Raw genomic sequence first — 71768 nt, 5'->3', positions numbered from 1 at the left:
GGACTGAAGGGAGTGGGGAAGATGGCTGCAGGGAGCAGTGAGGGGCCATAAAGATGTTGGGCCGTAAACAGTATCTTCTTGTTTTATGTGTCTCCGTGGTGGAGGTTGTTTTCTCTGCTCGAACGTCTGTGTCAAGAGCCTAACCTTGGAAAGAAATCCACAACACCGCTCCATGAAGGTCTCTCCCTTCTTTATCCCCTCCTGGCTCTTATGTTCTGAAGATCCCAGTTTAAAAAATTCACGGTGCCGAGCCTTCGCACGGAATAGATCTTGCTTAATTTCCTGACAACCCTTGGTGGAAAATCCAATTATCATCCTTACAGCTGAAAAATCCAAGAAAGGCCAAGTTGTTGGAAGTCACACTGCTAAAAGGTGATGAGGCCGGGGCTCCCACCTGGGCTTTCTACCTCGCTCCTGCTCTGGGCTGCTCTTCTTGGGGCTGGCCCTGTTGCGGGGTCCCGCCACGCGATCCCGATCAGGGTGCAAGGAGTGGTGGGGAGTCGAGGCTCACCAGGCAGGTGTGTGCGCTGGGAAGCTGGTGGCAATTAGCTCTTCTCTCCAACCTAAAAACATGAAAAGGCTTGCAAGTCCCATGCTTGTAAGTCCAATGACAGCTTCTAACACTACCACAAAAGGCAAACCTCTGTTTATTTAAGCATTGGGATTTTTTTTTTTTTTTAAAGAAAAATACATCTGGGAGTAGAAGTCACTGGGTTATAAATGAGCTCTCACCCCACCAAAGGGGAAAAAAATAATAATTATAATAAAAATAATGGCACCATATTCTCTGATAAACCAGTGCCAGAAAAGCTCTTGGGGATAAGTTTTGTCAGTCCCCAGCTTTTACCAATTTAAATTCTTGGCAGAGTATTAAAAAAAAAAGTATAAGGTATTTGAAACTCCAGTCCCTCAGGTACTAAATCTAGTGTTTCCTGGCAATAGATGAATGTTGCTGGAGTGAAAACCTAGCACCACAGGACCATATCTCCATGGCTGTTCGTATTTATACTTAACAGACAAATATGTCATTCTTTCGGGATCCCTTTACAGGGCCAACTTTTTTTTTTTTTCCCTCACATGTTACCCACCCTTTTCTGATAAAAGTGAAGGCAGACCCAGGCCAGGACACAGACTTTTGAGTATCCAGAGCCATATTTCCCCAGTGGTGCCTCATTTCCTCAGTCACAGTATAATGAAGAAGCTGAGACAAGACTCTTGACCCACGGCTCCCGGTGCCAGTGGTGAGTGGAAACAGGACAGACGTGGCCCGGGGACTTCACGCTGCCTTTTTCTTTCTAGTGGGACCGTAATCCACTGGGGGTGTTAGGGCTCCCTCAGATGTTTTTGCCAGAACTTTGGCTTGACCAAGGGTGTTTAACTCTTTCTGCATAGGGTCCCCTTGTAACATCAACGTCTATACTCCACTGGTGAACTATGGGTCATCTTTTCAATCCTGGGCTCCTGCAATTTTATCCTATCACAGAATCCTCTAGTTATCTTCCAGAATATTTTTCTGTCCCACTGCTTCTGATCAAGTTTGTTTTCTCTCCTCTCCTCTATCTTCTGCAAATGGAAGTTTAATCTAGAAATATCTCAAACAACTTACCTTCCCCGAGCCTGCAGACCATATTTCAACCTTCATCCTGTAAGAAGGGAAGAGAGCACGCATTTATTGAACACCTACTACATTTGGGGAACTATGCTTAATCCTTGTCTAATTTTAAAGTTGGATGAGATGTCTTCTGAACCTCGTGAAGGAAGGAATCGTATTAATATTTTAAGTACTTTGAAACCCTGAGAAGCACGGCATAAAATATTGCCACTTCCATTTCTTGGTCCAATCTAGACCTTCATATTTTTGTGAGTGGAAAATATATCCTTTAACTTTCAGAAAAATGAGTTTTCAGTCAAAGTGTTAAGGTAGCCGAACCCTCTGTACTTTGTAAAATATTTATATCATAACCTGAGGGACACGGGGCTGTCTCGGCAGAAATGGAAAATAACTGGGGTGAAAATTTTCAACAAGAAGTTGCTGCGGGAACTTCCCACATCTCCTGTGAGTATCGCTTAAGCTTCAGCCCACACGGCAGCCTTTCTTTGGCCCAGGCTGGGGAGATGCTCCTCAACCCAGAAAAGCAACTGAGAACCACAGCACCAAGTCGTAATGGCAACGAGGTCACCACGTTTTGTTCTCTTGCTGCCAGAGTAAGGCAACAGCTGGAGGCAGCCTCAGCTCTGTACCCTCCCTTTCTGTTTTCCTTCTAAGAATTGTTCATCTATTCTCTCCCTTTCGGTCATGATGTCCATACTAATCTCTACACCTCATGCTGACCTTTTCTCAGGGCTTCAGTACTGTGTGGCCAGCTACCCGTGGGACACCTGAAAACAGTGGCCTCATCGCAAACTCACTATAATACCCTTTCTCTCCCAGAATTCCCTATTTTAGGTAGTAACATCCTCACTTGGCCAATTACCCACATCAAGATACGGGCGCCCTTCTGATTCTCACAACTTTGTCTTAAAAATAGTTGTCATTAATTAATGATAAGAGCTCATTTTAATTGGAGTCTTCCTGTGTACCCTGTGCTTTGCCTCATTTGCCTTCTAGTCTCCTTGAGCCTTCATGAAACCAATATTATTATTATTGTCATTTTGTAGTTGAGAAACAAACTCAGAGATGGGAAGTGGTTGGCCCAAGGTCACACCACTGAATGTGGAAAGCCAAGGTATGGGTTCAATTCAGATCTTAGTCTGTCCTTCTCCAGAGCCCACACTTCACTTCTCTACACTCTATGGCAATCAGATAGCATCTGCCCAATTTTTTCTAAGAAATGTCTCTTGACGTCATTAGTTCTGGTCTATTCCCAGGCCACCTTGCCCCTCACCATCTTTCTCCTAAAGCTGATTTCGCTAGCACTGTGATTTCCCTGGATTCAGACTTTTCCCATCAGAAACATTACCAAGAGCTCATCTTTTAAGATACAATATTTACAAAATTGAGCCAGAAACAACCTCCAGTGGTTCTCCATGAGAGCAACCTTACACAAATTTGTCTTGGAATATTCCCCATATAGCCCCCTCATTGGAGGGGCAAGAGTTTCCTCTGTGTCAGGAATGGGACAAGCCAGACGATGGAGCCTTCAGTCTAATGAAAAAGTAAGGACTGAGGTGATGAATGGTTTGAGAAAAAGTACAGAATGATTATGGGGGGCCCTGGTCTAATCTCATCCAGCCAGCTGGTCTGGGAACTTTCTTTTAGGGAGATCCATAGGGTGTTTAGAGGTGTACATTGGGTTGAAGGAAACCAACTGTATTTCTTTATTCCAGGTCTTTGCAAAGTTTGACAATATGCTAAAATGTAGCATGACCTTCCAAGGGGGCGACTTGGGAGAATATAGCATCTTCCAGATTCTCTTGGTCATGATGCCCTCTCTTTTATGAAGCACCTTACAGGGAGAGAGTTCCATAGCATGCTAAGTAGAAAAGTCTGCCCTAGAGAATCAAGCTCAAATTCCTCATCCTGGCTTTGGAGTTACAAAGGCAATTATTCACTCACCTCAGAAAACGTTGCCCCATCCTACCTTCCTCCATGTCACCCACCATTAATGCAGCCACTTGCTCTCAATGTGTTTCCACTCAGTCTATTACATCCGCTGGTCCACCTCCCTCCCAGAAGGCTGCCTTCTTCACCCCATACTCGTACCCTACTATCCAGGTCCAAATTGAAATTCCTTTTGCAACCAAGAAAAATATATATACATATAATATTATATAGAATATATAATATAATATTATGACATATAATATATATATATATATATATATATTTTTTTTTTTTTTTTACTTTTTCAGTTTAGGTGGCTCTCTCATTCTGCAGTCCTCCAGCCCTTAGTTACACAACTCCATTACGTGGAGCTGAACTTGGAATCAAAAGACCTTGATTCAAGTCCCAGCTTTGAGTCCACTATCTGTGCGACCCTGGGAACCTGGCTCTTCTAATCTCAGGTTTCTTGTCTGTGAAAAAGGAATATTTTCCCCTCAAAAGCTGAATCTATTTTTCCATTAGAAAGTGGTGAAGGACATGAATGTGGGGAGAAGCCTTCTTAGCAGAAACACTCTGTCTTGGTCTTAAAGCGAGTCCGCTCAAGCTCTTTCCCATGCTCTCCAGGGCACCAGTCTGAAGCTGCTGCTCCTTGACCCTATACTAAGAATGTATCTGGGGCTTCTGCTTACCACCCAGTCCTCCTCTCCCTACCCGCCGGCCATCACACTCAGCCTGACTACAGCCCTCACAGCCCCCAGTTTTGACTGGATCCCTTGATCGCCTTCTCACCTCAGCCGGCTCTCAGGGAAGATGGAAGAGTTCATTTACCTCCTTGTATGGTGGTGAACACTGCCGAAGCCAGCGATGAAGCCTCGAAGTACAACTGAGATGTCCTCATTGCCTTTGATCTATTCCATCCTATGTCCCTGGTTCTCTTAGATGGGAATGGAATCTCTTTCTCTCTGTCTGTGGTTGGTACAGAGAGGGAACTCCATAAACACTGTGGACCAGAGCGGCCGTGCAGATGGACTGTGGGCACAGAGAATGGCCTTCCTATATACCTTCTCAGAAAGCCTTCTCTGATTCCACCCCAAACTTGACTAGGTGCCCCAGTCTTGATCTTTCCTTTGGGGTGTCCCTGACTACTTACGTCAAGGTTCGGGCACATAGTGTCTGCACATAGGGTGGGTCAGCTTCAAGAGAGCCAAGCTTGTCTTGTCCACCCGTGTCCTGGTGCCTGGCATGATACCTGGCCCAGAGTAGACCCTCAGTAAGTGTTTGTTCATCAAGCAGATGGATAAACAACACAATGACCTTGGATGAAATGAATGCAGGGGTTATTCCATCTATAATATTACTTAAATGTCACTGTGCCTACACTTCTGCCTCTCCAGAAAGGTAAACTCCACTAAGACCTTATTTCCCATTAGTCCTTCTCCCCCCAGCACCTAGACTTTTACTCTTGCTTTTTCCATTAGTCCTCAGACTTTTACTCTAGGCAAGAGTTTAAAGGGATCAAGGACAAAAGTCAGTTGGACTTGGATTTGAATCTCCTCCTCCACTTATCAGCTGTGTGAACTTGGGAAAGGTACGTAATCTTTCTGTACCAGTTTCTCCATCTATAAAATGGGAATTAGAATCCTAAGTTTTCAGGGTGACAGGGCAGAGGAAAGAAGAATGCATGTAAAATCTTTGGCACAGAGTTTGGTATATAGTCATTCACCAAAGGCTGGTATGTCAGTATGGCTACAGTTGTTGACTGATCTGTCTCTGGCCTTGACAAATTTGTGGTATAGTCTAGGAGACACAGAGTGCCTTAGCATGCTGGTCATCAGATAGGCCCACCTCCACCTCATGGTCCAGCAGAACTAACCTAGAAACTTGAACTTTGGACCCTTCTAGGGTCATGTTCAATGGACACCACAGAAAAGGAGCTGACCTTACTCCCTTTGGCATGCACTTTTTAGACTCCAGTTGGAATTCTAACTCTCTAGCTGGTGAACTGTGTGATCCTAGTCAAGCTACGTCACTTGTTCTCCTTTCTGGTTTCTGTTTTCATGCTTATGAAATGGTGTTAATGATGCATATCTCAATGGGCCACAGTGAAGATTAAATTAAATAAGATAGCATTTGTGAAAAGGCCTTTTGTTGATTAGGTGTGTAATAATGTTGGTCACTTCCAATTCATTTTTTTTTTAATATTTTATTTATTTATTTGACAGAGAGAGAGTCACAAGTAGGCAGAGAGGCAGGCAGAGAGAAAAAGGAGAAAACAGACTCCCGGCTGAGCAGAGAGCCCGATGCAGGACTCGATCCCAGGACCCTGGGATCATGACCTGAGCTGAAGGCAGAGGCTTTAACCCACTGGGCCACCCAGGCACCCTGGTCACTTCCAATTCTTAATCCACTTTCCCCTCCCCCACACCCTGCCCACATGCCTCCCCATGCCCCTGCTTTCCTGATGTACAGGAAGCAGCCCTCAAGAAGAGAGGCCCTACCCTCCTGGGACTGGTATTTCGCTCTTGACCCCATACAAGAAGGACCCACAGGGGTGCCTCGCTGGCTTAGTTGCAGAGCATGTGACTCTTGATCTTGGGGTCCTGAGTTCAAGCCTCATCTTGGGCATAGAGCTTACTTAGTTGAAGGAGAAAAAAAAAAAAAAAGCTGGATGGGCAGTGTCTGAATGTCCTTATGAGTTTCTGGATTCTAAAAGAAATAAAAGGATTCTTCTTAGGTGAACTCTCTCAGCTTTCTGGAGAGTTCAGCATAGAGTGTTTCCAACCTAGAGGCATAGGGCTCAAATGCAGACCTCCTTCTCCCCCTTGTCCTTCCTTCCTTCCCCTCTTAAGCCTGCACAGAGGACCTTGCTCCCTAGGCCCATAGTCAGAAGGAAACCGCATTGTCTGTTCTCTCCGCACCCCACTAGACTTCTTTCTGGCTCTCAGAGTCAACAGTGCCCCTCTCCAAAGATCCAGAAAGCCCACACCCAAATGGAAACATCCCCTCTGGGGCCACTTTTGCAAGCCTTCTGAACCCAGAATCTCATCTCTCTGTTCCCCAGTGAGCCCACTGGCAATTCTCACCTGCCGAGGAAGGAGAGGAGAGAAGTGTTGTCTTCCTTCTCCCAGCCTTTTTACTTCTGGTTTCCATAGTGGCTCTGCAGCATTTTGAACTGTATTTCCTTGAGACTCTCAAGGTCCTGAAAAAAACAGTTGGGAAGAGATGAAAGAAGGTACAGATAACTAATTTCCATGTAACAACAATTTGATTCTCTTAGAAATTTGTAAGAGGGAACCATGTTATGGAATAAGTATGGTGATAACTCAAGAACAGGAACTAGAAGCCAAAGAGCCTGCTTCCACTGGGGGTGGGGAGAGGGGGTGTGATGTGCAGCTGCTGCCTGGGAGAGGGATGACAGGGAAACCAGGCGCCACTGAGGAGGGATGACAGAGACCAGAAATGTCAATGGGGATTTAAGTTGTCTGCCGTAGAGTCCATGTAGACTCCTACCAGATTTTCAGTAAAATCTGTGCTGCTCTCCAAAGTACTTAGGCAAATGGATTCTTTTTGGGGAACTTCCATAGGGGCTGAATTCAGAAGCTGGTTTGGTGTGGGACAACAGTAAGAAGTGCTTGAGAAGAGGCAGAAGCTGGAAGACAAAGGGACCACCGATGCCTGGCTTTCATGAGAAACTTTGCAGTGCCTGTTCTCATGAAGTAGATGATCTAATGGAAAAAACAAATATGCAAACACTCAACTTGAATCTAAGCAAAATGACCTCAAACCAACCATGGTGGGGTCATTAACTTCTGACTGGGGAAATCAGAGAAGGTATCAAAAGTTTTAAGAGATGACATAGATGGAAAAGGGTAAGGCCATGCATGAAAGTATAAAAGAGCGTGTTAGTGTTTAAGGAAACAAGGTTGAGTAAGATCACGTGACTCAAGAGTCGGGGGCTCATGCCTGGGGCGAGGGTCTTGGAAACACTTGTTGGAGGTGGAGTTTTATTACCCAGATACTGAAGGTTTTTGAGGACCCGTGTGACTCTCACAACCAGTGAAGGGTTGAGTGGAGGTGTATACATGAGGATCTCAGGGACAGGCTAGGAATTGACCGCAGTTGTCCAGGTGAGAGAGGATTAAGGCCTGAATGAGGGGTCCTGCTGCTAGCCTGGCTGGGTTCAATCATCCCTTTGAATGTGTCTCTAGAAGACCTCGAAACTCTTCAAGTCGTCCATCACTGCAGCTCGGCTCGTGGCTTGTGTACGTACCCATTGGCTTTGATGGCTCTCCTCAACCCTGCCGGCTTCTTCCTTTCCCCACATAGCCATCAAGGAAAGGAACCCAGGACCGTCCAGCAAAGCCGGTGACTGGTGGGCTGGGAACAAGGCAGGGAGAGGGACTGGTTGGCCCGCCAGCATGGGGAGCCGGGTGCTAGGGGAGAAGGACTGACGTGAATCCACGTGTGAGATTCAGCTGCGTATTGATCCAGCCCATTTGCACGTGAACCTCATCATCAGCTCCTGCTTAAGCCCTCGCTTCCCCGGTAATTGACTCTCGCATATTGATTAAGATGTTGATGTGTCCCAGGATTTCTCGGCGGTGATGCAGGCTCGCCTCCCGGCAGGCAGGGCTGGCAAAGCTCTCACGGTACGGCTGTCACCGCGCGCTCCTTAATGGATAAAGCTGTCATCTGAGAGCTGGAATGTCTTGCAGGCACAAAGACGAAATTAACTGTTCAATAATGTATGGGACACGGAAAAAACTTTACCCAACAACTCGAATTGATTGCTGTAAGTGTTTTGACTGCACTTGCCTGCTTTGCATAAAGTCAGCGACTTTGGCTAGCCTGATTTTCACACACAGCCATTTCTCGGCCTCTTTCCGAACAAGAGTGGAGAGATGTCGGTGGCTGCCGGGAATGGGCCACTGTGGGGTGGGGGGAAGAGGTAGTTGGGGTGCGGAGCCGGTGGGCACGGCTGACACCTTTCCTCGGCATCTTTGAGTGATCTCCAGTCTTGAAAGCAATGCATTCCAGCCAGTTCTGTGGAATCTTGCTGGAATTGATCACCCTGGGCGAATGGGCTGAATCACTGGGCGTGGGGTGCGGGACTCTGTGACCTCACTTTGCCCGTGGCTTTCCTTTTCTCCCGCTGCGTTAGGCTGTGGCCCCTGGAGGAAAGAGGCTGTCAGTCAGACCTATGAGGGGAGAGGGCAATTGGGTCACACGTTTAGCACCAGTTTGATCAACAATTTCCCTGTCATTTAAAGCAGGCCTTGCTTATTATTCGGGATGTAGTTAAACACCATGCTCACTCTGCCACAGATACCAGAAACTACTGTGCATTTCTCCCCCAGTCTGCTCCCCCTCTAACCTGGGAAAGGGGGGGAATATCCAGGTAGCAAACTTTATCCTCTACGTCCTTTCTGCCAAGCCCAGCCTTTTAAAAACAGAACAAGACCCTTTGAACACAGCTCTGTTTTATCACAGGATCTTTATTGAAGTTTTAATCAACACAAGCAGCTGACAAAATAAGAGCTCGGAGATTCGGCTGGAAGTGATGTAGCCTTGTGAGTCTGGAAAAAAAAAAAAAAAAGCCTCGCATTAAAAAGAAGAGAAAATAAACAGCCTCGTTTAAAAAACAAATGAAGCCCACCATACCAAGGAAATCCTCTCGCACCCAGAGGAAGGCCTGCCGTGTGGCGTGCCTGCTGCAGCCCTACGGTTTGGAGCCTCGTGGAGATCATTACCATAAAACAAATAACCATCTCGTTTTCGTCGCCCACTATGAGCGAACTCAAAACCTCAGGCCCACATCCAAGGACTCCTTCCCCGCAGGCCCTGCCAACTCGGGATCAGGCTGTCACCTCTACAGAAGGGAAGGAGGCACGGCCCCTGTGTCCAAACGCAGACCCTTCCCCTCGGTCCAGCAACCGGGCCTTGGCCCGCGGCCTCCTCCCGTCACCACACCCTCCCCCTTCCCTTTCTTCCCTTTCTCCCCTCACCCAACAATGGAGAAATGCACCTTAGTTTGAGTTTCTCTGCTTCAGAGTGTGAGACAGCGCTGGAGGAGGAAGGAGGAACATTATCCGTTTTCTAGCCCCATCCGGGTTCTTTTTGAAGCCAGGCACCACCTTGTATTCCAAGAGGGGCGCCCCCTGGGTCTGCATAGCTATTTCATTTAAAAACTGGGGCATGGAAACTCTTGAAGAGAGGGACCTGGTGGTCGCAGCCAAGTGGCAAGACTCCAGGGGCCCTGACAGCCAATGCCACATCTCTCTCCTCTGAGATAAGGGGTGAGCGCGAGAGCGAGGGGAGTGTGGCCCTCAGTCTCGGGAGGGGTGGTATTATGATGGAGAACTGTCCTCTCTGGTGGTTGAGACCTCGATTTGAGGTTGCTCTGTGTGAGCCTGGCACCCAGGAGGTTTCACTAAATCCCTACTGGCAGGAGGGATGAGTGAGGAAGAGGAGGAGGATGAAGACAAGGCGTTCAAGCAAGGAAGGTGTGCAAAGTGCTGGAAAGATCAGCTGAGCTGTTCTCCCTAAGGAAGTTTTCCTGAAACAACATTTTAACTGGGTTAGGAAATAACAGCTGAATTCTGCTTGGTAGGGAAGCATCGGAAGATTCAGGGTATGATGAACAGAAATGTGACGTTAGCTTGAGGAGCCTCGGGAAGTCTGGAGATCTAGCTGGGGCTTTGAATGCCAGAGGGGCCTGGAAGTGAGCATCGGCGTCTGGAATAGGAGAATGGCAGGCTCTCCCTTTGGGAAGGATTGTGTGGCCATAAAGGAGTGATCATGAAGGGGCCACTGGGAGTCAGGACACACGATCAGTCCAGCGAGGCCACTTCAGCATGGAATAATGAGGGCCAGGGCTAAGGGTCTGGATATCAAGATAAGGAAAAGACATAATATTGGCAGGTCTTGGGAGGCTTCCCAGCCATGCAATCCTCCAAAGCTGTGGTGGCATTTATACCGGATTCTCCATCTTGGGATAAAGCCTCTCCAGGAAACTTCCTTAGAAGTTCTGTTTCTGCATGTTTTACTGGTTTGCAATCAGATCCAGAGAACTGGACCCCTAAGCCAAGACATCGTCCCATAGTCCATGAAAATTCCTCAGATATCCATCCCATGAGGGTAGTGGGGATACAGAGACGCCATGTAGCCTGTCCGTCTTCCCTGGTGTTCTCAGCCCACAGCAGAAGGACAAACTGATGCACACAGGACCATGTGACTAACCTGTGATATAGGTACCTCTCAGATCAGAGGGCAAACAGGAACTTGGCCTCTCCAAAAAAGTAAAAGGTAGGTTCCAAACTTTGTTCATTGCAATAGGGTAACAGAAAGATTGGGAGAAAGTGGGGCAAATGGCCGGGCTCTCAGTTTGATAGAAAAATTATGCTGGCCTAGCCACAGCTCCCCAGTTGAGCCCCTCTACCCGCAACCCCCCCCCCCCGGGCTTTGAGGAGCCAATGCTGCTGAATGGGGGAAGGGGGTTCCTGGAAAGACCTCCTAATTATCCAGGTCACCTGTAGCTTCTAGACTTCCCAAAGTACAGAGCGCACTTGCCCCTTGGCCATAGGGAAGAGCAGTAAATTAAGTCAGAACTGCAACTTATCCTCACAGGTAACTAGGGGGAATTGTCCCAAAGCCTGGGTGACCAATAGCCAGCTCCCCAAATCTGTCTCAAGGCAATCACAGTAAGTGATTTGCAGTGGTGGGAATGGAAATGATTTATTCTAAGAACCCTGTCAGCATTGCTGTTAAATCATGTGTATTTTGTTATGGGACACGAGTGAGCTAGCTGTTCCCCAAACTACATTCCTTTGCTTCGGGCCCCCACCCCATTTCCACAACTGGTTATTTCAGGTGACAATTAGCAGGAAATGATGCTAAGAGCCCCAGGGTGGTCACTTTTCCAAGGGACTCTGGGTATTAAGTTTCAATTACTTAGAGTCTCTGATCTAGGTCTCCAAAAGGAAATGAGCTTCTTTCTTGGTTGTCAGAGAATATCACGGTTTTGTATTTTTTTTTTCCCTTCTTCCCGTCTTCTGTTTTGTCAATTTTCAGAAAGTTAAACTAAGAGTTAAAGCAAAGGTTCTCTGGAGTCTAATCTGTAAGAAACACATCCATTTCCCCCACCATCCACACTCTAAAAGACAAACTGAAAGACTAAGAAGGAAAGAATAAAGGCAAATTTAATAACACTTATTTGCCTGTTTCCATTCAAGATGTAATGCCTGCGTTATTGAGAATGCCCTAGGCAGGGTCCCCGGGTGGAGGCACGAATGTTCCAGCATTTCCTGCGCGGACAGATGACCCGCTCACTCGTTCTCCTTGGAGGAACTTTGCTTCAGGTCCAGAGAATAGGATGCGTGGGTTTCCGGGACCAGGTAGCAAACAGGGGTCCAGCCCAAACTGGCTGGATGTCTGGGGTTTCTGTCAACTGGGGCCCCGGCTGGTTTGGGGCTTTTCTGCCCCCTCTGCGAAGACGGCGAGCCGTGTGTGTTTGAAGTCTGGTCTTTGGGAAGGAGACCCAAGAGAGCATGAGCGGGGCTTGTCTGGATATCAAAGTCCAAATTAAAAATTTATTCCAGTGTTTGAAAAATTCCTGGCCACAACCTTCATCTGGATTTAAAAAAAAAATAATACAAACCCCCTTGTTTCTTCAGTGGCTCCAGTGTAGGACGAGAGGATTTATTCTGAAAAAGAAAAAAAAAAAAAAAAAAAAGTAAAAACAAGGCCAATGGTTCCACAAGTGGACCCAGGTCAGATGGCTTCTTAGCTTAATCTGTGAGGAAAGTTATCTGTTAAACTGCTTCGGGCACCTGGGGGTGCTGGTTTTAGTTATCATGTTTGAATCTTCTTTTCTCCCCTCTCCTATTGCATGTCAGATCACCTGGCTCTTTGCTGTCAAAGCTGGAAGGGACAGAATGAGAAGGAGCATCTCCCCCTACTCCCTCTGCCCCCATTCCACTGGGCAGAAAAGTAGAGATAAGGCTTTTTGTAAAGTTGTGGGTTTGATGGGAAATTGGAGACCAAGCAAATGACCTCATAGAAATTTTGAAATTATGGATCAGTAGGAGCACAAGAATTATCAAGAAAACCTGGAAAAAATTAAATAAGGAAGAAATGAAAATTTCAACACAAAATTTATATCAAGGCCAGTAATGAAATTTATAGAAGAAAATAGAACTAAGTCGATATGGGGTATTATGCATGAAATACGGACAGAAGTCGAGGATGAGAAATCAGCTCAGGGTCGGGTGGGGGGATGCGCAAACCACCTACATGAAGATCAATGTATCAAACTGAGATTGAAAGCAAAGTGCAGATGTAGAGGAAAGGAATAGAACCATGTCGACCGGCAGGAGCAATGGAAACTAGGAACGGAGACAGTATTGGAAATACGAAGACAAAAAAAAAGAAAAGAAAAGAAAAGAAAAGAAAAGAAAAGAAAAGAAAAGAAAAGAAAAATACGAAGACATAAAGCAACCTGCAAAAGGTCAATGCTAAGAATCAAGTGAATGTACACAGGACTTGGAGTCTAGGGCTTTTGCTATTGCTGTTTTGGTCAGCTTTGTAACTTGCAATAGAACTTATATACCCATCATAACTGTGCAGTTTGATGAATTCTTCAGAGTGAACGCACCCACGTGACCACCATTCAGATCTGGCCGTGGAATGTTGCTGTAACCCCCAAAGCGACCACCTTCCCTCTCACTCCCTTCTGCGCCAATACCCAGCATTGCTGATTACCTTAAATTCTACACATTCAGTGGATAAGCACTTAAAATTGAATTGTAATTATGGGGCGCCTGGGTGGCTCAGTGGGTTAAAGCCTCTGCCTTTGGCTTGCGTCATGATCCCAGTCGCATCCCAGTTGCGTCATGCTCAAGTCCCGTGACTCCATGGGATCGAGCCCCATGTTGGGCTCTCTACTCTGCAGAGAGCCTGCTTCCCCCTCTCTCTCTCTGCCTGCCTCTCTGACTACTTGTGATCTCTGTCTGTCAAATAAATAAATAAAATATTTTTTAAAAAATTGAATTGTGATTTTAATGTAGCGTGTCTAATTTTGCCTCTTTACATAAATCTGTTATCAATTTAGATATCTTTTTGTGAAGTGGCTTTTGAATGATTTCTTCCATCTTTAATGAACGTAGGTCTTGTTTTTGTTGTTTTAGTAGAAGAAATCTTTACATATTCTGGATACAAGTCCTTCGATATATTTTTGGAAATATCTTCTTCTATTCTATTCTATTTTTTCAGTTCTCTTCATGGCACAAGTCTACTTGCTTTTCTTTTCTTTTTCCATGGAAAAAGTTCTTAATTTTAGAAAGACCAATTTATCAATCTTTTGTCTTATGGCTAATGAATTTTAGGTTATTTAAATGGACCTACCCACAGTGATGAAGATATTCTCACATGTTCTATTCCAGAAACTTTATTGTTTAAGCTCCACACTTAAGTCTATGGAGTGATTGACTTTCGTATATGGTGTGAGACATGGATATAAGTAATTTTCTTCTCCTGGAAATCCAGTTAACCCAACCACTTAATTAAGACACAATTCTTCACACCCTGCATTACACTGAAGCGTTCGTTATAAACCATGTGACTTATATTCAGCTCTGTTTTCAGATTCTCAGCTCTGTTCCATGGGTGTATTTATCTCTCTTTACACCAATTTCACATGGTCTTAATTACTGTTGCTTTATAATAAGGTGTGTTATCTAGGAGTGTGAGTGTTTCCAACTTTTTCTTTAATTTTGTCTTGATTATTTTAATTTACTTATTTTGGAGAGAAAGAGAATGAGTGGCAGGAAGGGGCAGAGGGAGAGATAGAGAATCCTAAGCAGGCCCCGTGCCCAGCGTGGAGCCCGAAGCTGGGCTCAATCCCATGGCCCTGAGGTCATGACCTGTGCCAAAATCAAGAGGGGGACACTTAACTGACTGGACCATACAGGTGTCACTTTCTTAAGTATTTTTTAACCTTTGCATTTCCATGTAAGTTTTAGAATTAGCTTATTAATTTTTACAAGAAAAAAAGGGGGAGGAAGGAAGTAAGAGAAGACGAAAGGAAAGAAAGAAGAAGAGAAGAAGGAAGGGAGGAAGACAGAAAACCTGCTGGGACTTTGACCGATTTTGCACTAAGGCGACAGGCCAATTTAGAGAGCATTAATGGTTTTACAAGACTAAGTCTTCAAATCCAATTTACATGATATAGCCTTTCATTTATTTAAATCTTCCAAAATTAATCTCTGTAGTGCATTTTTTACCCCTAATCAGGTGCATATTTTGCTAAATTTATTCCCATAAGTACTTGATTTTTAAAATGCTATTATAAATGGCATCAACTTTATTCTTTTGTAACATTTATTGTAAATATACAAAAATGTAATTGATCTGTTTCTATGTCAACTTTATATTCATTAGTCTAGCTAAATATAATTATTTATTTATTTGTTTACCCATAGATTCTATCTATGCAATCATGTCCACAAACAACATCAGCTTTATGTATTTTCTAATCCTTAAGTTTCTTTTTCTTATCTAATCACTCTAGGTAGAACCTTCAGTACAATGGTGGATAGAAATGGTAAGAGTGAATATCCTTGTCTTATTCCTGATCTCAGGGAGAAGTTGATTATAAGTTTATCAGACATATCCTTTATACATGAAGAAGTTCCCTTCTAGTTCTAATTTGATGAGAGTTATCTTTTTAATCATGAAAAAGTACTAAGTTTTATCAATTTCTTTTTATTCACTTACTGAGATGGTCATTGTGTTTTTCTTCTTTATCCTATAACTGTGATGAGTTATATTGATTAATTTTTAAGTGTCAAACCAACCTTGAATTTCTGGAATAAACTTTGTTTTGTCATATTTGATTGTTTTAATATATCTTTTTGCTAATATTTTCCTTAGGAATTTTATATCTATGTTCTTCTTCCATAATGTCCTTGATAAATTTCCCCATCATCGTTATGCTGGCCTCATAAAATGAGTAGAAAAGTGTATCTTGTTTTTTCTATTCCCTGGAAGGGTTTGTGTAACACTCATATTTTCCTCAGATGTTTGAAAGAATTTTCCACTCAAACCATCTGGGTTTTAAGATTTCCTTGTGGGGAAATTTAAATTATGGATTTAATTTCTTTAATAAATATATGAATATTAAAATCATCTGTTTCTTCTCACATCAGTCTTTTTGCATTTTTGTAAGAATTTGTTCACCTACATTTTCAAATTAATTAATATAAAATTATTCATAAGATCCTCTTAATATTTTTTAATGTCCGTATGGTGTGTATGGGTAATCTATGCAAGCTCTCTTTATCTATTTTATCAGTTCAGTCATTCCAGGGATTTATTTAGTCTTTCTCTAAAGGATATGGACAAATACACAGAAAACCATTATACAATAAAGCATTAGGAAAATGTCTCCTGAAATGTATATAGTGAGTGATGGTTAAAAGGAGGAGAAATTATGATTAAAAAGCCCCAGAGAAACTTACAAAGGGAGAATTGGGGCAGTATACAGAGAAGAAAAGGCACTGTTGGCAAAGGGGAATGTTGGAAATAGTCATTTGGATGAAGTAGAGCAGAGCATCAGGGCGAGGGAGACGCCCGAGAGATGAGACGGTTGAGACGGACAAGAAACTTGAGTCATAGACCATGAGAAGACAGTGGAAATTTGCCATCTTTTGTTTTCTTGAGTATCTGGTAAACACGAGGAACAATGCTGAGGAAAGACTCCCCAAGTTTTCCAGCAGGGTGACAGGGAGGATAGTGATGTTTCCAGAAAAATAAAAGAAAATACAAACACAAAAGGCCGGAGAAAGAGCATTTCAGCATTTAAGAATTAGACTTCGTAGGTACCCGCATAAAGCTGAAGGCTGACGGCAAGACTGAATGAGTCGTCAAGGAAGGGAGCAGAAGGAGAAGACCAGGCTGAGTCCAGGGCCACTGACTAGCTGCTCCCCTTAGGAAGTGAGAGAGAGGGGCCAATGGCACAGGACAGAGTGCAGCATGGAGCCATGGAAGCTGAGAAGCGGGGTTTTCAATCAAGGTGAGCTCTTGTGACGAGATTCCACAGAGCAGGTGAGTGGCGAGGACCGAGGAAGCTCCTGGATGCGGCATGCGGGATATCACTGGGAGCATGAATGTTTAGTGTCAATGGAAAGAGAGGGGAGAGCTTCGTTCTAATGGGTATGTTTTTCCAAGCTGTGAAACTTACATGCTCTCTCATTCAACAGTTACTTACTGGCTACATTTACCAAGGAACCTCTTATGGCTGTGAACAAAAAAGGCATGATCCCTCCTTCAGGGGTCCTGTAGACTCCGAAGTTCTGGAACTTGCAAGAGCATCACAGCTCCCCATCTTCATACAATGCCCAAACCTCACTCCCATCACCTGACTATCTTCCAGAGATAGAGGTCAAAGGGGGAAATTTGTAGGTTGATGCAAGTTTGTCTTTAAAAGCACATGGGGAAGATGAATCTACCAGTGTTTAGTTACAAGGTTGAGACTATGACGGGCGGTCTGATTAACTGCAATGATCGTTTTAACATCTATAATGGGTACTCATAATCATACGGCTTCTAGAACGTCATCATTATCTTTCACTTCTGAAATGCCCAGGTTTCCCTGCAGACATGGGAAGGGGATTTTATGAGGCCCAGATCATCAATTCAAACCTTTTAAGGTAAGGGTGTTGCTACCCCAGCAGTCAAAGAGATGTTTGCTAGCCTGGAAAGAAAACACTAGACAGTCATTAGCTCCTTCAATCTGTTTACCAGCCTGCCTGTCACTGAGGTTAGATTGGCCTCAACATTAACACTCTGCTCTATTTGTCCATCAGCATTGTTGTCTCACAGAACATGTTCTCAAGTGACCATGGGCAAACCTTGTTTCATGCCAGAGCTATGTTCCTGGGGGGAAAAATGTCTAAATTAAATTTAGTTTATTCAGTTCTGTTTGAAATGAAGAGTGTCTTTAAAAGAGAGTCCCACTCAATACTTTTTAAAGCAAGTATCCCTCAGTGACTCTAACGAGTCTCAGAAGTCCTGGCATAGGGAGCGGCGGCTCCCTTCTTTTATCACAGGGCACCTTCATATCCGGTTGGTTTCTTCTCACGTCCAGTGACCCCTCCATGGGAGCGAGGATTCTCCACATGGCTCTGCTCTCCCCCACCCTCTATGACCCATCTCTGACCATCCCCTTTCTGTCCCAGCTTTCTCGCACTCCCCAGGAGTGCTCCCCAGGGCTCCTGGGTCTTCTTTCACTCGGGCACCCTCTCCATGGGAGCCCTCATCACCAAGCATTTCGGTTGGCAGCTGCACCTTGCCCTGTCTGTGTTAAGACCTCTTGGAACCCACAGGGACAACTCACCAGTGACCAGGGGCAGAGCAGCTGTGTCAACTCAGTTTAGGGAAGCTCAAGTATCCAGTGATCTTGGCCGTGTGGAGTCTGAAATGAAGCCCAACATATTACTCACGGCAAAACCAGGGGCCAGCCAAGTCAAATAGAATGCTCCCCGAAACGTTCACGGGCTGATTGGAGAAGGAAGCTCCGATCTGAAGAGCAGCTATTTTGTGCCTGCTTGTATTTTTTTAAACAACACTCACTCTGCAAGTGAGATGGGAAAAGCAGAAACCTCAAAGAACGGTATTTGTTCATTTAAAAAGCTTAGATCTATGATCATATGCCGTGTCCCTTTAACTTCCTAAGAAAGACCAGCATTTTAGGGAGAAGTTCTATTTTTCCAGAAACTGTGCTGAGGCATCCAGGAAGCATGCTCCCACCTCATCTCCATGCCAACTCTGTGACATGGGCACCCTCACTGTCCCCCTTTGCTGATGGCAGGCTGAGGCCCAGACTGTGCTTGTAAGTGACATGTTACTTACAAGTAACTTACTTACAGGGTCCTTCGAACCCCGGCAGACCTGCCCTTAAACAAATGCAAGTACCTGAGAGCTTTCCCGGAGAGGACACCTCGACGGAAAGCCGTGATGTTACCCCACCAGGTTGTGAGTGGAAGCCAGTTTGTGCTCAAAAGAAATCTAAAAGATAGGAGTTCAATAAAGCTGCACATGCCCCGTGGAACCAGGCCGGGCTGGAGTTTGCAGATTATTTTCCAATCAGAGGGAGCTCATTGACCTGAAGGAAGAAGGAGGATCGTTTCATGAACTTATAAAAAATATTTTTATATTCAGCTTTTTTTTGGGGGGGGGGGGGGCGGTGGGCAAATCTGAGGCTTTGGGTCCTTTCCTCTGTTGGTTTTTCTTACCTGAGATTGTTTCAAGGACCCTGAAGCTGAGTCCTGCGTCCCCCACCAGCCAGGCTGGCCACTTTATGTGACCGGGTACCTGTACCACTCTTTGCAGCTGCCTGTCCACACAGACATGTTTCTTCGAGCACTGAGCATCGCTCTTGTTGAAAAGCCCCAGGAATTAGCTTGTTTTCCACACCGAAAGTTTTCATTTGAAAAATAACCCTCTTTGTTTAACTAATGAAAAGGAGGGGCTGCCCTCCCTTCTCGGGCTGGGTAAGAATTCCACGGGCAGTAATTCTGTTTCTCAGTGGAAAATGTTTCGGTCTCTTAATGTTGTTTTGCAGATGGGCCCCTGCCCGGCCCTCGCTCCAAGGACCACACATACACACCCGTGCACAATGCAGCACTTTCCACCCTTCCCTGTTGGGGGCTGGGGACGGCGGCAGCCCCCTTCCAGCACCTGCAGACCGGCGATGAGGTGGGTCAGCATCAGACACCAGCCTGCCCCACAACAGAATGCCTTCCCGGGGCCGGGCTCCGAATCCCAGAGGCTGGGTGGGCCGCGGAGGAAGGAAATGAGACTCCTAAGTTCTCTTGTTTCTGTGCACCCCCATGTCGAGCCATTCTCTCCCACCATGGAGGGGGTGGTCCAACATTCCCTGCTCGTTAGCTTCATAGGAAACAGTGGTAAACGCTGCAGGGTCATGGCTGGACTCACTGCACAGCCGGCATGGTGCCGAGCACTCAGGACCTGACCAGAGCAAATCAGAACATGGCCCCAGAGGTCACTTAATGGAAGGAAGGAAAACACGGATCAGACAGACTCAGCCTGTGTCTGTGGCTGTGGGCGAGGAAGTTATTTGTTCCACAGGGATGGGCAGTGCCGTGGACGATTTTTGGCTGTGGAGTAGATAACGATGGACCATCTTTCTTCCCTTCTTGGTTCTCTGAAAATCGCCCACCTCCAGTCTAGTTCAGGAGACAGATTCCTGGGAGACAAGGTACAAACACTTGAGTGTTGTCCCAGCAGAGCTGGGTGCGAGTTCCACTGTGGAGTGAGGGTAAGCCATCATGTGTGTTCTAGGGACCCAGGGACCTGTCACCAGGGAGAACTGTGAAGTCCAGGGGATTCGAAGAATTCCCTCCATCTGGAGTATTCCTACGGGAAAGATACCCTGAGTGCATGGTTTAAACACAGTTCTGCCTAAAGCGAGCAAAAGCGATGAACAAGAGGAGGACCACTATGTGAAAACGGACATTTTGAAGATCCACGTGCGTAAAATGTAAAGAGTCAGCTGTTAGTACGGAGTCAATGAAGAGCTTTGAAAGGAGACAGAGATGGTATGAACAAGTGCATCAGACCGTTTTCAGTTTTAGGTGCCAGAAACCCTCTTCTAATATTACCTGAAGGCAATAAATAAATAAGGAGGAATTCACTGGTTCGTATAACCAAGACATTCTGGGTTAGGTCCTCAGCAGGACTGAGAGCTAACTTGTTCTCGCGCGCACTCTCTCTCCCTCTCTCATTTTGTCAGATAGTCGAATTCTCTCCTTTTCATGACTAACTTGCTGCTTCTGGTTTAGCAACCCCAGCAGAAAGAGAAACTCTCTCAGTGCCTGTAAGTCAATGCCAGGGAAGGCTCAACTCCGAACCTGTCCCTGGCTAGAGGATAAGGCGCCATATGTGCCTCGTGGTAGTTGGCCAAAATGTTCGTGGACCACCTACTCTGCGCGTGGTCGGCACTCTTCTAGCCACTGGGGGACACAGCAGGGAGTGAGATAGATAATGCCCCGTCTCGGAGACCTGACAGGCTTGTGAGAAGCCAGCATTTTAGCGCAATCCCGTTGCCTCTTGCTGTTCCCCATCAAGAACCAAACAAAGAGTCCTGGCAAATCCTTGGCAAAATTAACAGAAAATCACCAAATACAATGATATGTGCTGAATGTTCCTACATGTGAGACAAGCATATGGGTCCCCACGTTCCAAATAGTGATGTGGCCTTAGCGTGAAGGGTGCCTCCTGAAGGTCCTGGTAACTCGGATGACTGATACCGTAGGAGGGAAGTCTCACCCGGTGAAACTTCTTCAATGTTTACCGAGTACTTCCTATGTCCTATCCCCAGATAGACAATAACAAGAAAGCACAGTGTCTCTGCTTCACGGAAAAACTAGGACCAAGACCTACACGCAGACGAACCTCACTATGGTGGGGAAGCGTTCTATGGGAGATGTCCAAGGGCATTATGCGGCACTGCATCCAAGAGGCATGGCCAGCTGTTTGTGCTGATGGTGGGGAGAAACGGTTTCATCTCAGAATGGCTGCCTAGAACCCCCAGCGGGAGCCCTGGCTGGAAGCTGGGAGACTGGGGAGAAAGGTGAGGACAGGCTTTTCTAGCAGGCCTTTCAGCCACGGGAGGCCACAACTTGCTAAGCACGTTTAACCTCAGCAGGCCCAAGGTGGTGTGCGACAAGCATCTCCAGGGCCCGCCGGACCATCATTACTTTTATTATCCTTCTTACTGTCAGGTGCTCTGAAATCCACGTGGACTGCTCTTATGATTTCAGGTTGTCCCAAAAGAGAAACTCAAGAATCAGTGATGAGCACAGCAGGAGAGGGGGCCGGCTGCCTATCTCAAAAGGGCACATCACCATAATCACGGAGAGACCGCCAGCTTATGCAGAAAGAGTGTAACCTGGGGCGTGTATGTCAGGAACAGCCCAGAGGATACACATACCGTGTGCCCCCTTCCTGCATTCCCCCCCCACCCACCCAAAAGGCCGCTTTAAAATACGTGAAGGTGCCCACATCTTCCCCCGGACCCTGTACGCCGCCCCCTCCCCCACCAGCCACCTTTGCTGCTATTTCACTGACTTCACCCCGGGTCTCCCCAGGGCTGGCTGCTGCCTTCATATTTCATGCGGAATGTGCAGCTTCCCAGGAGCCCGAGGCATGCCCTGCATTCTGATGCATCGGCCAGCTCTGACACCAGACAGCCCCAGAGCATGCCTAATGAGGAGGCTGACACCGAGGCACGAAAGTCAGCCAGGCTGCGGGGGCCGCCACAAACGTGGTGGGGGACAGGGAGGCAGCCGGGGCGGGCCACAGAGACAGAGAGTGGACGCTTTCTTAAGGCTGTCCTATCACCGGATACTACACACCTCAGCCGATTTGAACCCCAGCAATGAATGGATCAAGCCTCAGTGAAGGAGCAATTCAGATCAAAGAACGTCCTTGGGAAAAGGCTGAAGTTAAAGGAGGAAGGAGAAGCGGTGAAGACCAGGAAGGAACCAAGCGCGGACTCCCTCCGGTTTGCGCAGGCGGGGTTGGTTCAGTGTCAGTTCCCGGGTGGGGGCGGGGAAGGGGGTGCTGTATCTCCCAGTGTCCTTAATGACCGCTTCATTATTTAAAAGATCCCGCAGAACAGAACTTTTTCCTTTCCTTAAAGCCTCATCTAGCTTAATTTCATGTATTACTCCTCATTTTGACTGGCCCTATCAGGACCAATAGACCCTCACTTCCCTGGCCTCAAGGTGCATGCTGGAGGCGGGGGGGGGGGGGGGGGGGGGGGTGGTGGTGTTGGGGGGGGGCGAGGGTGGTGCAGAGTAAGCCGCGCCCATCCGCATTTCCCAGTCACCATCCCAAAGCCCTGAGCATGAGCGATGCTGACCTGCTTTCTGCCGACACTGCCCTCTAGCTGACACTTTTCCCAAGCCTGGCCCCATCTGGTCACCCCACCAAATTGATGAGGTAGGCGAGGCTAGCTCCTTCTCACACATCCAAGGTGACACAACAGACCAGGGACTCTAACCCTAGCCAGCACTTAGTGCTTTCAAAGGAACTGGTCACCCACAAAACTTGCCCACCTTTCTGCTCTTCTTCTGAGTGTATGGGGAATGAGGTGGCATACTATGACTCCCAGTAATTTAACTTAAATTCAATATCAGTAAGGGAAACTTTCACATTGACTAGGGAAGAGGCCACTGAAGTCATGAAATCTAATGACAACTTTTCTTTTAAAACTTTGATTTCTGGGGGCACCTGGGTGGCTCAATCAGGTAAGCATCTGACGCTCGATTTTGGCTCTGGTTGTGATCTCACCGTTGTGGAACAGAGCCCCACATTGGGCTCCACGCTAAGCGGAGAGTCTGCTTGAGATTCTCTCCCTCTTCCTTGCCCCTCCCCCTCAGTCATGCATGCTCTCTCTCTCTCTCAAAATAAGTAAATCTTTAAAAAAGTCAGTTTCTGTCATCGTTGTTTCTCTGTGTGTACATATGTGCAATTAGCCTCCTATTTTGGTGCTAGGGACAATAATTTCATGATAAGAATTGCAATCCCTTATTGCATTCTTACTAGACACCCCACACTTTTCATTAATTATCTCGTATCATCCCTCTGACACTGGGAACCAGGTGATATGGTCCTACTCTGCAGTAGGAACTCCTTGCAGTCCTACTCAGCAAGAGAAGAAACTCTTGCTCAGAGAAGCAATAGGCCAAGGCCACAGAGCTCTTGAGTGTTCAGGAACCCGCCTAACTTGAAACTCCATACATCTAACCCCTACAGGTAATGCTCATATTAAACCACCTTGGTTTTCAGCCCTAACATACAAGCACATCTTTAATTTGACTTGAATATGTCCTTTGATTGTCTGCTTCATCATTAATCATGTACCTCCGGCCTACTGGAAATATCTTGAAATATCTCCATTGTTAATACTTGTACTTTTTCTTGTGTGGAATTATATTTTCCTAGTTCTGTTTTTTATTTTTTGGTGGTTTTTTGTTTGTTTGTTTGTTTGTTTTTGTTTTTTTAGAGAGAGAGCAAGCCAGAGAGACAGCATCAGCAGGAGGGGCAGAGAGAGAGAGAGAATCTCAAGCAGACTTTGAGCTGAGTGGAGCCAGACTCAGGGCTCAATCTCACAACCCTGAGATCTTGACTTGAGCTGAAACCAAGAAGAGTTGGATGCTTAGCTGACTGTGCCAGCAAGGAGCCCCTTTACTGGTTCTATTTCTATTTTATGATTCTTTAGAATCTGACCTTTCGGGGCACCTGGGTGGCTCAGTGGGTTAAGGCCTCTGCCTTCTGCTCGGGTCATGGTCCCGGGGTCCTGGGATCGAGCCCCGCATCGGGCTCTCTGCTCAGCGGGGAGCCAGCTTCCCCCACCCTCTCTCTCTGCCTGCCTCTCTGCCCACTTGTGATCTCTGTCTGTCAAATAAATAAAATCTTTAAAAAGAAAACAAAACAAAAAAGAGTCTGACCTTTCCCAGAACAGAACAAGTACCAATTTTAACTCTTAAGTTAATTTTCTGTTGTCATTGAATACTTTTAGAATTAGAGTTAGAAGTTTACGATTGGCAGAGACCTTGGAGATGACCCATGCCCATCTTGCTCCCAAGGTAGGAACTGGCCCTACAGTATCCCAAGCAGATGGTCCACCAATCTCTGCTTAAAACGCCCTCAATGCCAGAAAGTGCATTCCTCCCAAAAAGGCAGCTCAGCCGCTCTTGCAAAGTCTCGATTATTACAAAGGTCTCTCTTCCATCACTTCATGCTGAATCTGCCTGCCGGACATGCCAAGCCACTCACCAGCAAGAGTCATGTCTGTCACTGAATGACTTCAGTCCCTCTGTTAGTTTCCTGGCATTGCCACACAGGGTGTTATCAACAAAAGAAACTGATGTATCACAGTTCTAGAGCCTGGAAGTCCGAAATAAAAGGGTCAGGAGTGTGGGCTCCTTCTGAAGCTGTGAGAGAGAATCCATTCTATCCCCTTCTCTAAGCTTTTAGCGATTCATTGGAAATCACTGGCATTCCTTGGCTTATAGATCTCTGCCTCCATGGTCCCTTGGAGTTCCACCTGTGTGCGTGCCTGTCTCCAAAATTCTTGTTCTAAGGACATCAGTGGGTTGTATTGGATGAGGCACCCACCCTACTCCAGCTCATCTTAGCTACTCACATCTCCACAACACTATTTCCAAGTAAGGTCACATTCGAAAGTAATGGGGAGGGGGTGCAGTTAGGACTTCAACATATGAATGGGAAGAGGGACACAATTCAACCCGTAACAGCCCCTCTTCTGCAGATGAGCCGCGTAGACCTATGAAGAAGACACGTATGTTATTCTGAGGATTTGATTTTTCTGCTTTAACAACCTCCAGCTTTATGACAGCCTCTTCTGTCCGGGGAGGCTCTTCTTGAACATGCTCTTCTCTTTGTCAGTGCCTGAAAGGGTGGCACCGGGCCAGTCGGGCTCAGGGAAGTTGGTCCCTCAGCCCAGCTACTACCTCCCCATGTTAGTGCCTGTTGAGTTCACATTCTCAGCCACCTAGGTGTGCAGAGTGTGGCCATGTTGGTGGCAGGATCTGTTCATCTCCCCCGTCTCTAGCACACAGTCTCCAGCATACATACCATCCAGTGATATGCTGCTTGATTCCCTTTCCAGAACATCAATGAGACAAGCCTGGCCAGAGAGCCTCTTGACACTTTGCTGGAAACTTCCCATCCAAGTCTAAGGCAGAAGTCACCCACTTGTGGGTCCATTTAGTCATTTTCCAATTCCCATTATTGCAAATCCTTTTCCAGTTTTAAAATCAAATCTATCGTGAATATGAAGGTAAAAGCAAAGTGGTCAGAAATGGTCACTTGCTAATCCTGAAGCTAAAATTTTAGAAGACACCGTTGATTTGGCAAGTTCGGTTTTTCATAAACATGATACATTAACTTCTTGAAGTCCTGTTGTATTGCTCATGGAGCCTTTCTCTCCTAAGATTTGTTCCATTTTCTTGCAAAATGTTGAAATTCCCAGTTGTATGTTTTCCCTGGATGACTTCCAGGGAAATAATGCTTCCCTATTTTGGAAATCAGTCCCACATGTCTTCTTTTGATACTTCTGATAAATCCCCTGAACATGACTCATATTTTTCAGTCCTTAAATAGGTGGACTTCTTAAGCAATTGTTATGATCAGTTTTCTAATTGGGGCGTGGGGGGGCAGTTCCTTCAAATCTACTGATCTGTACTCTTTCCAAGGGCACCCTTTCCTGGGTTGTCTTCCTTTAGAGATACCACAGAACTAATGCGAAGCCAGAAATCTGTAAACAGAAGAGGGTAAAACAAGTAGCAGTCTTAAGGCGGCGGGGGGGGGGGGAGGAGGGGGTAGTCAATTCTGTTTTCCCAAATTCTTTTTGTGAGAATATAGGAAAGGGAAACTAGAAAGGGGTTCAGAGTAGAACATGTCTGGGAATAGAAAGAAGAAAGGTAGACACAGAGTGGGATTAGGGAAGGACCCGAATTGCCTTGATATGAGAACATGGAAACTACTAACCCAAGAAATAGCCAGGTCATGAGTGGAGGCCCTAACCCTTTCAGGACAGGTTCTAGATTCTCTGGAAAGCAGTGCCGTCCCTGGTGTATTTGGCATACAGAGCAGGGGAATTCATTAGCAACCCCTCCCCTGTGCCATGACATCTATTTTTAGGAATCAGTTGTCATATTCAGTAACAGTTACCTCTATTTGGTATTCGGTTTTAAACTAAAAATTAGCAGTTTTACAGGAGGAGATCTCAGTGTTACAAGATAGAGTCAGCAAAATATTTCAGGCATGCACTAAAATTTATGACATATTAAACAAAAATATGACACCTCACAGTCAGCACCCTGTTTCACTGTCTTGGAATTCTTTTTTAAGATCTTATTTATTTACTTGAGAGAGAGAGCACAAGCAGAGGGAGCAGCAGAGGGAGAAGGAGAAGCAGGCTCCCTGCTGAGCAGAGAGCCTGAAGTGGGACTTGAACTGAGAACCCTGGGATCATGACCTGAGGCAAAGACAAAGGTTTAATGGAATGAGCCACCCAGGCACCCCTCTCTGTCTTGGATTTTGAAAACAAAACTCTAAGAGGCCATATAAAATAATAGTCAGTGCACCCCACCTGTCCTTGTTGCATCCGTACAGTCTCTTATCAGGACTGGTGTTTTTCATCTAGTGTTGAAATGCAGGTTTACATGTTCCATCACAGGAGCTGAAGACATCAACTGTAGCCAGCGTGAACTCAAATGAGCCCTACCTGCAAGAATTTCAGGTAGCTCACTGGGTGGCTCAGTGGGGTAAAGCCTCTGCCTTCAGCTCAGGTCATGATCTCAGGGTCCTGGAATCGACCCCCACATTGGGCTCTCTGCTCAGCGGGGAGCCTGCTTCTCCCTCTCTCACTGCCTGCCTCTCTGCCTACTTATGATCTCTGTCTGTCAAATAAATAAATGAAATCTTTAAAAAAAAAAAAAAAAGAATTTCCCTCCAAAAGGAACATGAATGTGTGTCCACCTGTATGGGAGACTCTGTAGCCAAAGATTTCTGAATTAGCTTCCACATAGAATACAATATTTATTCAATGAAAATGTGCCAGTGTGTTTGCCCATCTATATATTATACATGCAATATACACATTCAATCAAAACCCAACAGTAACTGCCTGAATCCTTTGCCTTAGACCAGCAAAAGAATCTGGGGTGGCGGGGAGGGAGGTTGGGGGAAAAGAAGACCAATTTTATCACTGGCATGTTTTAGAGTCACTGGTGCATGTTGGAAATCAGAGGCGGACCTACACCGCACCTTTCTGTAGCTGGTTCTGCTCTCAATACGTGTGGTGTCCAGGGCTGGAGAGTCCTGAGGGTAGCAGACAGGGCAGTATGCTTGAATATACCCAGAGGACTGTGGTGGTCAAAGAAGAATTAGGGTCTGAAATAGGGTCTCTGTTGTTTATGGTGTCCAATTAGGCCCAGTTGTTTCATTTCACATATTTATGTTTTGTCTCTTCGACTTGACAAATATTTTCAGTGCACTGCCATCAAGAGTTGCTGGACAGGCCCAGCCCTGTTTTGTGGTTCTCTCTATGGCCTCTGTCCTTGGCCTGGGCCCCCTGATGGAGCACAACATTTGGTTTCCTTCAAGTCCTCCATAAATGTCTACCGATAGTGGGGTTTCTCCAATCAGTAGCTTCAACAGTTTGAAAGCGACATCCTCTCTGTGCTGTCGGAACTCATGAACCGTACCCTCCTCCTCTTTTGTTTATTACCTTCCCTAGTGTGCTTGTTTTTCCCTAATACTCTTACATAAGACTTTTGATCCTTTGCTCATCTTCATTCTTTCTGCTTCTGCTGCCTCTGAAGACCAACACAGGGGAAGGAAGAGAGAAAGGCAGGAAGCAGAAAGAAGACCCCCCAAAGATTTCAGGGCGCTGGATCCACCTGCAATCATTCATATACAAGTTCTTTGACCCCTGGGGCCTGGTGAAGTCTCCCTAGCATCTTTACCAAGCAGAAATGACATACCTACAGAGGGGTCCCAGGGTGCGAGAGGGAGTGCCAGGGGACCTGGAAGATGCCGCCCTCAGGAGACTCTGCAGGCCTCTGTCTGCCTTCCTTGGGGCTGGATTCAGCTCTGTGAGTTAGAGCAGTTCCTCCTGCCCACCTCCAGACCCCGCAGTTTAGTTCTTCATTAAAAGAAGGTCCACAGAGGGGCTTAAACACAAAACTCCCTATAATGGTGAATACTCAGAATTACTTTCCACCTGATACTGCTTCATTTAATTGGACTAAAGCAGGCTCCCCTGGCTCCAGGCTCCCTTGAAATCCTGCCCAAATTTGCCTGGCTCCTGCGTGGGCCTGAGTAAATATGCAGCAGGTGCGCCAAGGGGTTGTGAGCCGGGCTCCCATGAACTGTAATGGTTGCTGCATGACTGATTCCCCAACTCCTCCGCCCTCCCACTAAATCCCAGGACCCTCCCTGCTTATGCAAAGAGCAGGCTCCCCAGTGTCGTCTTATGAAGAAGTGGTAGAGCAATTTCATTTAATATTGCTAGTGCTTCCATTAACCTGAGTATATTGCTCTCCATCCTCAATTTAAGACTCCCTCTTTCTCTTGATTATCACTGTATTTCAGAGCGCCTGAATGTCCTCCCCAGACCTCTAAGCCAGCCTGGAATAACTTGATGATGGAAAGCTCCAGTTCCTTTAGGTTTCTGGCTTCGGAGGAAGGCAACTTTCCCGTGCCCCACCTCGAGGTCTTAGAAACTAGCCCAGGGTCTCCATTTTGCTCTGAACATGGCTCCCTCTAGTGTGTTCCCACGTTTTCTGTATTTGTTCTCACCTTGTTTCCTCTCTCCCTTCCTTTCTCCTTCCTTCCTTCCTTCCTTCCTTCCTTCCTTCTTCCTTCCTGTTTTTTCTTTCATCATTGTCTTCTTTTTGTTTGCTGAGATTTGTGGGACAAGAAAGTATTTCAGAGCTTTGTAGAGGAGAGTGGACAAAAGTCTGTTATGGGCTATTTTGGACTCACCAGGTTAATATTTAGATGTCTAGGACGCTCTAGGATTGTTTCAATCATTATTCAACAAATGCTTTTATAGCAGATGATGATAAATGTTATAAATAAAAATAAAGCAGGGTTAGGGATTGGGGAGTGATCGGGAGGCCACCAGGATGGCTCTGGAATACATATACCTCCTTTGAATGATAGAGGCCCCTCTACATGTAAATTCTGCATCATCTACAATAAGGATGATGGCAGCAGTGGGCCGAGAACACACCCTTCCTGGGGAAAGTAGAACTGGCATGTATCTGAGTCAACTGCCCCCACCCCATAGCTTCCCAGGTCATGGTTTGCAGGAAGTTGGGGGCAGCGTGTCCAGGGGCACAACCTCAGGCTTTCTTCTGGTGAGCAGACCTGGGAGCATCAGGCACTGATGTGACCGCAGAAAGCAGAATGGTCACTACAATTATGCCCCTCATTCAACCACCACTTGTTTGCCAAATTCCGAGGGATCAGCAGAGTCCTCACCCCATGCATGCTGGCCAGAATGAAAGTTGGCTTTTCAAATCTATGATAATTGGGTTGATAGGCTGTAGCCAGATTCCTCATGGACCCCCATGCCTTTAGAGAATAGTCCACTGCAGGCTGGCCAAAGGAGAACACAGTCCCCCAATGTAGCAAAGAATGGGAATCATGGGATCAAATGCTCAAAAGAGAGGACAGTTCTCTGAGAAATAGAAGCCAAGTGAAGGATAGAAGGATCATATGCCTTCCATTAAGATGGGTTTCCAGGGGGGCACCTGGGTGGTTCAGTGGGTTAAAGCCTCTGCCTTCGGCTCAGGTCATGATCCCAGTGTCCTGGGATCGAGCCCCGCATCAGGCTCTCTGCTCGGCGGGGAGCCTGCTTCCTCCTCTCTCTCTGCCTGCCTCTCTACCTACTTGTGATCTCTCTCTATCAAATAAATAAAATCTTTAAAAAAAAAAAAAAAGAGGGGTTTCCAGGCATCGGCATGCAGCTAAGGCGGGATGGGAGGAAAGCTTTAGAGTCTGTCATACTTAGGTTTGGGTCTTGGCTTTACAAGTTTCTAGATACCTGGTTTTGGGTGATTTACTACACTGCTGAGCTGCAGTGTCTTCGTTGGTAGGATGGGCTGATCACATCTTATTCAAAAAGTTCTTGTAAGGATTAAAGAAAAATATAAATGGACAGTGCTGGGCATGAGAAAAGAGCACTGAGTTGAGGACCATAAATGTTTCCTGGGATTGTGCTTAAGTAGAAAGAGGTCCTGATTTTTTTTTTTTTTTTTGGAATACTAAGAAACTTAGGGGTAAAATATCATGTCTATAATTTCCTTTAAAATATCCCCCCAATATTAAATATTAAAATATTAAATATTAAATATAAGTAAATATAAGCACCTTTCCCTCTTCCATGGAGAACCTCTAGCCAGCACAACGCTTACCTACTTGTATTCAAAATCTTGTTAACATCAGTCATTGTCTTGGTTTAAAAACCATCTACTTGCCAACAGCTCTATATTTATACCTCCAAGCCAGACCTCTCCTAGGAAAACTTCAGACTCAAATACTCAACTGCCAACTTGACATGTCAAAGCTAGATGTCCCAAATGGAATGGCTGATTCCCCATCCCAACCCTCCTCCAACAAGCTGTTTCCCTGCCCCAGCTCACATTTCCCACCTCACACCTCCGTTCACCCAGATACTTGAGCCAGGAACTCTCAGGAGAGTCCTGACTCCTCCTCCCCTGTCACACCCCATATCCAGCCCATCAGCGTTCCCTAAAGATTTTCCTAATGCGCCCCCTTCCCACTTCCTCCACTGCCACCTTTCTGAACCATGACAACAGCCTATGAAATTAATCTCTCCCTTTCTGCTCACATAAGCCACACTGTATCACTCACCTGCTTAAAACTATGCATGTATCGTTTTCCTTATGCATACAGTTAAATCCAAGCACCTCCCCTCAGCCTATGAGACCAGGCATGATTCCCTTTTTATTTTCCACCTTCTCCCTTCTCCCTCTTTTCACTCCTCTTTCTCACAGCACTCTAGCCACACTGGCCTCCTTTCCATTCCTCCAATAAGCGGATCTCCTTCCCTTCCATGAGCTTGAGTTCCCTCCCCCTCCCCCTCCCCATATTCAACTCCTTCTCATCCTTCAGGTCTCAACCCACATTTTACCTCTTTGAGTATCCTTCTGTGGCCCCCTTGAGCTCAGTTAGGCCCCTTGGCCATTCCTTCTCATAGCACACGGATCTGCAACCTTCAGAAGGACAATCTATTTACCAATATATATGCAATGCTTTGCATAGAGGTTATGGAGTATTTGGTCTATAAATGAGCAAACCAATTAAAAATTCCACTGCCCTCATTTCAACCCATCTCTGAGCCCCACACCTTGATCCTCAGCCACAGGTATTAGGCTGTCCCTTTGGCCAGGCCCACTATGGCCACAGAAGCCTCTCTCTGTGAGGCTCTCACACATATGTCTTGGCCCATTCCTTTAGACACCCCCCTAGTTGTCCCACCAACCTGTGCTACCCTTCGAAGATGGGTAAGATGGTCTCTTTGCTCCAACACATTGGTGTGCACACATGTGTACGTGTTAATTGTGTGCAAGTGTACACAATCTTGCATTTCTCTTGCAACAGCTGCTGCCTCTAGGTTGTCCAACCAACAACTCCCAAAAAATGGGACCATGCAAATGTTAACAACGGACTATAGTCCATTGCTTACTGAAGTTGGGCTCCGTTCGAGGCCTTCTCCTTGTGATTTCTGAGGTGGTTTCCTGCTGTTGCTGAGGTCAGGGTTGAGAGCAACTTTGAACATGGAAATCCCTCCCATCCCAGGGCAACTCTGGCTTTCCTATCAGACTCTCCACTAATGAGAAGTGAATGCTGCAATCACAGGGCGCCCTCTGAGGTCGCAATTACGTAAGGATTATTAATGAAGCAACAATGTCAAAATTGTGTGAAATCAAACTCAGATTTAAGTACTTAAAAATAAACAGATATAAAGTAACAGATGTCCCGTTTTGTTCTCAGATGATTTCATCCCTTGTTAAAAATAAATGTCTGGCTTGAAAGGAAGAAAAAAATAAAAGGGAACTTTACTTCCATGTTAAAAATTAATTGAATCCAGAGGTTGGTAAAGCAACTAAGTGGTGTGGGTTTTTTTTTTTTTTTCTTAAGGCAAAGATATATTTGTGTTGATTTTTATTTCAGTGAGTAATGAATTCATTGCATAGCCCCAACTTTGATAGACCAAACTCACGTCCTTTGAAACCCAAAGGGAAAATTTCTCCATAGTTATTATGTAGATAAGAATGGGGCCCAATGTATCTATCTGAGGAGAATTTAGTTCCATGCTAAACCCCCAAGGATACAACAGCAGATGCTTCAGAAATCACAAGTCCTGATTGTCATTCTCACAGCCATGAGAATCCCATTGAGGTGCTCTTGCCTTGGAATTTCAGTGTGAAAGTCCCAGAGAAGACTGCTACTGAAATTAGTAATGGGAAAGGCAAATTAGGTCATCTTGTCCGTCCCCTTGCCAGCTTCCTACACTGTGGTTAATTTTCTCCCCCTTTGATCAGATACATTTTAAATGTTTCAAGAGATGGAAATTGCACCAGTTGTCTCCCTCCAGAGTTCCATGGTCTACTGAAGTTACAGGACTGGCTATTCTGCCTGGGAAACGCTGTGGGAATCTTTCCAAGACTGGAAGGTTGTTTGTGGGCTGGGGACTGTCTTTCTACCCCCAAATGTCTCCTCCTTGTTTCTGGTTTTGACCCAATTCACAGGGACTAGAAATCCGGAGGAGTGTTCATCTGTCCAAAATCACAAAATGGCCACGGTAACATACAAAGGAAATAATTTATTTGTAGACTCAGAGTACAAACCAAGGGGATTGATACTGATGCCCTTTGAATAAAAGATGGAGCAGCTCAGAGCCCTGATGCTGGCTCTCTGTGCAAGAGAGTAGCATGGAGCAACGTTTATTGGAAGGGGGATAAATAATCCAGATAAGAAACCACATGTTTCCGGGCAGAAAATACATGTGCTTTTAAGCTGTTAACACTTTGAAAAGTAAAAATATTTTGTATTTTTGAATGAATTAAAATTTCATTACCCTTATTTCAAATCCCCACCTCTGAACCCCACACCTAAGGAAACCAGCATTGGATTAGCAATGAAAAATAAACAATGGGATCGTGGGGATGGTTGCACCACGTGGTCAAGGCCCTTAATAGCACTGAACTGTACACTTAAACAGGGTTGAAATGTTTTTAAAAAATTTAAAAATGAAGACTTTCTAACTGTACCCGAAGGAAGCAGGGGCTACCTTATGCAATGGGAAGAGTGGGTGGCACTGCCGGAAAGGGTGCCGTCCGCTGCCTGGCTTTAGCACATGCGCCCTAAACTGCCTGGCTTTAGGTGAAAAACAGCACAATAAAGTGCACAGCGGTCAGGGGGGTTAGAGGCCAGGGTGCTTGGTATGGTTCTGCTCAGCTCCAAGCCGCGCTTCTCTGCATTTGATGCTATACCTTCTCCAGAGACAAAGAAAGCAGGACAAAATGCCCTTGAAAGCCTCTCCAGCCCTGGAAGACTCTCCTGTTGCCAACTCCGCATCTATTTTCCTTTTCTACGGACTAAAAGAACTTGGATTTTGTTTTTGAGTGTCACTCTGTCCAATTATTAAAAGAGAGAGAGAGAAAACATGAAGATCACTTCCTTGCCTCCCTTGCAGCTAGCTGGAGACTGATCATGTGACTTGGTTCTGACCAATGAGATAGAGGCAGAGCCCCTGGGGCGGGAGCCGCTTTGCGTCTTCCCCTTCTGCCTTCTTCCTATTGCTCCTTAACCTCTGCGGTGCTTCAAGCAGCAGCAGCCATCTTGCCAGCCTGGGGAGGGAGCCGGAAGAGAGGAAGAGGATGAGCGGGCCGGGGTGTGACCTTACAGAGCCGCCATACTAAGCCCTTGCAGGGGCGGAACATTTTCCCTTCCTCCCTTCCAGGTTTGTTGGTCCGTCTAATAATTAAATTACCATAAGACAGGTTAACAGAGAAAGACAAGTGTAATTTTGTCCATTCGGGAGCCACAAAGATATGAGATTCGAGGGCGGTTGAGGCTAATATGCCATCCTGAGCTGGGGAATGGGCTCAGGGCCTGGGCCCTCGAAGGGGAAGAAGGGCGATTCACCGGAGGAGGAGAACAACAGATGTTTAGTAATTAGATGTCTGTCCTGCCATACAGATAGGTCTTTCAGATAGAAAGTTTTCTGGTGGTATTTCTCTTGCTGGGCCAGACTCCCTATCCAAATTTTTTTAGGTCGTTAAGGGAGAGATGGAAGTTGTTCCTGAGTCTGCTGGGTCTTCATTGCCATCATCTCAAAATAACCCATATGCCAAAGTGGCATATTTTGCTCTCCTTGAACAGATGCATCAACAGCCTCTGTGTGTGCATGTACGCATGTGTGAGTGTGTGTGTGTGTGTACATTCCTACAACACCTTTCCTTGTTTAAACCATGGCAGCCAAATCCACTTTTAACTGATGTAAGTTCTAGGACCTATCATTTGAAACTCCACGTTAGTCCTTTCGATGAAGTGCCGAGGGCCAGTGTTAAAATACAGACACTCTTGAGAGGGAACATTTTTAAGTTACAACAGCCATTGACATCTTACTTCAGGTGAGTCCATCAAAATTGCTGTCTGGTCCAATAGCAGGAGCCTAAAGGAGCAGGCCCAGGGACAAAGGGTCTGGATGTCAGGGAGGGTGCAATGAAGGCTCTCTGCTGAGCCCCTGGAAGGAATAAGTCCTGGGGTCTAGGGGCTGGGGGAGGCAAGCAGTGGTTGAGGAGAGATAGAGAAGATTGGAAAAGATGTGGAAAAGGCCAGATTGGTCCTTGAACTTGGTTTTTGTAGAGGACATTTCAACTCTGAGCAGCTCCTGGAGGCCCTGGGGGTTCACAGAAACTGTTCTCAGACCTTTAGAAGGAAGGTGGGAGAGCTTCATGAAAATCACCCACGAGATTTGAGACTTTAATTTGAAAATACCTCTGTGTATAGTTTCTTTGCCCAGAAATTGTGCTTTCCTCCCCCACTGCCACTGCTTTACATCTCACCCTCCTTAAAGAGCCTACTCAAAGCCCAGAGCCTGCATTGACCCCTTTGGGTCCCCAGAACCCTCTCAGGATGCCTGTGCTGCCTTCCAGCCCTTCCCTCCCAGTTCAGATGTGCACTCGCCTCAGCCCCTCTTGGCTGAATATCCCCAAAGGCTGAGCTGGCTCTGATTTGCCTTGGTATCTCCTCCAGTCCCTGGTCTCATGGCCTACTTTTAAGCTGATAATAATTGAGTGCTTGTGATAAGCCAGGCACCATTCTAAGGCATTTATGGGAAAAAAATTCCTCTAATCCTCCATCCTCTGGTTGGTCTTCACCAAAGCCAGGGGCCAGGGCCCTCAATGTTGTCCTGACAGTGTAGGGGCTCCATCTGCTATTTAATAACACTGGGCCCATTCACTCTTTTCCCTTCTCTTCTCCAAATCCTTACTCCAGGTAACCTCCTGGCTTCTGCCAACAGCCCCAGACCCTTAGCTACTTCTGCTGTTAAAAGATACACTAGTCCTTATAAAGTTTTTTTTTTTTTTTTAAGATTTTAGAGAGAGAGAATATGGGCAGGGGGGAGGGGCAGAGGGAGAGAGAGAATCTCAAGCAGACTCCCGATGAGCATGGAGCCCAACTTGGGGGCTGAATCCCAGGACCCTGAGATCAAGACCTAAGCCTAAACCAAGAATCAGATGCTTAACCAACTGAGGTACCCGGGTGCCCCACTGTAAAGTTTTTAATGAAGGAAATAACTTCATCATGAGGCTTAGATCAGAAGGGCAAGGAAACAAGCATCCTGGAGAAAGTATGTTCTATAATACTCTAGAAGAGAGTCCAGTAAATCACTCTTACACAGCACAGAGGTGGAAGACCCCATTGCCAGGCACCCAAATGACCTCAGTAAAATAATCCCATCGAGGTAACAGGGTACCTTGAGGACAGAGTTCAGTGCATCAATTTAGGCAGAAGACAGATGTGGTTTGTGTCCCGGCTGTACCACCACCTCACTCTGTGCTCTTGGGCAAGTCTCTCAGTATCCGTTAGCCTCGTCTCCTCATCTGTAAAATAGGTGCATAGTTCCATTGATTCACAACTCATAGGTTTCTGTGAGAAGACGAGAACATCCACAGAAAACACTGTGGGTATTTCAGTAGTGGGGGACGTAATACCAGAAACTGGTACTAATGTTTTAGAAGGGCTGTTGGAGCCAAACCAGGAAGACAGTGTTACCCAGAGAGAAATCAGTAACTGCAGGAAGACACTTCCGTCTAGGACAGGAGACACCAAAAGGGACATGGAGTTACCTACAGCTCACAAACTCCTGTCTCCTGAGGCTGCGGGGGCCACCATTGCTGCCGTGCTGAGGAAACCAGGAGATGGTGCCCTTGCAGGGCTGAGAGAGCCCAACAAACCCACAGGTGTCGCCACTCACCAACCATGTCCCAGAACCCTGCGGTCACCTTCCACAGCCTGCTGCTGCCACCACCTGCTGCCACAGACAACTTAATTAATTAGATAAATGCTAACATAATAACTTCTCCCTTGTTCCCATTTCCCAAGATTCTGTGAGTGCTTGTCAATGATAGGACCTACCAGAAGCTGACAAGGAGGTCTGGGAAATGTAGTTTTTTGGCTGCCAAGCACTGGACATAGAAGGGAAAATAGCAAGGTGAGTATGGAGCTGAGAACCAAGAAATCACCAACATGGGCAGTTAGCACGGTTGAGGTACTTGATTGTTAACTGTTACCATGATCATCATTCCCATTATCCTTGTTCATTCTAACACCAACAAGCAGTGGGACCTCTGCTCTCCGGGTTTCAATTGCTTCATCTTTAAAGTGAAAGAGTTGCACTGGGACCCTCCCAACAAAGAATTTTCTTCTTTCCCTCACTTATCCAATCAACAAACATTTGCTGAGCGCCCCGTATAAGTCAGGCACTGATGGAAAATAGGCAAGATTGGGTTTGCTAACTAAAGATGACCGTCTGGTGGCAGAGACCAAGAAATGAATAATTGTGCTATGTAGTCATCATGAGCTCACTTACCTAGTTAAGAGCAAAACGAACGGACCCCAGTCCGGTACTCATCATTCCTGTTTATCTCCACTTTCCTAATTGTTCTAGCAAATTCCACAGTCGGGGAAATTTTCTTCTTTTGCCTCTGGGTATGCACAGAACCAATAGTCCCTCTCTCCCATAAGCTCCATTTCCCATTGTCCGTCACGCACCCCCTCCCCCACCCGGGCCCCAATATCCACTTGCCAATGATGTAGCAGGGAGATGAGCTACAGAGCGGGTCATCAGCCTGGGGCCCTGGTCAGCACCTGCAGAGCAATCAGGGTAATAAGGGATGTAAAAATATGAATGCTCTGGGTCTCCATGATTTCCCTGTTTGCCCAATTCGTCACTCTGCTACCCACGGATTTCCCACTATTCTCATGACCCTAATGTGGAGTGGGAGACCCTGCGTATTCCATCTCTTATTCCTGCTCACTCGGAATGCATTTCAGATATTGCCGTGGAAACGTCAATTCCCCAGGCCAAGAAGACCCCCCGTTTCCCAGAAGCTACTTCTACAAACTCTAGAATATAAATGAGCCTGGCCCAATCACGCGCTACGTCCGGACCCAGCGGATTTGCAGCACACCTGCATTGGAGGTAAATCGATTTGGTGCTTCTTAATCCTGGCTCCTACCAGGCAGGTTCTCTCCTACTCATTGAAGCTTAGTAGCAACATGCCCTTCACTGTAAAGAGAATTTTTTGTCCTCTCACTTGGGACTAAAGGTCAAAGTTTAAATCTATATTTAATGCCATTTTCTGAAAACTGGATTTGTGATTCCCTTTATGTTGGTATTACATATCTTAAGGGATTTCAAGGGGAGAAATCTGGGAAGCCCAGTTTCTGAGAATGACCTTTACTTTAAATGTGTAAATAGGATGGAGCTTTTGTTTCTGCTTTTTAAACCTTCTAATTGTGCTTCCAAAGACTGTTCTGGAAAGCATGGGCTGCACAGAGTGGTTACACAGGAGCCACTTTGAAAAGCAGCGACTTTGATTTTTGTCTTATGCAGATGAAAGGCCAAAGGTTAATGGCGCCTGCACTGTTGGCCTGCTAGGGACAGTTTCTTTGGAAGCTTTGTACCTTGAGCTACAGTGATCCCACATTAGAATATGCAAATAGTACGGCCTTTAACTGCCTCGGCAAAGGGAAAGTTCAAATTTACTTAATTCTATTTTTCCCCTGAATTTTATAAAACATTATTGAAGTGGTATCAGAATATCATTCAGAATGTCAGTTTTAGAATATTTCAAATATTTACCTAAAGGTTTTCTAAACGGCCGCTTTCACAGTCTGAATGTGGCACTAAAAGCAGATATAAAATTGACTTTCCTTGCACTACAGAAGCTCAGACTTGCATATTTAAAAGGCAGTGATAGGGACCTCTCAGTTTGCCAAGTGTCCCAGGCACGGTAGGTAGGTCGGTAGGTAGGTCAGTAGGTAGATGGGTAGGTAGGAGTCATTGCAATATTTAATAAATATACCATGATAAGCTTATTTTTTCCATGGTTGACCTTACGTTATTATCACAGAATCCCCTACTCTCAGATTTCCTAAAATTTGGTGCCTCTTGTTTTGAAACAAGACATGGTTGTATACAAAGAGGGAAGGCTCTGAAATTAGAGTTTTCATGACTCAACCACATCGTAAGATCTGTCTCTAGGAAGTTTGCTCTCTGAGTCTGCCCTTGTGTCTCCCTATCACTTCTGCAGCTAAGAGAGGACCCCGGTAACTTGCCCGACCTTCTCTGGATGCTTTCCCTCTCGCCACAAAACCCACCCATGATAACCTGTGAGGGTGACTTTTCTGCAGAGGCAGCCCAGGAAAGGACACAATGTGCCAAAATTCAATTCCAAGGTGGTAGGACGAGGCTTCAACCCCAGGCCTGGCTGACCAAGAACTTACACATTCCACCTGATTTCACTCAGCTCCAAAACTGAGTTAGCTGGGCTCTTACCTTTTGAAAAATGGACTCTTCTTTTTTTTTTTTTTTTTTTAAGAGAGCCATTTCTTACAGTGTTTATTTTTTTCTTTCATTCACACATGTCCATCAAGTGCCTCCTCCCGGCTGCCTGCCTCCTCCATCATAAAGCCAACTCACGAACAGGTTGCGGCAGATTTAGGCTGGCTTTTGGGCACTCAAACGACCAAATCACATCTTTCTGTGGTCAGCCCTGAGCTGGCCAGATGGAACAAAGCTGTACATGCCTGGGGCAGATTTGTTCACAATTTACAGCCACAGTGAATTTCAGTTTTCAGAGATGCATCTAAATATCCACTTTATGATTGCCCCAGACTTTCCTCTGCCTCCCGTGGTCATTGCTGCCTTCACTGTCCCCTCCTGTCAGCCACTTCTGGCCACTGAACACCCCTTAGGGACAAAACAGTTCTCCGCCTCTGTCCCCTCATCATTTTCTTGGTCGCTCTTGTTTCTTCCCTCTTAGAACCCAGGCTCCGTGGTCTCTTCCCCTTTGTCCCTTTGCTGCCACGTAGGCACCGAAGCCACCACTGACCCTTGCCTTTCCAGAATGGCCAGTCTCCCGCGTCCGGCATTCTTTATTTAGCTGTGGCCGCCTTAGGCGAAGCTGATTAAACTGGGCTCCTCCACTGCCACGCCGCTTCCCTGGGGCTTTGTGTTACCTCTGGCTTTCTTCCTACCTCTCCTGTGATCTTTTACCTTCTGTTCTCTGAGCGCCCTTCAATTCTCCCTTTGCACTTTGTTTCTATCTGACCTCCTCTGTCCCTTCACTTTTAACTATAGCCGACTTGAGGGAATGTCTTTAAAAAAAAAAAGAGCACCTGAACACACTGTCTTCCCTCTCTATTCACTACCCTCTCTCTCCCAGCCCCTCCTTTCTCTTTTAAGGCAAGTTGCCTCCTCCGCCTGGAACTAAAATCAAGTTTTATTGTCTTTTGCCCGAGGCCGTTCCCTCTCTCATTCCCAACTCTTACTCTCCAAGCCCTGAGCTCTCATAGGGTTTCTCTCAAACGGAGACCCTCCTTTCTCCAGAACTCTTTCTTCCCCTCCATCAGCAGAAATGTCTTAATTCAGGGTCTCTCTCTTACGCTTTGGCTGATGAAATGGATCACCTTTTCATGCCGCTGTCCACGACAAAAACCAAGACTGTCTCCCTTGCAGCAATCTTGGAGGGCTTAGGTGGTTGTAATCCCACGAGAAGGGGACTGTCATTGCAAGGATTTAATTAATATTGACAAGGTGCAGAGACAGTTCAGTGTGTGGTTTCTGGAGTTGGACAGATGAGGGTTCAAGTCCTGCCCAGATTCCTTACAAGCACCTCATTTCCTCTTCTATAAAAGATAATGTATAATAAGAGTTCCCATCTCATGTGCTTGTGGTAACGATTAAGTGAGATACTGTGTGTAAAAGCTGAGCCACAAGTCTGGTATAAAATATTATGCAAAAATATTAACTGTTATTCAGTAGTATTTGATAGGCAAGGGAAAACTCCATGGAAAAAGATGGTAGTTTCTTAGAGCTGGTGTTCTGACCCTTTTTTAAATCTCTGCTTATTTCTAAGTTTCTTATACCCAAAGCGGTACACCCCCTTTGATTCCCAGGCCAAGTTCTAGTTGTTGCCTATGAGACATATTTTGGGTATGACTAGCTCCACACGAACCAGGCAGCCTCCCAGCTATGTCTAAAAATGTCTAAATTCCCCTCTTCACTCTCTATTGGCATCCACTGTCTGGGGGCTTCGAGGTACCGGGTCGGGGGGAGGAGGGGTCACCTTGGGAGACAAGTGTGTGCTTTAGGAAAGAATTCTATTTGACTTCTTTGGCCCCCAAGCCAGCTCCATGCATTTTCTGTCATTTAAGAGCCATCACAAGTAAGGCATGGGCACAATTCTTCCACAGGAGAAGTTCACTCTTTTAACTCTTTTAATTAAATTGGCCAACAAATTCAATAAGCATTTTAAAGAAGGATCAATTCAATCAAAGAAACAGGGAATGCAGGATAGCCTTTTTGGTTTTGCTTTTTGGTGAGGGTGGGGGGAGAGGTTCTTTGTGGATGAGCCGCCATTTCAATGGAGACAAGATGGCTGGATCTGGATTCCATCAATCTACTTTAAAGCACTTTCAAGGAAGTCGCCTTGACCAAAGGGTGAGAAGTCGGCATTTCACTGCCTTCTCAGCAAATGGTAATTTTTTCATCAGCCCTGTAAGTGAAAGTCAAAGCCGAAGTGTTAGCAGTTGTTCCCACGAGAAGAAAAGGGAGCCCAGTGTTGCTGCCAGAGCCAAGGACTGGAAGCCAGGACACTCAGAGCTCTTGGTTTCTGTTGATGACTAATTCTCCATGAAGGTGCTTTGTTTTCTCTCCCTCGACTTCCGCATCTGTAAAATAGGACTGACTGGTATCTGGAATGGCCAGAGATTCACAGGCAGGAACAGGCATTAATGAGGTGGCATATGATATATTCGGTGAGATTCTTGGATGCGGAATTACCAGGGATTACATACTTGCTTTCCCACTTCCAGATTTTACAAATCTGGTCTGTGGACACACACTAAGAATTGAAGGAGAGCAAGAGGTCCAAATTTTATTTTGCAAAAACTGCTTCAGACAGAGCCAGTTTGGAAACGTCCCTCTGAGCTTGGGGCTTAACCCTAGCTCCCTAAGTCCGGCACTCACTGTGGTGTGGGACGGATGCTCCAGACTGAAGTCTTGGGGTCACCCGCTCCACACCGGCCCCCTCCTCCCCCAGTCTGTGCTATGGCCTCTAATCTTATTTCATAATAAAAGATCACAAAGCTGCCCTTTTTGCTGCTAAGCCTCGACTATGCTCTGATATTGACCCTTTAGAGGCTACAAAAGTATCTTTGTCTTTTTTTCACTGCTGTTCCAATATTCTCATAAGTGGGTCATCGAAGTTGCAAGAATATACTTGTTTTCCCGGAAGACTCCATAGAGCTGTTTTCCTTTGAAAGGGGGAGTAAAAGACCTTTGAAAATACTCTGGTAGTTTTGTTTCCTTAATTGACCTTTTGGTGAAGAGAGTTGGGTAGCATTTGCCCTGCCCTCAGATTACCTCATCTGAGCTACCTTGCAGAGAGAGCGCCCCGCAAACATCCTCCAGATCTCACCCTGTTCCATCCCCCAAAATGAAAGCGCACGTTCTAGCCTTGGAAGAATGAAAAAGATTCAAGCTGCCACCTTCATTCGGAGAAGACTCCCGGCCTTCTGGCTTCCCAAACCTCAGCCTTACTTTCTCCTTCATGTTTTCCTTTGTCCTGTTTGTGAAAAGAGCCAATATGCAGAGCATGTGTGAAGCTGGTCTCCAGGGAGAAGTATGCACTCACTAGTGAACCCAATGAGGGAGGAAGCCACACAGGGTCATGCCTCCCCTCCCCCGGCCCCGTTAGTGAAACCAAGCTGGCAGTCATCTTGGAATGTCTAAGGAGGGAGACTCCCGTAGCCAATCCAGTTGCACAACCCTGCAACCCCTTGCTGTCTTGAGTCACCCTCCCCCTGTGAACCCACAGTGCTTTGATGTAGTCCTTTTCAGAGCCCCAGTCAATTTGCTGACATGCCTGTCTAGCCCTCTCCCCTCTGAGTCCGGAGGTTGGGGTGGGGCAGCATTACCTCTTTCTCTGTGTCCCTCTGTGCCTAGCAGTGTGCCTGAGACTTTGGAAGCCCTCACTAGTTGTCTGTCAGATGAACGAACACAGATAAAATATCGGCTGACAATTAACTCACTTCAAAGGATGGAGAACTCTATTTCTGGAAGCTGTATTGAAGTAATTGGTTCACAGATTAAATCACAAAAGTGCTTACTGGACAAATGAGTAAGTGACTTTCTTGGCACACTTCATAACAAGTGACACATCTTTGACCAGTCACCAGGAATGTGAGTCTACCCATCAAGTATTTATTGAGACCCATCGATGAGCTCGGGACTGTTGCAGTCTCAGGGGTGGGGGTGGGGAAGGGAGCAGAAAAAGGAAGACAGACCAGTGAGACCCAGGCCCTGCCCTTGAGCATCTTAATTGTAATGAGGAGGGACAGATTCAGAAAGCTCTCTGCAGAACTCTTCTGACACTCCAAGCTGGTGCCAGAACCCTCGACAAATTCTGTGGGATTGAGACATGGCTCAGCCAGCCAGACTGGTTCTGGTCGCAACATCTCAAGACCACATCATGTCACAGTGCGCTATGGTCACATTACTAAAACATCCCGACATTGAGCCATCATGCAGCCAAACCAGTGTCTGTGGGGAGATGAGTGGTTCCGGTACAATCACAAGTCTGAGAGCAGACAAGGCAAAAGAAGAAATCCAGGGGACACACCAGCTGGAGTAGAGATGGGGACTTGCCAGCCTCTTCCATCAGAGCTGTTGTCTCCTCCTCCTGTCTGTCTAGATTTCCTCACCTCCTCTCACTGAGGAGTGTGGTGAGTATTTTTTTTTAATAACTCAACGTCTATTTCCAACTCCTTTTCTTACACATCCCTTCACTGAAACAGCTGGAGAGGCTGACTTTGACTTTTCCCAGCTGCTTTGTGAGGACGGGTGGTCATTTGGTTCCTCTGATGAGGTGGCAGTGTAAGTCCACTAAGGCTTCTGGGAACACTTCTGCTTTACTGACACTGCTCCCCACCCAAACCCCCATTTCTGTCTTGAATACAGACATGACATCTCCAGTTGGGCAGTCTTCTTGGGAGCATGAGAAAAAGGGTCAGGATGAAACAGACGCATCAGTCCTGACATCACTGAGCCATCCAAGCAAACTGCAGACTTCTTGTTAAACCCAGTTTTGTTGAAGCTGCTGTTAGATTGTTCTGTTACTTGCAGCTAAATGTATTCCAAACTAGATTCAGGATTAAAAGTCGTCTTTTTCTTTACGTGAAGAATGATCAATGAAATGTCAAACTCTGAAGCCCAATTTCTTAAGTTTGAATCCCAACTCTGCCACAAGCTGCCTGTGTGTTTTGGCCAAGTTAATTAACTTCCCTTACCTCAGTTTCCACATCTGTAGAGGACAGAATAAGACTTGTCTCCTAGGACTATTGGAAGGACAAATTAATTGAAATACATAAAGTGCTTGGAATCAGCCTTATACATAGAGAACACTATAGAGGGGCAGAGCTCTCCTTCTCCTCCTCCTCCTCCTCCTTCTTACTATTACTATTATTCAACCCTAAGTTTCTTATTTCACACAAGGACCATATTTATATCAGGTTGTGGATAAATCAATTTGAATAATAGATGACTTTTGCATATGGATTTTGTTGGCCTTTATTCATTTACTGCCTACATGGGTATCTGTCTAGGGTTTAGTTGCTTATAAGTAAAAAGGTAGAAATTTGGAGCACAAATAAATATTCTCCCATGTGTCACCAACTGGCATTTAATGACATGCACACACATGTGCACACATACACAGAGCTGTGATTGTGAATCCCACATATATTTGGGTAGGAATCTTTAAATTGTTCCTCCTTTTTCTTTGGGGAGTCCAAGGAGTTTGCCTCAACCTACAATCTGTCAATGGACTTCCAAGGGCTGAGGTGCCCACACTGCCTTCCTCTCCTGCCCTGGCTCCCCTAGAGCTGCCTTTGTGCCCTGAGTCTCACAGACATTCCTAGGAGAACAATTCTCTCACACTCTGGCTCTCATCCCTCTAGCCATGGGTTCAAATCCTGTCCACCATAACATATTCAAAAAAGTTGTTCCTGCCATTCTAGCACTCTTCCTTTCCCTACTGCCTCCTTTCTATCTCTGTTTCCCCCCAAAAAAGAAGAAAAAAGAGAAGTTCCCCATGTAATTAAAGGAATGGTCATGAGTGGGGGTGAAGAGTGGGCCTGTCTGCACTAGTAGCAGCTGGGAGCCAGCCGGGCCAGTAGAATGTTCTATCTCAGTGTTGTCAGGGAACTGTTACCTTAACACTTCATGACAGAGAGATGTAATCAGGCAGGCTCTTAAGGAAAGAGGCCACACTGATGCCTTCAATACACAGCTATTGATCACTTGCTGGGTGCCTGGCATTGGGCCAGTGCCAGGGGTACCGTAATGAATAAATACAGCATCTAGCCTAACTCACAATTTCCAGTGAAGTGAAACACAGATGAATTCAAACACATTTTTTTTCTTTTTTTCCATTGAAACATCTATGATATGCTATCGCATTTGGATAAGACACATTCCCAGCCTGGACCCTCCAACTCCCTCCATAGGGAATAGAAAGATAAACATTCTTTTATTTGCAGTTGACATGGTTTTATTTTCATGAACTAGGAGTGGCCTTAATAGACAACAGGCCCTGCTCTCCAGTGACTGCCAAAAAGGAGAACTACAGAACATCTTTTCCGAAACCACATCTCTGAAAGTTTAACTCACCCAGAGTTCACCGTCCTACACAACAGTTACCATTCGGTTTATAACATCACTGGACATGTCTGATACCTTCTAATCTAAATCTCCAGGAGAGTGCACTAAGAAGCTAGTTCCCAGGTGGTCATCCAATAGTATTCCTCCAAGATAAAGAAAAAACCCTAGGAGAGGCTGTGTAAGTCATGTGGAAATAGACTAAAATATTTTGGGAAGAATTTCAGCAACAATGATTGGAACCAAAATGGAGAAGTCTAATTAACCCTCCATTAACCAGAAGATCCTCTAGCTCTAGTAATGTTGGTTAATGACAGCTTCATTGCCCTGTTGAGAATCTGTAGTCACCCACTCGACCTGGGATGCCGATGGGCCAGGGGACACGGTGTTGCCCAGCAAGTCTCTATGGCGCCTGCTTCGATGTTGGAGTGGTGTGCATTTTCACTTCTAGGTACATCCCCCCAAATAATTAGAAGGGGGAACTCAAACAGATGTTTGTACACGAGCACATGAGAAGATGCTCAACATCCTGAATCATTAGGGAAAAGCAAGTCAAAACCACAATGAGGCTTCACCTTACACCCATTAGGATAGCTACAATTAAAAACAACTACAGGGATGCCTGGTGGCTCAGTCATTAGGTGTTACGTCGTTGAGTGTCTCTGGGATCCTGGGATCAAGCCCCTCATCGGGCTCCCTGCTCTGCGAGGAGCCTTCTTCTCCCTCTCCTACTCCCCCTGCTTGTGTTCTCTCTCATTGTGTCTCTCTCTGTCAAATAAATAAAAATCTTTAAAACAACAACAGAAAATTGTGTGTTGGTGAAGATAGAAACTGCAACCCTTGTACACAGTTGGCGGGAATGTAAAATAGTGCAGTGACGATCGAAAGCACAGGGCAGGTCCTCAAAAAATCAGAACAAGAATTACCACTTGATCCAGAAATGACACATCTCCGTACATACCCAAAACAAATGAAATTGGTGTCTCGAAGAGCTATCTGTAAACCCAGGTTCATAGCAGCATTATAGCCAAAAAGTACAGGCAATCCTAATATGCATTAATGAATATATATTAATATATATATTATGAATGAGCAGATAAGCAAAATGTGGTATATACATATAGTGGAACATTATTCAGCCTTAAGAAGAAAAGGCCTTCTGATACAAGCTATAACCTGGACAAGCCATTGAGACATTATGGTAAGTAAAACAAGCCAGAAGCAAAAGGACAGAAACTGTAGGAATCCGCTTCTTTGAGGTACCTGGAGTAGCTGAATTCATGCAGACAAAATAGAAGGGTGGTCACCAGGGGCTCGGGGGAAGTCCAGAATTTCAGCTGAGGAAGATGGAAAAGTTCAGGAGGTAGACGAGTGGCGAGGATTGTACAAAAATGTGAATGTTCTGAATGTCATTTAATTGTGCACTTAAACTTGATTAAATGATACATTTGACGTTATTTATATTTTACTACAGTTTAAAAAATAATTAATTTTAAAAAATGGGTGTTCCTAGAATGTTACATTCAAGTACGTGCCAGAATGATCGCGGGCCATTTGCTCTCTTCTGAATCTTAATCCGGGCCTCTTTGTGCCGCAGCAGTCTCCTAGGTCTTGGCCGTGGTCTCTGTTCCCACCATCCGCTAAGGAGCATCTGATTAAGTGGCACTGCTGTATCCACATGCAATTTACAAAAATGATATTTTATCCTCACCATCAGTACTGTTTGTGGCTGCACACTGGATAGGAATAATTTCAGAAGGTTCCAGCTGGCCTTCCTCAAAAGGTAAAGAAAATCCAGCATTTTTAAGGTTTCTCTAATCTTTTGTTGTTTCAAGTGAATGCTTCCTCTAAAGGACGATTTCAGCATTTCTGGGATCTATTAAGAAAAGCATAATGAATGTTACAGAACCAGCCAACTTAGGGGGAAAAAAAAAAGACAGAGAGAGAGAGAGAAGAAAATATTGCCGACTTGCAGAAATCCCCCCCCCACCCTCTTTATACCAAAGGAGCCATATCTTCATACCATAATAAATGCAAACTTGGAAAGGCTCACAAACCCGCCTGCCTCTTCAGCTAATGACAGCCTCAATTATGGGGCCTAATCCTGCATTCCTGACACTCCCCTTCTCCCTGCATAACTTCCAGGGGAGTCAAAGGGCCCTCAGCCTTGGCCCTGGCAGGAAGATATTGGTTATGCAGGAGCAGCGCCTAGGGCGTGCTGGCAAATTTAAGGGTCTGTTCATAGAACAACACACACTTGGAAGCCTTAAATCCTCATGCTTTGACTCTTCACCTTCATACCGAAATAAAAAGCCACAGTAACTCCATTAAAAAATAGAAAATTCCTCCACAGGAAATGAACACTAGTTTGCTTCTAATTTATATCGGTTTGGGGTTTCTCCTCTCCCCACCCCCTTTTTACTTTTCACGTTAGTGTCCAGCTCTATGGAAAATATTTTCCTTAAGGAACAAAAAAATAAACATGAGCGTCGTGCTCAGTCTTCGCGTTTTATTTACTTGACGGGGCCAGACAGCTTTGGTTTGCTGGCTTGCGCCCTCCAGTAAATGAGCGGGAATCCCTCGCAAATATACCCGTAGGCCGCTCCCTTAAGTTGCCCTGTGAGGACATCTGAAGACCTCTGGCTTCTCGCGCAGTGGCCTTGTTTTGTCTAAGCGAATCATCCTTCCAGCTACATTAATAACGAGACTATAACTCATTTTCATCCTAGGCACACACTGTGTATTATCTGTCTCCTAATTAATCCCAGGCAATTCAGGGGGCAGGTATTACTACTTCCAATTTTCCTCACTGCCCCTCATGCCAGAGACTTGGCAAATAGAGGGTCATGCTCTGGGTCTCGCAGGCATGGCCCTGAGTCCCAGCCCGGAGCCCACTCCACCCCAGACACCCTCCCTCTGGAAGGGGGAAGCCCTGGGAACTAGCACACCCTGCTGATCTCTGAGGCGGTGGGGCTTCCTCACGGGGCAAAGGACCTGGGGTCAGCAGACATCCGGCAAGCCTGCTTAATGGACAAAGTCAACACCAGCTTCCCCAGAGTCAGAAAATCAAGTGAGGGTCTTGGTACACTGTACACTGTGCTCTGGGCAGCTGAGAGCCCTCCCCACTAAGTACTCCTCACACCCTCTTGTCCCTCCTGGGGTGGGGGTGCGGTGGCTCCAGACTTCATACCCCCCTCCCTGCCCCCACCAGCAGGCTGCTCTCTGTTCAAGGTCATGATCTTGGGCTGAGTGTTTAAACCCCTCCACCACATGTGCAAAATCATAATCCTGGGGCCTTCAAAGACATAATGCCCCAAGCAGGAGATTCTTAGTTTCGCTGAAAAAGTAGCTTCCCTTCCTCTTCTTTCTTCCCTGGTTCTGAGTCCAAAGAGGCACATGTTTCATCATGAATATGAGCATCTGTAAACCCCTTCAAAAAAGGACCAGCTCCCTCAAATGCTGGGGCCCTTAGTCCCCGGAAAACCTTCTATTGTTGCATTTGAAGGAGCTCTAAGCTTCAGGTCTGGGGACGTGTGTTCAAGTCCTAACTCTCCTCTTAATCTGACTGGTGCTTAAAGCTCCCCCAGCCTCGAGTTTCTCATCCGTAAAGTGGAGATAATAGTACTAGCACAGCCCTCATCCTTTGCCGGGTAGCTGTGAAACAACCGTCCTTCCTGGTCTCCTTCATAAGCTTCTCTTCTCCTCAGCACATGGTCATGCCCACTCTTTTCTCGGTCGCTCTCCCTAAGTAAGCTTAGCCGGCCCAGCACTGCGCCCAGTGGGCTGAGGATCCCATTTTAGGGTTTCCTATGCTCAGGTGTGGTGTGTTGTCAGCATACCTGCAGCTCTTCAGAGGGTGGTGCTCAAGCTGTGAGAGCCGCTATGTCTCAGGTCAAAGGGGGAGAAAGCCCAGGCTTGTGTACACCCCCCACAGTGCAAGTTCTTCTCTGTGGGTTGAGATGTAACTTACTGTTGCAGAGTTCCCCTTGGAGATCAGGCTGACTCCTGCCCTCTCCAGCGAGTTGTCCTGGATCACAGTCTTTCTTAGCTGCTGCTGCTTTCCTGCTCTTACCTAACCCCCTCCCCTCCTTCCCTTTCTGGTTTCCCAGGAGCACTTAACAAGTAACGGACACATGACTCCTCATCTCAGGGTCTGTTCCTAGGGACCTCCTCCAATAATATATCTCCAGCCAGCCTTCGCTCGGCGCCAGACCCACATATCTAAATATCTCCTTAACTCCCCCTTGCATTTCTCAATGGCACCCCAAGGTTAACATAAGCAAAATGGAACTCATGGTCTAACCACATCCCGAAGCCTTGGGTGAATCCCACCCCTTTCGCCCCCCAGCCACTTCACTATGTAGAATCATAGCACTCTCCCTAAGACCCTCCTTCCCTTTGCGTCTACATGCCCCTCCATCCCCTGTCCATACAGCCCATCTTCAAGTTCCTACCGATTTTATCTCGTGAATGAGGCACCTAAGCTCTACAAAACTGCCCCCATCAACTCCCACCACCATCCTGTCCAGGCCACCATCGACTCTTTTCAGGATACCCACAATTCCCTCCGAAAGATTTAACTACTTTCCTTCTGGTTTCCAACGTCAGTGATTGTTCCATAACAATGGAATCTAATGGAACACTACCCCACACAAAACTCTGCCTAGATCACTGTTGCTCACCATGGCCACCAGGCCCCTTGTGATGCAAACTCCAGACCCCTGTCTGGAGGGGTAAAGGGAGGGTACTTCCCTCAGTACAAGCAGGGGCCATGTCTGTTCCGTCCCTGTGATCTTCCTGGGACTGCTCTGCCTCTGGCCCGTGTGACCTGGGAAACCAGCGGATTATGCTCTGAAATAAGAGCTGTGCTCTCCGAGGAGAGGGAGGTATCAGTTCCAAAATGTCAGGCTGGTATTATGCCCTTCTTAGAAAGGAGGATACAAACAAACTAAACGTTTCACCATCAAACTGCCTTTTTTTTTTTTTTTTTAATTTCTTCAATTAAAAGGGTAAAGAAACCACTGTGCCATGCCTACAAATAGCCAAACTCGAAGCTTCGGTGTGTGTTCTCATTTATCCTCACCGTGGCTCTGCGAGGTCTTTCTCTCCCCATTTTACAGAAGAGGAGACTGAGAAGCTAAATATCTTACCTGAGACCAGGGGGCCAGGGAGCTAATGATGGTCCAGGCTCTCAGGATGGGCCTGCCTGAGGGCCCTGCCCAGCTTCCGGCCCCGCCTAGCTTCCGATGCTGCTGGGCTGCACCTGCACGACCCGACAATTGTCTGAAGTTTCATTTGTTGAAAAAATATCCCTCTGTGAATGTCTCCTATTTCCAATCGAAGTCTAATTGCTTCTGCCTTATTTCTTGGTGCAAATCACAAGGAAGGCTTTTCTTCTGATCTAGCTGAGACCATATTTTGAAATAGTGTGATTCAAAGGAGAGACATTGTGAGAAACAAGGACTGGGTATTATTTATTTTGCTGATGCCCTGAAACTAGTAGTTTCTCCATAAGCACGTGGGCAGTCATTTGACTTCTCTTTCATTGGACTATTGCATGAAGACGAAGTATTAGAAGTTTCTTGTTCTACTTATTTTCCTCTGTCAGCATTCAGCTTGTTTTCCAGACCAAGAGCTTGACTTATTTTGTGAAAATCAAACACTCTCTTTGAAAGCATAGAAATGAAGCTTTTCTCTTTAATTGCTGCATGACTACAATTATTGTAGTTTGGGGATGGAAAGGAATAAATTTCAAATAGGGTCAATGCTTTTGAACAGGGAACCAAATCCACATGTCTTCATTTTCCCCCCACCTGCTAGACAGAACCTGGGCAGCCCAAAGTAAGCAACACATCCAAAGCCAATTCTTTGAGACGTCGAGGCTGGCCATAGGCAGTGACCACAGCCTTAGAATCCAGAAAGCAAGAACATGCCCTTCCTGCTCCTCTTGGAGTTCATTTAGATTTCCACAAATGTGGCATGCTTTGCACTTCTTTGTCACTAGGCTTGTCTTGATAATTGCTTATGGTTTATCCAGGTTGGGGAGTCAAAGGAGAAAATCAAATTCTCAAGCTTGGACAGAGCTCTGATAATGCTAACACTCGGAGCCAGCATTTTGACAACTCTGTGCAGTTTATACAATGCTTTTATACAAGAACTTTGGGGCTGAGGCTTTCTGCCCTCTTTCTGGAATGTTCTATCCAGATCTTCCTTCCTCTTAGTTCAGATCTCAACTCAATGTCATCTTCCTTGACTAACCCTGTGAGCAGGCCTTTATGTAGCTGTGTATTTTTCCCAAAGCTCTCAACACTCTCTGAAATGACCTTGTCTTTTGTTTCCTTGCTGGATAGATCTGTCCCCACACTAGAATGTCAGCCCCGCAAAAACAGAATTTGTGTTATTACTCTTGCCTCCTAGGGGCCCAGACCAGTGTCTGGCCCATAAAATACACTCAGGATTTTTCCTTGTACTGATGCATGAGCAAACAACTTCATTTGAACACTGTGGTCCTGTAAGGTAGTTCTTGTCTTATTTTAGAGATGGGGGACACACATCTCTGTGAGATGAAGCCATTAGCCCAGAGCCACACAACCAGTCTGTGGCAGAATCGTAACTTGAACCCAGGTCTTCCCCTCTGGTCTGGGATCTTCGAATGGGAAGGAAAATGAACTTTTACTCAAAACTGTGTCATGCTGGGTGCTCTTAAAAGCAAGTTCCCCATCAGGGAATCATTAAACGTCGGTAGTTTGGAGTATAAAAGTCCTGATAAAACCCTGGGTCTGTTCCTCACCTCAGAGTAAAAAGCAGCCACAAGATGAGTTTAAGGGCGCGGTATGAGCCTGCTTCCAACGGCAGCTCCTGGGTGGCTTGCTGCCGCCCCGCCCTGGCACACCGCAGACCCTCTCCCATCCCTCCCTTCCCTGGCCTTGGACCTCACTGGCCTCTGGGTCCCTCATTCCAGGAGACTCTGGCCTGGCTCTAGACTTTCTGCAATTTTTCTGACATCCTAATTTCTTGATCACCTGTGCTGACACGATCCTGATTTCCTTCAATATGTCTTTTTTCCACTCCTGGGAAATTTATGTCTGTTCTGGCATATGTCCCCATCTTCCTTTGTGAAAAGAGAGGCGAAGAGGGGAAAGAAAAATGCCTTTTAATATTTTTTTCACAATGTCTTCATGTTCTGTCAATAAATTACCTCTGCCAGCTTTTAGAAGCCCTATTGGCTCTTATACTGACCTCTCGTTCCTTCTGTGCTTGAAAAATGCCTTATTATTTATCTTAGCCTCTCTTGCAATCTTCTTTTCATTCCTCACCTTTGCTTTCCTTATCATGTTTTTGCACTTTCTTAACTTTGTGCTATAATTTCTCTCTCTGAGTTGCTGTTTGATGTTTTTTTTTTTTTCAGACTTTCTCGCTTTCCTAGTTCTGATTACTTCCCCTACCACCCCCCATCCTTTTTAGAGCTCTTTGTTTGGCCTCTTTTCTAAACTTGATGTTGCCAGGGAGCACGTCTTTTCTTTGGGCAGCTTCTATTCATTTCTGTCTGATGTCACTCTTCCATTGGCAGCTGCTCTTAGCACCCTTGGATCTCCTTGGGAGGAGCTGACCATTTTGGCTCCTTCTGGAATCCCCGTGAATCCATCTAAAGAGGGTCCTCATTCCTGCTGAGACTTACTTGGAATGAGAAGTCCCCCAGACATAGGGCTGTTGTGGACAGAAAGCGTAGTGCCTCGATTTACATGTCACTTGAATTTCCCCAAGTCAAACCGCCTGCGGGTACAAGCAGGATCACTTACGGTGATGTTTGGTCCACACTGGCAGGTAGTCGAGTGACTCCTGTCCACTCGCTAATAAGACCAGTCAGGAGCTAATGGTACCCTGCTGGGCTCCTGGGTCAGTGTCCGCCTTCTGAAGACCTTTCTGTCCTCCAGGCATGACTGCCATTGCTGGGCACGGCTGCCATCTCTATGGCGGTATTGTCACATCAACTGGGGTCACCGAGCTGCCTCCAGACCCCTGCGCTGCCATGACTGATACTGTAGCTGTCAGTATATCAAAGCCGCGCTGCGTCTGGGTAGAAGACACCTTCTCTCCCATAGTATGCTTGGTCCGCAGGTGTCAGATTAGTGCTGTCTTGGTCTTATAGAGTTTCTGGGGATGTAGAGTGGGTTTTTTTCCCCTCTTCTAGCTTTTTACTGCTCTTCAGACAGGAGTCCGTGCGGCTTGGCTCTGGTATGCTCAGATACTGTTTGCCCCTCGACACTGAGGCAACGTACGTCTGTCCATTTTGTCTTGCATTAGAATGAGGTCCCCACAAGTGGCTCCTTAGTTTTGCCTGCAAAAGAACTTTGGGTGTGCGCCTGGGTGGCTCAGTCAGTTAAGCATCTGCCTTTGGCTCAGGTCATGATCCCAGCATCCTGGGGTTGAGTCCCTGGGCATCAGGCTGCCTGTCAGGGGAAGCCTGCTTCTCCCCATCCCTCTGCCCTTCCCTCTGCTTGTGCTCTCTCTGTTTCTCTCTCTCAAAAAAATAAACTTTTTTTTTTTTTAAAAAAAGGATTTTGGGTGAAGATACCCAACTACATCTGCCCCATAATGGTCACAATTTAGGGCTCCCTGCATATATTGTTCTTGGACACAAGTAGAACCCAGTTCTGACATCTGTCACAGTCCCATGAAATCCCTGTTCTCAGTTGTCAGCTTAAATAGCATCGTGGAGGCTCCTGAGTGGCTCAGTTGATTAAGGATCCAAATATTGATTTCAGTTCAGGCTGTGATCTCACGATCGTGAGATCGAGCCCCACATGAGGCTCCACACATGGCAGGGAATCCGCTTGAGAGTTTCTCTTCCACTGCCCCTCCTCCTACTCACACTCACACCCCCAAAATAAGTTTAAAAAAAATCTTAAAAGAACAAGAAAAGTCCAGCATTCCAAGTATGCTCTTCTCCTACCAGAGGAAGCAGCATGTAGCAGGTGATGGTAATGCATGGAAAATGAGGAAAGAAGGTTAATGTCAGGTACAACAATCTGTACAGGGGTGCCTCGGTGGCTCAGTTGGTTGAGAGTCTGCCTTCAGCTCAGGTCACGTCTCAGGGTCCTGGAATTGAGCCCCACGTCTGGCTTCCTGCTCAGTGAGGTCTGCCTCTCCCTCTTCCTCTGCCTCCCACTCCCCCAGCTTGTGTGTGCGTGTACACTCTCTCCTCTCTCTCTCTCTCAAATAAAATCTTTAAAAAAAATCAGTACAATCAAAGTTTATTCAGACTTAAACGTGCTGGATGCAATGCTATCTTTTAGAATTACAATGATCCATACAGTTCGGATTTGTACCTTTCTTGTAGAACCGAAGTTCTGTTAAAGGAGAGATCCACATGAAGATAAGCTTTAATCACAATATTTTCAGTGGTAAGATAAAGGCGTTTGCCCCACAGGCCCTGGGAGCACAGAGGAGGAGCCGATAGTCCCTCCTGGAAGTTTATGGTAGATTTCCTGTATTCCCAGAGTGTTCACATGAGCAGTTTCACTATAGTGAATATGTCACTTGCACAGCCCATCCACACATACTCATGTCTCAAAAGGTATATTAACCACTGCATCACCCCCTATGATTCCCAGGCACCGATCCTCCAATCAAATATCAATGACCAAGTTTGGACCAATGGCGTTCTCTGTCGTGGGAATTTGGAATCAGAAAACTGAGAGTCTGAGTCAGGTGTACCCACAGGATGATGGACACTTGACCTCAACAGTCATAGACAACTGGCCCTGACATTGATACCCAAGCAAACCTGGACCCCCACGAGGCTGTGAGATCTGTAAGATCATCTGTTGTAATTCTGTAGGAACACTCCTCTTAACTTCAGCTAGTTCAACAGGATTTCTTTGCTTTGCAACCAGAGCTTTAATTAATATAACTTCCAGTTACACAGCTATAGCCTTCTGGTGCAAGTTTTCCTTCTTGACTCGGCAAATGCCTGCTGAGTCTTCATTACCTGGCTTCAACATTGCCTCCTCCCTGAAGCCCTCCATGATAACTCCATCCTCCTGATCCTTCAAGACTCTGCTCATAACCATTATATTGTGGTGTCGCTGATCTATCTAAAAACACTCCACTCCCCAGACCACGAGGTCCTCAAAGGGAAAGTCCCGTCTTTGTGCCCGCTACCCAGGAGGTCTTCAGTCAGTGTTTGCAGAATTGCCTCAGTGACTCTGAGTTGGTTCTGGAAGCAGCCTGCCATAGCACACCATGCTATGTGCCACTCAATCTTCCCAACACTCGAGGGGTTCTGAGTTTACGCTGACTCTGCTAACTTATTTCACTCCAGTTCCATCTTTGCTCAGTCCTCCCTGGTGTCCGGAATTGTTCAGCTTGCTGGGTCCCTCCTGCTTTGTGCAAACTTCACTACCCTTGGATCGGTGACAATTCCAAGGCGACCCCTCCCCCCGGGGCAGAGCACATGCTGTTTCCCAGGGTTCTAGAACTCTTTGCTAAGTTTTGGCTCCTCTTAATGGCTTTGTGTGGTTGCCTGGGGCCCATGATACCTGTGTGTCTGCTCCCGACAGCATCCCCCACCCGATCCCACCATCTGTTTATTTTGGCTGCGTCTCCTTCTTTATGTCCCTCTTCTGAGAGACGGTGAATAGCAGCTACTTCTCATCAGCCAGAAGCCCTTGCTGCCTTGTCCATTGGAGAAAATTTGTCTCCGGATCCGAGGCAGCTTTCTGACATGGGAGAGGACATCAGTGCTCATTTGCTCAGAAAAAGCAACAACAACAAAAACCTCTTGCTCTGCTTGGACCTTCTTTCTTTTATGGATTGCTGTGCCCCCAGCAAACCCACCAGGTTTCCCTGCCAACCACCAGCCATATATCCAAGCTGCGGATTCACCCCCTGGCAGCCTAGGGCAGGGGGTGGCGAGGCGAGAGTTTCACAGCTTTGGGGGCTTTATCTGCTTTACTTTGTGCTCTCTGGTACACAGTGTCTTGAAAGAGGGGTTTCTGCAAGGACACCCGATGCTCTAACCTCAATACTGACAGGTGTATCCGTATCAGGGATCACCTAGGGGACCAGTGATTTAAATACACGGGGGCTGTGGCAACTTTGCCCCCTCAATATTTCACTTTGCTGATGTCTGCTTTCTGGTATGAAGCAAAAAAACAACTCAGGTTCAGCTCAGCCTTCCGAATTTCAAAGAGACTCTCTTGCTTTTTGTGAACTACACCTCTCATATTGATAGATAAGGCTTTTACCGATTCTGGGATTTTCATGTGTCTTGGTCTGGAATGGAGTCAGACCTTTTCGCTAAAATAGCACCTTTCACAGTTGTGTGCCTGGGCTGTTTCTGATCTTCATGATGGACAAGGGAAGCCCACTCAGGATGGACTGTCTTGGAAAGGGGTCCTCGTTTCAGAGAAGCCCTGGAGAAAAGGAGCTCTTCTATACTAAGTAACATCGCAGACAGTCCCTTCGGCCTCTTGCTGTGGGGCAGGCATGGAATGAAAGAGGAGAGACAGTCTCCAGCTAGGCTGAGAGCCACAAGTGAGTAGAGCAGGAGTGGATGGCTCTCGTGTGGACTCTCTTCCTCTCCATGTCTTGCTTCCTTGTTCATTTGGAGATCTCAGCACATCAAAATATTAGTGGAGATAATTTAACCTGGGGACAAAATGACACCTCTTTAAACCTACTTACCAATCAGACAGCTGAAGTCGTTTGCATCTGACCATAAATTGCCCCCCAAAGCTGTTCTTTTAAAATGTAAACCTGTCTCTGGGATTTGGGGACAGCCTAAAAGTACATATAATAGAAGAGAAAGAGCACTTCCGCCAGGAGTCAGGGGCCTCTATTTCTAATGCTTGGCTCATTACTAACGATGTCACTTTGGGCAAATCATTCTATTTCTCTGGCTTCATTAGTGACCTCAGTGGGAGCAGTTTTAGTAGAGAAGCTGACATCCTAATTGCCAAATCCATAGGCTAATTTTCATTCCTCATCCTACTTGACAACTCCATTGCCTATCGCACTCTTGACTGCTCTTTCCTTCTCGAAACCGGCTCTGCTCTTGGCTCCTGGGACCCTGCCTCTGTGAATCCTTCTTCCACTTCTCTCTCAACCTGCTTCCCTCTTCTTGCACCCACCCGGGTTCCCCTTGCCTGATGGGATTCCCGAGAATTTCCCTCCTCGCTCCCCTTCTCATCACACATCCATTTCCTAAGTGATTCATTCAATCCACTCTCTTGGTGCCCCCAGTCTCTTTGCGGATGACGGCCATATCTCTACTTCAGAGCTCTCTTGGTCTCTCTTCTGAATGCTGTCTTGCCTCTCTGGCTGCCCAGAGGAGGACTCGTCTAGCTGCATGTCAAGCCCCTCAAACTCAGCCTGCCCCAAACTCAGTTCACTGTCTTCCTGCATATACCTTACCCGCCCCCTGAAACCTGAATCCTTTGCAGCCCATTCTGTCTCCCATATTTCCATTGGTCTCTGAAGCTGAATGGTCTTTCCTGCTTCGTTCTCCCTAAAACAACATTACTACCAAGTCTACCTGAGAGGCATTCCTGCATTTTCATGCTACCGGTGCGGCTGAGCGTCAGGTCCTCAGGCTGTCCCATCTGGATCTTTGAAATAGTAGCCAAGATAGATAAGAAGAAGTTTGGCTGACAGAACAAGAAAGCGGGGCTTGCTGTGGCTTGACCAAACAGAGCTTGGGGTTTATTTTTTCTCACACAATTCGAAATTCAGACAGACAAGGCCCAGAACCAATATGGCGGACCCACAAAGCCTCCAGGGAGCCCAGGTTCTTCTGCCTTTCCGGGCAGCCGTTCTCGACATGTGGCTACCAGGGGTTTGCCACCTGTGTTCACAGATTTCCACACCCCCACGTTCCTGGCAAGAAGAAAGGGCAAGGGCAAAGGGGCAAAAGGCAAACGGCTCGTGAGCCGACCTCCTTTCAAAGAGCTCTCCTGGAAGCTCCACCCAATGCCATGCAGCCCATTGGCCAGAACTGTGTCACGTGACTACTCTCTGCGGGAAGACCGGGAGCAGTAACTGCGGTGGGTTGTTTGATTTAAGCAGGACACACCGCCTCCCTTACTGAAGTTGAAATTCTGTTAGAAAGAAAGAAAAGGAGAATTGCTAGTGCAGGAAAAAAATAACTGTGTTTGCAGCAGCCTGGTCTTGCTCACCAGAATCTTCATCTGCTACTCTATTCTCTATATCCCTGGAGGGAAGGAAGGGTAAAAGTGACCCTATTGTTCCCTTATTTTAAATATTTTTATCAAATCCTCATTGGCTACAGAGTAAAGAACAAACATCTTTGCCCACAGTCTGAGTTCCATCTTCATTTCTATGCTCCTCTCTTGCCATCACCCTTTCCTCCCGCCTGCGGAACACACCCGTAAGAACCCACAGAACTTTCCTTGGCTTCCTAAACCCGTGATGCTATTCTCTCTGCCCTATTGCCTTTGTCAGCTCCGCACACTTCTTAAGTCTTCATTGCCAAGGAGGGAACAGGCCCGTGTCTGTCCCTCACCTCAGTTTTCTTCCTCAACTCCTAGAAGGACATTCTTCACACCTGTGAGTCCTCCCTGTTCCCTACAGCCTCCACTCCAGGGGACAAGGCATTCAGACTGAAAGGGCAGAGCCCAGCGTTAGGAGAGCCATGTTTCCTATTGCTAAACTGAAAGAAAACACACATCTCAGAACACATTCTTTGCCATTTGGCACTCTCTCTGTGAGGCCCAGGACCCTCTCCCTTACTATTATTTCACTATTTGTTCCCTCGAATAAAGGAATCTCGCATAGGACATCTCCAGCAGTCATCTGGCCACCTCCCGGCTCACTCCATTTCTGTATTTCATCCATGCTGTTGCGTCAGGAAACTGACTCAGAATCTTCTCAGAGACCCAGAAACTTATTATTCTCTGCAGATGACCCTGGCGTAAGGGTCCCAAGACTGCCCTGTATGGAAGGCAGGGTCCCCAGGCATATACATTGAAATCTACTAGAGCATTGCATTGTGATATTGGACATTTGTCAGGCTTCTGATAAGAGCAATGCTATGTTTTGCATATAGCTGGGGATCCTTGTGTGCAGACAGCGGTGGGATGATCAATGTTGGACAACTGACTTTCCAAGGTGGGGGGTGGATAGGGAAGGGATGCTCTGGTCTGTAAGCTTGACCAGTTCCTATGGTGTAAATACTCTGATCAGGACCAAATTCAAGCTACTGATGTGATGCAATTGAACTTGAAGTTGACTCTGCCACGACCGCGGGAGATTCCAGCAGGGAAAAAGGATGCATGCATGACCAGGTCTAAGCACCAAAACCACACAAAAAGCTTAGCAGCCCTGCCCTCCGCAACACCTCTGAATGAACAGCGCCTCCCAGCAAAAGAGAGCTCTCTCTTCCCCCAGTTCACAGGGCTCTTTGATTCCTCTCCCACCTTAGTGTTTTTGAACAGCTTCTTCTGGGTGAATGAGTGCACTGTTCTACAGTGTGGATTGCCTCCACCACTTACTCCACGAATGGGTCCCGAGGATTTTCTGTTCCACGACTCCCTAGTGAATCCTCTTTCCATTGAAGAGGTTGCTATACTTTGGATTGCCAGCAGGAGGCGCCCTTCAGCATCAGGCACGGACAAGGAGCCTGAACAGCACTGAGCACACAGTAGGGCTGGATACTCATTTGCCCAATGGATGAAGGACAGAAAGAAATGATATCTTCTTACTTCAAGCCCAACCCGTCCTCCCTGATTTGCCTGACTATCTCCTACTTACCTTCTGAGGCTCAATTTAAGTGTCTCCTATAGGAAGCCCTTCTTGGACCACCTAACACCCCCAACCCCACCACCAAATGTGGATTAGAGGTCCCTTCTTTGGGCTCCCATCAACCTTTGCCATCAGGAGAATTGCTCACCCTGTATACCTGGATTTCAGTGTTGGCAGGATTGCCTGTGGACTGTGAGCTTCAGAAGGGCAGGGGTCTTGTCCTCATTGCCTCATACAAAGAGGTACTTAGTAAACGCTTGCAGAACAGGGGGCTGCGCAGAATACCTAGTACTTTCAAATATTCCCTGGGGAGGTAGTTTAATTTCTTTTGCCTTTATCTTTTTCTTTTGCTATTCTAGCTAATGTTTTTCCCACCCAAATCCTGCTTTCAGTATGAGAGTACAAAAGGAAAAAAGGGAGGGGGGTTAGAAAAGATTTCAGTGAATTGCAGCTTCCAGCTGGTTATCATTATTTAAATTTGGGCTTTATCGTTGTGGGCAACTGAAGCCTATGATTTAAGCTATCTCTAGCTGAGCGAGGAGGCCGGGACCCACCCAAACACTCATATTTCCAGAGTGCACTTTGCTGTGTCAATATACATTACTTGTCACATTGCAAAGAGTCTGAGAAGTTTGATCTCCCCTGTTAGACTGTTGTCATGTGTCAAATCACACAGCCCAGGAGGAATGAGTACAATGCACACGAAAAGCAGACACTGAGCCCTGGTCAGACTGCCTGAAAGATAAACACTGTTGTGTAGACCAGGAAAAGAAAGGTCAAAAAACAATCTGAAGATTCAGATGCTGTAAGCCTTCTTTGCTTTCATTTTCTTGTCACTCTGAGCCTTCAATTTCACCAGCAGGGGCAAGTACACATATTTTTTCATCCAACTGTCCTTCCAGCTGATTCTCCAGCAATAGTGGTCGCATCACCGGTGACGCAGGGCGGCATCCGGGAAGCCCCCACCTTAAAGCTGACCAAACAAAGCAGGTGAAGCCACTTGACAAGCCCCTACCCACTGTCTCCTGTGAAATGGAAGCTCAAGGAAATGTGCAAATACAATTAGACCCTGCGAAGAAGAATCCACTTCCGGAACTACACGCTATCCAAGCAGGAAGAACTGGAGAAATTCCTTGCTGCTGCTGGTGGCAGTCTTTTTCTTTTCCTTTTCTTTCTTTCCTCCTTCCTTCCTTCCTTCCTTTCTTCCTAAAGTTGACCCCCCCAAAAAAAAAAATCAAACAAACAAAAAAACCAGTTCTGCTTGTTTCTTATTAAAGAAGGAATGGGTACAAGTCAATCTCCCTGTTTAAAGATGCCCAGACACTTGAGATACTTTCCTAGAAAGGCCGCTGTGATTTAAGTGGGTGTAGCCCAGAGCCCTCGCAAGGCCATTTTTTCCGACCCCTTCCAAATCCTCCATGGCTGATCCCGAGGTATGACAGCCACGCACCACATCTATTGCACCCGACAAGGATTAGGGGAGTAAAATTAGTCATGTATGTAAATTGTAATCACGTTGGACGCTTGTATGTGCTCATTTAGGCATTTTAACAGTGTGTGATGCTACCCTCTCCACAGGACTAATAAGCATTAGCCATAATGAGGTCAGTCAGTCAGTCAGGCATTCCCCGGGGATTTAATTGGGACATGGGTCTCTGCTGAAGTGAAAATTAATAACTTTTGTCAATGTTCTGGTGAAATGTTCTGTCTTATTAAACTATGAGGGTCAATTAGAAAGCATTATGTAATAAAGTCCCCGGCAGCAGAACTCAAATTGAGTTATACCACCGTCATTATTGCAGGGCGAACGCATTTGAAAATGGAAAACCAGAGCGCCATATGGAGGCTTCGGGTCAGATTTACAAGCCTCGCATGTTAAGGCTTCAACAAGAAGGAAACAATTAAACATAATACCGAAATAAATCAGCGCGCTGGGCGTGCTGTGCGGGGGCCAGGAGCCCGGGGGTCGCCTGCAGTTCCCCCCCACCACCCCCCTGGGGCGGGGACACCATGAAATGGCAGCGTTTAAGCGGGCTCGTCTGGGCTGCGGCAGGCGGCCCGGGCCCTGCAGCTCTCGCCCGGGGCTTCAAATCTGGGGCACACCTGGAAGGCTCGGGCCTGCACACAGCCGCCTATAAATAACTCTTTATTGTGTGGCTATTAAGACGAGAGATGGCTTTTATTAAAGTGCAAGTTATTGTGGTACAGCAAATTAAAGAATTTTAAAGCATACTAAACAGCCACCGATATTCCCCATTCGGTCATGTTTTACGGTACTTTAAGGGGGCAAGATGGTGTTAGGGAAATGGAAAGGCTGTGACAAGCTGGGAATCTGGCAAGAACAGGGCTTCGGGTGCTCCTGGCCCTGAAAGGTCACGGCCACCTGCCTGGATGGGGGTGGGGGTGTGGGAGGAGAGGTAGGGGAAGGGAAGGGAGTGCCAAGGACCAGGATGTCCCCTGTCCTCCCGAAGACTGGGGAAGGTGGTTGGCGTCTGCTGCACCCCGGCAGAAGAGGACATCTTCCAACCAGATTTTGGAAGGTGCTCTGCAGCTCTAATAATTAGGAAAATGGAAGCAAGTGAGGCAGGGACATGGAGAGACGATGTGGGCCGTCCCATTACTGAAGGACCACAGCTTTCCTTATCTGCGCAGCTGGTCATTTCTGAACTTTCTCTTCTCTGGTGAAACAAGCTGGGTCTGATTATTTCCCCTTTGATCCCTAATGTTGATTATGTTTTTCATTAAAAACAAATTGTAACAACTTGGCTCCAGACCATCATGGAACCCCTGGTCGCTCCTCTCTCTCACCTCTGCCCTGCCCCCCAGGGCTGCTGTGGTCTGAGCCCCGTCCCTTGCCACCAGAGCCTGTTTCCACTCCAGCTGCCTCCCCCCACTTTCTAAAAACACAGATCTGGCCCTGCTATTCCCCTGCTTAAAACCCTTTATCAGCTTCCTTTTGCACAAGAGATAAAATCCAAAACCCTGACCACAGCCCACAGAACCCCTCCCAGATGTGCCTGGGGCTCACCTGGAGCCATGCTTCCCTCTCCTATGGCTCTTGCAGATTCTGGAACACATGAAGTTCATGCTCTACCTGGCATTTTGACACATGTCGTTCCCTTAATCTGGAATTCTCTTCCTCCTAATTATGTGCGGCTGGTTCTTCTCAAGTCTCAACATCCATCCTCCAGGAGGCCTTTCCCGAGCATTCTATCTTGGGAAGCCCGTCAAGAATTCTGCACCCTCAGACCACGTGTGCTTGCTTGCAGCGCGGTCCTAACCAGAATTTGTCACTTAAAAACAACTTTAACACAGCAAAGTTTCAATCAGTACAAACTATTATTGTTTTTGTCATTATTCTTCGATTTACCCAGTAAAATATTTCCATTTCCCTATGTTGCTCCCATAACATTAAAGATGGTCATATCTGGGTGATTAATACAACAACTTGATTTTGGTCTACGCCTTCTCTTTTCTGACACCCCCAGTCTAAGAGTACTGCTATGACAATGACCGTGTCTGTTTTGTTTCCCTCTGAGTCTTTAGCAATGGGGGTAAACAGCAGGTGCTAACTATGTGTCCAGTGAGTGAATAACGTATTGCATTCAAGTGTTGCCTTGGAGGACACCTGAAGTTCATCCGGCTCTTTCATGTCATGGGAAAAGTGTTTCTGAGCATGGTGGAATGGTATGCACAAAGAAACCATTGAGATCCCTGGGGCCACTCCCTGGTTTACCCTCAAAATGTTTCCTTTTCCTTTTCTCCCGCTCAGTTACCTGGTCCTATCCAATCACACCTGGTCTTCGCCACTATTGGAATAAATGGCATCCTAAATCTGACAGTGAAAACATGTCCAACACCGATTTAAGAGCTGAAGCTGCTCTCCCAAGAAGAGAAGAGATGACTGAATTCTCCTGTACCCATGTAATGTGATACAAAGGGGAATGTGAATGAATGAATCGAGGCCATGGGCACAAAAATGATTGAATCCCAAACTCATAATATTGAATAAAAGCAGCAAGTCACAAAAGAATGCACACACTGTGACAGCCCTTATACAGAGTTGAAAACATAACCCAAACTAAATCATACGGGGTTAGTGATGATGTGGTAAAAGTATAATGAAAAAAGTAGGAATAAGGAATTAAAAAAAATAATGAAAGCAAAAATCAAATAGTGGTTACTTGCCAAGTGTCGGAGGGGGTGGGTAGGAAGGCGAGGGATCAGCATGAGGACTTGTTCCAGGGACGGATGGAAGAGGACCACGTTCATGATTATCCATTTCTCTCTCATGCTTCATAAAGAGTAAGTTTGTATGTATTTGAAAACCGCACACATAAAGCTGACATGATTTCAGCTTTGCCTGAACATACCCGATCTCAGAAAAAAAGAACCTCATTGCCGTTCTCCAGGAGAAAGCTGCCTTCCGGAGCGTTCTCCAGCTAGCCACACCCACTGACAGTCAACAGACGAGAGTCCTCGGGACCTGTCCCTGGGCCAGGTCAACACCACACAAAACCAAGCAGTAATTGTGCACACTGGAAAGGGGTGACTTTGGACACATTGGGTGGGGCTCTTGAGAAAAATAAGCCATTATGGGTCCTTCCACGAGTAGCAAGCTTTTCCTTGCCAACTTCAAAGCTTTTCCACCTTTTGCTAAACTCCCTTATTAAAATCCAAATACCCTTGAAAGTATCCACACCAGAATCAACACCCTAGTGATCTGCATTAACTGAGAGCAAGAATGGGACCCCAGGGTTGGGGGCATACCACAAGGCACCCGAGCAGGGAAGAGGCATGGCAGAAGAGAAGGAGGTGAGGGAGTCCCAGAGGGAAGCCAGGACAGCATCCCATTTGGTCCAGGGATGCCTAGTTCACTTTTCTATGCATCCCCACTGATTTCACATTCTCTTCATTGTTTTATCTGAGCCCTAAGCTTGTTACCAACACAGAACGCCCCAAGATGGCCAGTCAATGTGCCCCTGATGATGTTGCCACATGCAGCGATTCTCCTTCTGGAGCAATTCCTCTTTCTAATGTTAGTGGAGGGGGTTCCCACCACAGGGGTTTCTGGCTCATTTGTGTTGCTGGGTCTCCCAGGGCCACACTTCTGTTTCGAGAGAGAGTTTTGGCGTCAGGATCCCTCTGACATGTCAGCCTGAAAAAGTGAATTTGAGCCAAGAGTTCTGTTGCCTCATTTCGGTTATTTATGAGAAGCTGGTGTTTTCTGCTAACAAAGACAACGGGAAATTTCAAAACCTAAAAATGATCAAGCTATTGTGGTGGGAAATTAGAACTGGTGAAGGATTTCTCAACTGGTTTGAGTAACTTGCCTTCAATAATTTTTCCCAGGAGTAATGATGAACAGAAATGCCACTTGCCTTCTGGAATCTTTTTGCTGAAAAGCATCAAGCAGTTCCAGGAAGGATGGAGACACAGAAGGTCTCCATCATCACACACTCTTACAGGAAAATACAGTCTGCCTGCACCACTATGCTTTGGCTAGTGAATGAGTGAACGGGCCAACGAATGAATGAACTGCTCAGCCTTACATGAGTAATGCCACAGATCAAATGCCTGTTAGTCAGGCATATTGAAACTACTCTCCTAGTTTAAGGTCTAATTGTTTATCTAAATAATGTGGGGCTTTCTGTGATTACAAAACAAATATATGCAAATTATAAAATGCTTGGAAAATACAGAAAAGTTCAAAGAAGGAAACCATAACCTACCCTAAAGAATGATCTTATTAACATGGAGGTCGAGGTCACACCAGGGTTTTCTGAGCATAGAAATGTTCCATGGCTGAGATCTTACCATCTACACTGCATATATCTGTGTTCGACAGAATTCTAAGATGGCCCCCAATGCCCTCACCCTTGTTTAATCTCCTCTCTGTGAACGTGCGGAGGAGGAACCTGTGAATGCGTTGGGATAGTGTCTCCATGATTAGGTTCTATAACTTCCAGAAAAGGAGAGTGATCCTCCTGGTCACCTGACCTGATCACTTGAGCCTGACCAAGGGTGGGGCTTTACTGGGAGATAGACATGAAGAATGAGAGGGTCCGAAACAAAGGAAATCTTTCCTTGGTGGCTTTAAGGATAGAGAAGACCACATGATAAGGAAGGCTACCATGTTAAAAAAAAAAAAAAAAAAAAAAAAGCCTACCCAAAGTTAAGAGCCTACCCAAAAAAAGTTAAAAAGCCTACCCAAGTTAAGAGCTGCCCCCACCAACATTGTAAGGAAACAGAGACTTTGGTCTTACCACCACAAGGAACTGAATTCTGTGCTTGCATGAGCATAAAAGAAGACATCCATTCCAGATGAGAGCACCACCTGGCCGACATAGCAATTTTAGTCTTTATAAAACCCTGAGCAGAAAAACCAGCCTAACCTGCTGGGATTTTGGACCTATAGAACCTATAGAATCTATAGAACCATGAAATAATAAGGGTGGTGTTTTAAGTGGCCAAGTTTGTAGTAATTTGCTCTCCAACCAATAGAATGTTCTACATTTTCATTCACATGAAACCTTTTCTCTTATTATTAACTAAAATTTTCATGTCTACATCTAAGGTGGTAATGGGTCATAACTGATGTAACCAGCCTGTATTTGGGGGCATTTAGGTGCTGCCATCGCAGGTGTTAAGAGATTGGTTATTGAAAATGTAAGTGCTTTCTTCCTTCTTTGGTTGTCTGTGTTTGTTTTGTCTTCTATGCTCATATGAGAGATGAACATCTCTTTTCCAGTATCTGCTGAGAGAGAGAGAGGCAGGGTATTCCTGAAGGCTTTGCTCTGTTCCCAGATGGAAACTGAAAACTCTGGAGGAGAGTATGATCCTTCATGTTTCAAACATGAAGGCTCTTAGCAGCTGTAGGCTATACCATCCAAGGAGAGGCCGGAAAAGAGTCTGGGTCTCCCCAAGACTAGATGAAGATTAACAGTTGGACTTTGACTCAGGATGGAACTATAGCCCCTCTCTGAGCCTGCCGCCCTGGGTGACCTCAGGGAGGGTCTGCTGTGTGACTGTCTCTCGGGCAGGACCACCCACCATGGCTGGGGGTGCTCTGCCAAGGTCCTTAAACCCAGCTCCAGGCTGAAGAATAGAGAACTCTTGCCATCACCCTTAGCTAGTGTTGGCTTCAACCAGATCTAATTCCAGTTTGAAAAATCAAGAAATGTGGCTTTTTATACCATTTGGGGACTACTTCCTGTTACATAAATAGTACTGTGATAAATAGCTGTACATAAATATGTATCTATATTCATTACTATTTTATTCGAATGAATTTCTAGAAATAGGTCAAAGGATATAAACATTTTAAGGTCCTATAAATTATCAAATTAGCAGGCTTTTAAATTTCCTAAGTTAAAATATATATGATACTAGATTTATCATAAATTCGCTCTTCAGCCTGTGCCTCCAACCACCCCAATATAGTAACTACAAAGGATTCAAGGCCCGCTTGGGCCTGCCTGAGTTCTGTGTACTTCTTCATGGAGAAAGGCAGTGTGCAACCTACATCGGGGCCGTCATAACAAAGTTTCACAAGCCGGGTGCTCTAAACAACGTAAATGTATCATCTCACAGTTTGGGAAGCAAGAAGTCCAAGATGTTGGCAGGGTTGGTTCTGTCTCCACCATGCGGCCATGCGAGAAGACTCTGTTCAGGCCTTCCTCCCAGCTTCTGGTGGTTTACTAGGAATCACTAGCATTCTTTGGCTTGTAAATAAATGACCATCCATTCTTTGTATTTTTACAAGGTCTTCCCTCTAGCCTAACTATCCCCTTTTTATAAGGACCATGGTCCTATTGGATGAGGGCTCACCCTTATGACCTCCTTTCAACTTGATTGTCTGTAAAGACTCTGTTTCCACATAAGGTCACATTCACAGGCACGAGAGGTTAGGACTTCAGTGTACAGGGGGCCGGGGAGGATGATTCGATCCGTAATATCTTGGAGAGTCGTATACATTCTCTAAGGCTCTCTTTCTGATCAATCAAGCAGGGATGCCCCTCGACCCCCCCTGCCTTATTGGGAGGATTACGTTTATCAGACAAGTGGAAGCCTAGACAGATGACAGAACACCTTCCCCATGCCTGGCATGTGATAGTTGCTCAATAAATACTGGTGACGTGATCAGCTAAACCTTTTGCTAGTTTTACTTCATGTGGATACACAGAACCCCACGCTCAGCGGGGTGGGTTTAGATCTACGTGGCTGCCATGATGCCCCTGTCTTCTTTTCAAATGTCTTGTGCCTTTGCCTCGTTCAGGCCTCGCAGGCAGGTTGTAAGCCAGACGCAGCCCTCACCTCTCCCACAAAGCCCACTTCAGAGATCTGGCGCCTGCCTTCTGCCGCTAGTGCATTGTCGGAAAAGTGCTGACACCTCTCTTTATCCTCGGTGCCAGGACTCGGTGCCAAAACTGCCCAAATGAGCGAGATGTTCCCTGCACGCCAGGGTTTCAGAAGGTGAACCTGGCACCAACCACACACAGTTAGAGAGGCCCTTGTGATACACACACACACAAGAACAAGCATACACATGAGCCAGAGACCAGAGACCCCAATCAGTACTTAGAGCAACTTTTAAAAGGAATAAAAATTGCCTGATCTCTTTGATGATATTCAAAGGATCCTTTTTAATATATGAGAAAGACATTCTACATTCTGAACACATCTGGTGTCACCAGCTCTTCCCCCCACCTCGCTCAACAACCCCCCACACTCTAAACTCTCTTAATTCCATAATTTAGAAGGTCTTAAGACACAGAAGGATCTCACCGTGGCATAATTGGGTATCTTGCATCTCCCAAGTAGGATTGCATGCCCCACTTCGGCCTGGAAACTTTTTTGTGGAGTCGGACAAGGAAAGGTTTGAGGTAGTGGGGGCGCGGGGCGCGGGGCGGTGGTTCCAGGAAGGGACAAGCACAGTGTCTGCTTGCTCAGGCGTCTTGTATAGGAGAGCCGACCTGCCTGCAGGAAAATGTTTGCTATTCATTTTGCCCTGACACTCCAGGAGAGGAGCACAGTTTCTTTTGTGATTGGAGGTAATGTAATCTACAGGAAAATCAATGTGGGCTGACAGGAGAATCGCCCAGCTGATCTGCGACCAGAGACCTGAATCACACAGGCTGCAGGCGCCGCTTTGGCAAGGCACTTCCTGCCGTCTCTGGGAGGACAGGGTCTTGGAAAACTCACAGCCTGGGATGCTCCTGGCTCATCCGCAGCCTGTCTATGAGATGCAGGGCTGCTAGGAGTTGAGGGACAGAGTACTCAATCTGGGGAATGAGGCTAGGGGGCCATGGGGCCACAGCACATCCTGCTGTGTTCCAGAGAGAAGAGAAAGAGACAGAGATCCTGAGACTGTAAGGTGGAGACAGAAAGAGATAGACACACACACACACACACACGCAAGGACTTCAATTTTAGATCGTCCGCATAATCCTCTATCACTTTACCACTTTTTAAATTAAAAAATTCAGACTGTGCACCCCAAAACACGCATCACGGCTGGCGATCAGGAAAGAACATGTTATTTAAAAAATATAAATGAGAAAGAGTTGACAAAAAATCACTCTCGCCACCCCAAAAAACGCATGCACATCTGCTGGACCCCTCCACCGGCCTGGCTAAGCTGATGTCAGCACGCCAGCTTCCGCGGCAACAGCAGCAAAGTTGGCAGGTGTCGCCCCAATATGGCTGTGAACTGCGTCCCGTGATCCACGGGCATAAATCAGGGTAATAGACCCTGGCTCTGCCCTCCCCACTTGCCCCCTTTCCCTGAGCCAAGGCACAGACAGCCCTCTGGCCTCTGGAGTTTGCTTGATGAAATGACCAGTTACTCCCCCCTCTAATTCCCCACCGGGGGTACTTTTCTGAAATCTGTTTAACCTCTCCGTATCGTCAAAACACCTCTGTAGTCTATCAGACGAAGCATTTGGAAAACCTCATTTGGGGAAGTAATGGGTTAAGCAACTGAGAGTCAGCCCTGGGACTGACTAGGCCTGCGGTGGCCATCAGTAGTACCCAGGGGAAGTTCCAGGAATCCGGAGGCACTGGGTGGCCCAGAATGGGTCAGAACCCTGCCTCCCACATTTCTGCCATCAAGAATGTGGAGAGGGCCTCTTGTGCCCACCCCCACTCCCTACCCCCAATGAACTTCCTGGCAAAGGCTTCCGACTTCACCTACTATGTTCCTGGCAGAGACTGTTCAGGGCCAATAAGGCGGCAGCCTGGAGCACAGTGTTTTCAAAGATTTGGGGGACAATTTCAGGACTGAGTTGGCTCCTCTTCCCTTTCCCCCTGCACCGTCGCTGCCCTACAAGGAGCTGACAAGGGCTCTGGACAGCGGGACAGCGGGATCCAATAAATCTGAGGCCTGTCTAGGTGCTTCATTTATCAAGAGGCCTAATTTACCCAGGCCCTTTAGACTAATTGCAGATTTGCAAAAACTGCTGAGAGTGTAGAACCGAGCATTGTGAGTGTCCCTTGCCATATTTCTGCTAATGTGTTTCATCTGGAGTACATAAAGAGGCAGGGATGCTGATTTTAGACACAGCACTTTGGGGCTAATCCAGCTAAATGATTAGCCCTAAAATTCTGCAGTGATGTCATTTTCCCTACAGTGCTCTGCCAGTCGGCTTGTTTGCTTTATAGTGAGAAATATGTACTTGCAGACCCAGGCTAGCTGTCTCGGCATCGCAGGAAAATCTGCCCTCCGTGGTTTATTTGGGGCAGTAACGCCAGCCTGCACATCGGTCTCTGGGTCTCTACTCAAGATGACAGGAGCTGCCAGCAAGACCGCAATAATGGGAAAATGCAACTTCTTGAAGACTCTCAGATAAACTTTGCTCTCCTCCCCCACCCCAGGCACGTCTGTGAGCAGGTTCTCCTTACTGGGGAAGCCGTCCGGGTTCTGAGTCCGAGCAGCACAGGTGTGGTTAAGATGTGTTAAGTCTCAGTTCTGCCTCCAGCAGTGTGGGCACATGCCAGTCCCATGGCCTCTCTTAGCCTGTTGCTTCTTCTACAAAACAAATAGAAACACCTGTCTTGTCTGATGGGGCAGGAGAGTGAAGTACAAAGGACAGAACTTGTGTGCAAGGGTCGCACCTTGGCAGCCCTGATGGGAGCGATGAACATGGAGCTTTGCAGCAAGACAACTCAAGATCCAGCTCCATGTCTTCCAAGCTCTGAGACGCCCCCTTCTTATCCCCTCTGTGCTTCAGACTCCTCTTGCTTTACACGTGGACAATAAACATGGCCTCACAGGGTTACCAGACATAGCATTCACCACCAGGCATCCAGCCCTGTGCTCTCCACACATCAGAGTTGTTCGATGAAGAGTAACTC

At 46.3% G+C, this 71768-nt stretch overlaps 2 long non-coding RNA genes across 4 annotated transcripts; one reads left to right on the top strand and one right to left on the bottom strand.

The window, feature by feature from the left end:
- The first annotated feature begins 33993 nt into the window (after positions 1 to 33993).
- Positions 33994 to 47343, top strand: LOC131812723 (uncharacterized). 3 transcript variants are annotated; one of them, XR_009346454.1, is made up of 4 exons: positions 33994 to 34157; positions 36809 to 36917; positions 37760 to 37907; positions 47248 to 47343. It is a non-coding gene; the product is annotated as an uncharacterized LOC131812723 (long non-coding RNA). The 3 variants fall into 3 exon arrangements; XR_009346453.1 differs by lacking the exon at positions 47248 to 47343 and adding an exon at positions 45561 to 45866; XR_009346452.1 differs by lacking the exon at positions 47248 to 47343 and adding an exon at positions 43953 to 44536.
- A 27-nt stretch (positions 47344 to 47370) lies between these two features.
- Positions 47371 to 50193, bottom strand: LOC131812724 (uncharacterized). The gene is made up of 3 exons (XR_009346455.1): positions 50105 to 50193; positions 49490 to 49597; positions 47371 to 47526 (listed from the first exon to the last, which is right to left on the bottom strand). It is a non-coding gene; the product is annotated as an uncharacterized LOC131812724 (long non-coding RNA).
- Positions 50194 to 71768: the final 21575 nt, after the last annotated feature.

Source organism: Mustela lutreola, chromosome 12, assembly GCF_030435805.1.
Source record: "Mustela lutreola isolate mMusLut2 chromosome 12, mMusLut2.pri, whole genome shotgun sequence".
Taxonomy (NCBI): domain Eukaryota; kingdom Metazoa; phylum Chordata; class Mammalia; order Carnivora; family Mustelidae; genus Mustela; species Mustela lutreola.
The sequence above is the reverse complement of the archived record's forward strand: the minus strand, read 5'-3'. Positions and strand labels throughout refer to the sequence as shown.